This window comes from Cyprinus carpio, chromosome A9, assembly GCF_018340385.1.
Source record: "Cyprinus carpio isolate SPL01 chromosome A9, ASM1834038v1, whole genome shotgun sequence".
Lineage (NCBI taxonomy): Eukaryota > Metazoa > Chordata > Actinopteri > Cypriniformes > Cyprinidae > Cyprinus > Cyprinus carpio.
The window spans coordinates 29,387,908-29,459,996 of record NC_056580.1 but is presented as its reverse complement, the minus strand read 5'-3'; the positions used below and the strand labels follow the sequence as shown (position 1 = coordinate 29,459,996).

The window sequence follows — 72,089 nt, the reverse complement described above, 5'->3', positions numbered from 1 at the left end:
TATCTATTTTTATCACTTCTATCTATCTATCTATCTATCTATCTATCATACCTATAGTCTAAAGTTATAGAATAAAACCACACAGGATTTTGTTCAGGTGTCTTTATGTAACATGACCACATATCTAAATTTACTGGAGACCAAAAAGCCCTTTATCCCTTTCTAACTGAAGACCTTCAGTGAATATCACACACACACACACACACCACACACACAGAGAGAGAGAGAGATCAAAGGGTCTTCCATTGACTTGCCTACAGTCAGAAAAGAGTTCAAAAACCCGGACCTGCCCAACTATTCGAGTCAGAAACCCCCTTTCATGCCTTTTTAATCTGGATCAAGCAAGTCAGACGTTAGTAGACAAACTAAAGGTGTTTTCCAGGTTGAGCATGACACACGTGTCGTTCTCTTTACTGGTTCTTTTTTAAATGTGATGGTCAGCAAGTATGCAAAGCAGTTTATGCATTGGAATATACGCTTGCTTTATACGATGCAACAAATATGTTGCATTGTATTTATAGCTATTTTGCATGATAAATCCAATAGTTTTAAACATGCTATTGCCACACGGTCCCTTGTAGAGTTAAAAATCTCAGTTAATGTTAACATTTACTAATACATTCCTGTTGAAATATCTATTAATATTTTTAAATAAACTTGGGGCTAACATGAACTAAAACCCTGAACAGCTGAATTTGTAATACTTTTTATTGGTATGACATTAACAAAGATTAATAAATACTATAACAAAAGTATTGAATGTAAACAATGGCAAGTTGAGCGAATGGGATTGTGTGAATACTGATATTTTGGCAAAAGTAGATTGTCATCTGGGATTTTAAAAAAGGGGTTCTCTGTTTTATGTAAATAATGCAACTATTTACAATTTAATATAGTTTTGCATGTAATCAGACCATATCCATACGTAATTTTCATATGATACATAGCAATCCAACACGTAAAGCAGCTTTTGATATGTATTGTAAAAAAAGCTTATTAAAAAAAACCCCGTAGCCTCCTACTATACACAGTGTACACTCTACGTAAATAGTAAGAGTATGCAATGCAACTGTCAGTGTAAGCCACAATTCCTTTTAATTTATCCCCAAAATAAGCATTGCTTTAAATTAATTCACACTTTGGTATCACTGAAAGCTGAGAATTAAGCTGGAACCACAGTCCATTGTCTCCTGCAAATGAAACAGTGTTACGGCTTCGCGTTTTATCTACAAAGAATGTAAAACCAAGGACAAAATTACAAGCCTGCGAGACGGCAGATGATAAAGTGGCCTGATAACGGTGTGCTTAGGTAAACCATCTGAAATGAGAAGCAACAGCAACAGTTTAAATTTAGGAATATGCGGTAAATGCTCTTTTCATCGTAATCCTCAGCTCATTTGCATTTTAATTTTGTGGCTTTCCTCAGCCTCGAAGCCAAATCCCGTTCTGTACTGGGAATGAGGCTGTGTTTTCTCAAAGACAGATTCAAGCAGCCTCTTCCAGGCACGTTTAATGACAATGAGTTTGCGATCGCTTTCACAGGAAAAATCAGAAATCCCCTTTACTTCATCATAGCGCTTATGAAGTCAAATAGACCTTAATTGGAACAAAATGGATTTCATGAATTACAAGACTGAAGTCTTGACTGCTTATTTGTGCAGTTGGCATCTCTAAATGCTTTATGTAAATTCATTAAAAGTCAAACTTTTTAAAAATGGCTTGAATATAATCTTGACAAATGCTAAGTACAAAGGGCTTAAGCTTATTTCTATGATGTATTTAAAACGGATTTTTTAACACGAGTAGGAGAAGCATGTTCATGTAATTCACCAATCACATGGCCAGAATAAGCATTTTATTTTATTTTGTGTATCGGCACCAAAAAGTAGGGATAAAATCATAAATAACATCTGCGATCTTCCTTTTTTTTAACCATTGTCTCAATCCTTCAACTGTTACAGTACTTCATATGCAAGGTTATGTGGGTTTTATATAGTAACTATATATTTATTTATTGATTTTTTTTTATTTCAAGCCAGAGGGCGCTCTCGAGCAGAAGTCCAAAATGGACTCATATAAGTTATAACATAGGACTTAAGTCAGAGAAACTCTAATGTGACAAAGACATCCATTTATCGCTGTAGCTGAGCTGAATATAAGCAGAAACATTGGGCTACCATCAAAAGTAGGTAATCTAAATTGTCTTTCTAGTACTTGCCTAGTTACTGTTGTTTTTTTCATGTGGATTATGTGACCGCTGAGCCCGGCTTGACCCAAACATGCTTTTATACTGTCCACTACTGTCCTGATGATTTGATGATGGTGTTGTGTGTGTGTTGTGTGTGGGGTGGTATGGCCGCAGTTATAATGCTTTTCTTATCGTTATGGGTTTTTAACACTGCTTATGATGACATAAATAAAACTTATGCTCTAATTATGGTTGTGTATTCAGCAGGATTAGTTGTGTTGGCCTATTTTGATAACAGATCATTTTAGGCTCACATGATTTTCTCTGGGCCTTCCTAGATTGTGATTTCTGCCATTCTGTACACAAAAGAAAGAGAACCTTTATGCTCACTATTCTCACACCTCTAAGGCCTCGTTCACACAGCAGCAGAATACGGTTGTCATTCAGTCTGATTTGAGTCCTTATCGGTTACGTTCACATACAGACAGTTATTATAGGCGTGATTCTGACTGGACCACCTTTACATTTTCGGACTCACAACGATTCGAAATGAACTCATAGCTCCGTAACATTTTAGGACTCCAACAGCAGCTGAATTGACTCACAGCCGTAATTTTTACGGACTCACATCAGACGGTTCTGAAATGTGAATCACACACGTAAATTTTTCAGGACTCACAAACCGCATTCTGAAATTGAACTCAGACCCTAAATTTTCAGGACTCACCAACGCATTCTGAAATTGAACTCAACCCGTAAATTTTCAGGACTCACAAACACATTCTGAAATCGAACTCACACCCGTAAATTTTCAGGACTCAAATCGCATTTGTAAATGAACTCAGACCCGTAAATTTTCAGGACTCAAAACCATTCTGAAACCAAACTCACACCCGTAAATTTTAGGACTCACAGACCCATTCTGAAACTGAACTCAGACCTCTAAATTTTCAGGACTCACAAACCGCATTCTGAAACAACTCAGACCCGTAAATTTTCAGGACTCACAAACGCATTCTGAAATCGAACTCAGACCTGTAAATTTTCAGGACTCACAAATGCATTTTGTAACCGAACTCACACCCGTAAATTTTCAGGACTAAAAATCGCATTCTGGAAATTGAACTCACACCAGAAATTTTCAGGATCACAAACATTCTGAAATTGGAACTTCACACCGTAAAATTTTCAGGGACTCACACACGATTCTGGAAATTGGAACTCGAAATCTCGAAATTTTAGACTCACAACCGCATTTCTCCTGAAATTGAACTCAGACCTCAGAATTTTCAGGACTCACAAACGCATTCTGTAACCAAACTCAGACCCTTGAATTTTCAGGACTCACAAACGCATTCCTGAAACCAAACTCACACCCAGAAATTTTCAGGACTGACAAACTATTCTGAAATTGAACTCACACCCGTGAATACCCTCAGGACTCACAAAATCCATTCTGAAATTGAACTTCACACCTCAGAATCTCTTTCAGGACTCACAACCGCATTCTGGAAATTGAACTCACACCCTCAGAATTTTCAGGACTCACAAATCCACATTCTGAAATCAAACTCAGACCTGTAAATTTTCAGGACTCACAAATGCATTTTGTAACCGAACTCACACCCGTAAATTTTCAGGACTCAAAATCTCATTTTGTAACTGAACTCAGACCCGTAAATTTTCAGGACTCACAAACGCATTCTGTAACCGAACTCACACCTGTAAATTTTCAGGACTCACAAACGCATTCTGAAACCGAACTCACACCCGTAAATTTTCAGGACTCACAACCACATTCTGAAATCTAACTCACACCCGTAAATTTTCAGGACTCACAAACGCATTCTGAAACCAAACTCACACCCGTAAATTTTCAGGACTCACAACCACATTCTGAAATCAAACTCACACCCGTAAATTTTCAGGACTCACAACCACATTCTGTAACCGAACTCACACCCGTAAATTTTCAGGACTCAAAATCTCATTTTGTAACTGAACTCACACACGTAAATTTTCAGGACTCACAACCACATTCTGTAACCAAACTCACACCCGTAAATTTTCAGGACTCACAACCACATTCTGTAACCGAACTCACACCCGTAAATTTTCAGGACTCACAAATGCATTCTGAAACCGAACTCACACCCTTAAATTTTCAGGACTCACAAACGCATTCTGAAATCAAACTCACAGCCATAAGTTTGCAGGACTCACAAATGCATTCTGTAACCGAACTCACACCTGTAAATTTTCAGGACTCACAACTGCATTATGAAATCAAACTCACACCCATACAATTTCAGGACTCAAAACCGCATTATGAAATCAAACCCACAGCCATAAATTCTACATCTCCATCTTTGATATTATTTTGGTACAGCCAACAGAAATAAACTAAAATGCACACAATATGGTTTTAATAAAGTTTTAAACTGAAATCAATATAAAATGTAATCCAGGCTACTTTGCATATGGATTATTTCGCAATCATGGACAGCTGACTAGTGATGGGAGAAACAAAGCTTTGACCTTTGAATCAACTGAACCAATTGCTTCGCAAAAAAATTATTCACTTTTTCGAAGCACTCAAAACGCCACACGACGGTGACGCCTGCTGGTCAAAATAGTGTAAATGCAATGAAAACTCAACTCAAACAGGCATAAAAACACCTTTTACAAACCAACTGCAAATGTTTTATTGAAAGTGTAATTATTAAATGCAATTTACAAAACAAAAAATATCATTAAAGTGTGTCTGTATAATTATTGTGCTATTTTATTACTTTGTAGGGCTTGTTATGTGAGTTTTATAGAGAACTTGGTTAATCAGGCCAATAACTAAGTCTAAGCCTACAACTCCTCTTTTATGTTATACAAATGTGTTATAGAAATGTGTTATTGAAACAAATGTATAAAATTGGCAGGTTGAAAAGCACTCCGAATCACTGGTTCAGAATATTTGCAAAGTTTTCGCAGCTTCACGAAGCAGTGCTTCCAAAGCACCCTTACTTGAATTCTACTGTTTCTTATTATTCATTTTCTTTGTTTATAGCATAAAAACAATGGTATGTGAAGAACCCTCAAGACACAAAGCTAGCGTTTCATTAAGCCTATTTCTATCTCTTTTGTTATGATCATTTTTTCATTTGAAAGGCCTTCATGGTGGTCACTTTGACTCTAACTGGATTACAGCCGTCTCTTGAGACGTGTCAGGAGGAGGCCAGAGCCAGCGAGGCATCAGTCCAGTTATGTAGCTGGACTTTCATTTTATGGGCCGTCCGCTAAACACCCTCTCACAGCGTTCGTGCATCCAGTGCTTTACTTCTGAATAAGCAAACAGGCAGGATTGTGTTTCTGTGTGAGGGGGCGAGAAACTGACAGCCCAGAGGCTCCAGCAGTGTGACACAGAGATAGCAGGGTGTAGATGGTGATGTGGTCAGATGTAGCTGCTGGTAATACAGACACGCTGAAGTCAGTTGTGCCAGTGCACTGCAGATTGTAAACTGAAATATATTTAGGTGCCAAACCACAGAAAGTGCATAGAGCCTTTAGCATCTTTTGTTTTCTTAAAAAAATTTTTTTTTTGTTTCCTGTTTTTTAGGTTTTTTTAATTAATGCATATTAGTAAAATTTTTTTTACAACACATTTCACCATCCACATCCCCTTTCTTTTATAAGAATAAATTCCCTTCATCTTTTGATATTTTTTTAAAACCCAAAGGGATACCTAATTTCATTATTTTTCCCCCTTTTTTTTTAATGCGTTTAAATGAGGGGGGGCGTGGCCGAACAAAGGGTGGGGGGGTTTTGGCCAAAAAGGGGAAAAAATTTTGTCTATTTAATGTTTTAAAATGAAAAATTTTGGGTTTCGGGTTTTATGTAGGTTAAAAAAAGCATCTTTTACATTTTTAATACAGATTGTGCAGGGGGCTATACTGAAATTTTCATAATGTTTCCCATTAAAATTTTCCAAAAATTTAAAATGTACTATATGTGGGGCCTATGTGAAAAGTGTACAAAAAAAACCCCCCCCTTTGCAAACTATTTTGTTGGGTTTTTTGGAATTTAATGTTTTGCATGGCTACTAAAATTGCTTTTATGAAAAAGTGGTTTTAAAACCCTTTTTTAAAACTTTTAAATTGCAAAGAAATTAAAAAAAAATAATCTTATACAAAGAAAAAATTCTCAAATAAACTAACTTTTTTTTAAGCAATTTCTAACAACGTGAGATTGATTATTAATATATTTTTTCCCCAATTTTATTTTTTATTTTTTTTATTTTAATTTAAATTTAAAAATATATTTTCTTGTAAAAAGCCTCCCCCAAAATTCCCTTTTTTTTATTGACAAATACAAAAAATTTTATATTTTTTTTTCCCTCAAACTGCTTTTGGGGTTTTGAATGATATTGTTGCATGAATTTTTTTAGGGCTTTGTTAAAAATTTTCTTTTAAAAATTTTTATATATGCAGCGAAATTTTTAATTAATAATAAAAACAAAAGTGAAAAGCATAAATGTTCAAAAATTTGGGGTTTTAACCCTGGGTTTTTTTAACTTTTTTACTTCTGTAATTTGATGTATATTCTGGTGAAAAAAAAGATATAAAAACCCGACTTTAAAAAAGGGGGGTGGGGTGAAAGTTTTGAGTTGTCTTGGGGTGCTTTGCCCCTTTTTAATGTGAATTAAAAACTGAAATTTGGAAGTACCCATAAAAAGGCAAAAAGCTTCGAACACCTTAAAATTTTAAAAAAAAGGATGGGGGCCCAAAGCTGAAAGGGAGAAAGTGGATTGGGAAATTAAAACCATTTTACTGTTTCAAAATCCGACAGGGAAAAAAATTCTCATGGCCCCGTTTGGGGCTTATCAGTGAAAGCAGCATGAAAAAGGGGCTGCAGGCTATGAGAACCCCAAAAGGGGAAAAAAGCCTTTCAACAAGAAAACCTCACAAAATAGATCCCCGATCATCTGAAAAAAAAAACTCAATGGGCTGTTTGAGGGTGTAAAATTTGGCCCCCAAATTAAAAAAAGAAAGCAGGCCCGGGCTTGTTCCCAGGGTCCCAGACACAAAGGAGATCCCTGTTTTTCCAAGACAGAAGAGAGATGGAGAGCAAACAGAGACTTGTGCTGTTTCTGAACTGAATGTACTCAAATTGGATTATATATCATTAAATTAAATTTAAGTAAAGTTTAAATTATTTTAATTAAAAGCATTTTGTTACTTAAAATTAAATAAACGTAAACTTTAACTTAATGTACTAAATATTAAAACTACATAAAAATAAAAATAAGAATAAAATAAAATAAAAATGACAAAAAACATATAACAATATTTTAAAAACCTTAAAATATTAAAATAAAATCTAATTTAATCTATACTACTACTAATAATAATCAAAGTCAATCAAAAATCAAAGCAAACAAGTCACATATATCAATATAAACTAATTTCTCATCAAATAATCAATATCAATAATCAAGATCAAATAATCTGAGCTGCTATATATGACATTCATTTTATAGCTCATCATTTGTGAGTTTTATTCCTATAAATTATTTTAGGAGAAATAAATGAAACACAAATAAAGCATTTCTAAGTCTCTATCTCTAATCTATTTTTTTATGCCATGGGTAAATAAGTATCTTCTTGTTTATTTTTTTTATTTTTAATTTACAATTTTAATTTAATTTACAAAAATAATTTAAAAAAAGAAAATAAAATCATAACTGCAAACTGTTTTCCTGCCTCAGCCCTTTATATGAACTTGTGGCGGGGTTAATTTTGTCTTTTCACTTTCTTAGGACTCAATCTCTCATGAAAATTCCACTACTCAATTATAAATCCGCAACTGTCATGAGAATAATTTTCCATCGGGCTGTAAATATTTAATTCTGGTTTGCTGTGGAAACACCCTTAGTAACACAGGCCGCAAAACCCCCTAAACAAAAACCCCCGGGCCTTGATTTAAAATTTTAAAACAGAAAATTTAAAAAATAAAGATCTGAAATTACTGAAAAAAGTGGGGTGCAAGCAAGGAAAAAAGTGTAACTAAATATATGGCTTTCAAAAAGAGGAGTTTTTTAAAAATTGTTTAACAATTATTCATTATTTTTTATATTTAATGATGTTATTGAAAAATTTAAAACATTTTTATCTTCAAGAAACCTTTCACTGAAAAAAAAAAAAAAAAAAAAAAAAAAAAAAAAAAAAATTAATATTAGATATATATATATATATATATATATATATATATTTTTATATATAATTTAAGTAACATGGTCATTGATTACTGAATAAAAGGGAAAATATATTTCAGTCTTCAAAAATTTTAAATTATGTGTTTTATTTTTCTGTTTTTTTTAATTACTGTTATTTTCCAACAAATTCCTTCAGATTATTTCACTAAACTTTGGTACCTTAAAAAAGTGTCCTAAAAAAAAGTACAGTTTTCACGGGAAAAATTGCTTTAAATTTAAAAAGAAAATTATGAAGAAATGAAAATTTAATACTTTTAAATTTTAATTTTAAATATAAATATAATAAAAATTTTATATTATATAATTTAATTAATTAAAAATTTTAATTTTTTTAATATAATTAATTTTTTTTAAAAAATTGTAAATTTGAAAAAAAAAAAACAACAAATAAAAAAAAAAATTACAAAAGTGGTAGTAAAACTTTTATTTTTGTTTTTTTTATTTTATTTTTTTTAGCTTTTGTGAATCTTTTTCAATTTTAAAGTGAAAATTTGAATGTAAAATACCAACCCATTTTTTTTTTTTTTTATTACCTGATGGTTTTTTTTAAAAAATTTTAAAACAAATTTTTGCCTTTTATAAAAACAGTTAATTTAGGTTCAAATTTTTGGGATAAAGACAATTTTATGCAGTGGACAATGAGATCATTTTGATTAATTTTTTAAAATTAACAAAACTGCATGAGACTCAAATCAAGCGATTAATGGTATGATTCATGCTATATCTAAATTTAAACAGGCATACTTGATGAGGGTTTTGTGGTAAAAATGAAATCCCGCTGTTCTGACCGTGCCCTAATTCACTTCTTCTCTCAGTTGTTGTTATAAGGCTGTCGCCCATTTGCCCCAAAGAGGGGCCCTCTCCCCTTACCATGGCAACTCAATTGGGTAAAGCCCCACCCCCTCTTGTTCTGTTACAGGTTTTCCTCGAAGAGGTCAATGCTCGGATCTGCATTTCCATAGACCCACATTCCCAGACCTGTAGAAAGAAAAGCAACGATATGAAGAGAAGTGTAAATGTGAAAGCAGCGTTATATGCGTCCCGTCTGAGCACATCGCCTTAAGAGAGTGACCTTTGTACTTTCATGGCCTTCCAGCTGTCATATGCGTCATGTTTTTTGCCTCGATATGTTATGATTAATACACTCTTAGTCATTTCAGTCATGCTTCTGTGGAAGGAGGAGAACGAACGGCGAAACATGTACAACTTCAGCATGAAATCACTTTGACCTTGTTTATTTTCTTCATGCATGGTCCTGTTTTTTGTTTATTAATTAATTCATTTTTGCAAATGAATTTTCTGTGCCAAATCAGTGTTTTTTCATTATCATTGATATTTAATATAGTTTAATATTTTGAATTGTATTTTATTTGTATTTTACATTTTCTGTTTTATTTTTTAATGTTAGTTAAAAGTATAAAGTAATTTGGTTGAAATGTTTTTGCCATTTTTATCATTTTTTAAACTTAAATATATTTGTATTATATGTTCTGTTTTTTTCATATATTTTAATTTTAGTTGAAGTTTTAGAAATTATGGTTTGTTTTTGTCATTGTTTAATCAGCTTTTGTTTTTATTTCCTTTTATATTTTTTGTTTTCATTTTAATTGTAGTTAAAATGTTAGTTATTTTATGTTTTTTTTTTTTATTATCAGTTTTTGTTCTTTATTTTTTATTTTATTTTATATATTCTGTTTTTCATTTTAATTTTAAAGTTTTAGTAATTCTGTCATGCTTTTGAAATTTTTATTAGTTTTTTTATTTTGATATTTTCTGTTTTCATTTTAATCTATTTTAATTTAATTTATGTTTTTTGCAATTTTGTTGTGTTTTTGTCATTTTTTTTTGTTTTAAACGATCTCTATATAGTCTTTTTAATCAAATTTTAGTTTTTGTTTTACTTAATTTATCAGTGTTTTTTATTTTAATACTTCAGATGAAACTTGTGAAAATAAGAATGCTGCCTTGGCATTTAGGGAAATAAATAAGTAAAAAAAAAAACATTTAAATAAATAAATGAAATAAAATAAAAAGTATAAATTTATTTGTATATTTTGTTTTTATTTTAATTAGTTAAAGTTTTTGCAATTTTGTTTAATTTTCTTTAGTTTTAAAAATTGTATGTCTATAGTTTTTATTAAGTTTTAGTTTTTTAATTTTACTTTATTTAGTTCTAGTTATTTTAGTCCTTCAACTTAAACTAAACTAAACAAAACAAAACTGAGAAATATTGCTTGTTTGCAACTGAATAATATATATATTATATATTTATATATATATATATATATATTATATATACTATATATCTATATATATATATATATACTCATATATATATATATTATTTCATTTCAGTTAATGTTTATCTGATTTCAAGTAATGATTTTTAAATGGTTTTAGTTTTAGCTTTAGTTAACTATAATAACCCTATTCCACACCATCAATATTCTTTTCTCAAAATGCTCTAATGATCTGTTGTGCTCCTGGAACGTTGTTATTGATATCAGCATAGCATGGCATCCAGCATTTTTTTTTTCCTAATAACATCAGTGTGTTTGTGTATCTGTGCATTAATGATTATTAAGTGGTAACTATTGATTAGTCAGTTGTGAGAGAGTCTGAACATCTTTTATCCCCTGAAGCCTTTTGCTCTGACATTTCACAAAAGCGCACATCTACAAAATACCACCCTGCCCCAATTACAGACTAAAATAAACTCGGCTTAAATATGCATACAATGACTGCAAAAGCTCAAGTTTAAAATACAACATGCATGACTTTATATATTGTATTACTGTTTATTTATATGTCTTTATTTAAAGAAATTGTCATTTTACATATTGCATTGCCATTTGCATATTACATTTCAAATTTAATATTGCTACATGTAATTAGAGCATTTATGAAACAAATAATCATGCAACTTATTGGTGATGCATTGCTGTGAAATATGTCTTCATCATATCCATTGACCTTAAGTAATTGTTGGTTCTGGAAGTCTGAACAAAAAATATTTCAAACCTGGAAGACTTTGGGCGTGTAATGTCATTGCGGTTTTCATGTTTGTTTGTATAATGCAGGGATTCCCAAACGTTTTTGTGAGCCAAACTCGTTCAAAATGAAATATTTACTTGAAATATCTCTAAGGAAGTTAATATTTCAATAATTCAACAACACATGTTTACAGTTCTCTGTTGTTGGTTAATGTTTACATAGGTAAACAAATGAAATATTAATATTTATACGTGTTTAAAGTAGTTTTATTAAAAGATTTAATTAATTAATAGCTTTTAACTAATTAATATCAACTCACAAACCCACTGCAGTTGTTACATTAAGCCCACTTTGGGAAACACTGTTTAATATTTAATGCATTTTACTATGTTGATATTAAAAAAATGCAATATAATTTCATTCTCTTTGCTTTTTCATATCATATGGTATGTTTAATGGCAAGTTTAAAACAGGTTTGATAAAAGTAATCTAAAAAGTAGTCAAGAATACATTGTCTAAAATGATTTACAAACTGTAGTCAGATATGATACAGATTACATGCATGTAAGTAATCTACACTGATAAAAACTGTTTTGTGGTGAAGTAAATACTACGGGATTTTTTTATTTTATTTCTACATTAAATAAAAAAGGTTCAGGCAAAAATTTAAAAAAAAAGTAAATTCTGTATTAGTACTAAATTTTAAGCTTGTAAAAATTTAAAATTTTTTAAAATTATAAGTATATTTTTTTTGGGAATTGTTTATGTTTACAAAGATTCTTTAAGAAAAATTAAAAGTTATGACCCCACTATTCCTGCACTGGGGAAAATTTAAAAATTTAAAAAATGTTAAATTTTTTCACTTTTTTTTGAGTTGTATATCCCACTATTTTATGGTTGTTAGGTTTAAAACCCCTTGTGATTTGTGACTCTGGAGTTTTTTTCTACTCAAAATGACCCATTCATCCTAAAAACACTGATTGTTCCCCGTCATTGTGTATTGTGTAAAAAAGTTTTGAATTTTGTGTTCATTTTGGATAAGAACATACTGAGTAGAAAGCAGTTTTTAAAAAAGGGGATGAAAAAGTGGCTACATGTTTGTAAGAAAACCAATGTTTTAATAGCATGGGTTTTTATAAAGTGCACATTTTTGAAAAAACATTTAAAAAATCATGCTGAGTGAAATTTAACAGTGAAAACCCTCAAAAAAATTTAAAAAGCAAAAATTTAAACCTAAAAAAAAGCTTAACGGGGCCACTTTAAAATTTAATTTTTTCCCTTTTTGCAAATTTTTACCTTAGTAAGTAGATTTTACGTTTACTTGAAAAAGGTTAAGTACATTTTTTTTTTACTTTTGATTTTGTTTTAATTTTTTTAAAACCCTGTCTTTTTTGATTTTAGAAAACTTTAACATAAAAGAAAAGCATCAAATTGCATATATATATGGAAACATTAATACGGGAAACACATGCAAGATGTCAAACAATGGTTATTTTTATCATGAGGTGATCCCGTTTAAGTAAAGCTGAAAACGATTTTGTAACCGTTTTTTTTTCCAATGATGGAGTAGTTTTTTTTGTAATAAACAGAAATAAAACTTTTTTTTTCTTTTTCAGAGCTAGTTACAGTGCAAGTTGGGGGAAAATATTTTTTATACAGAGTTTAAATTTTCGGGACCTTCTGTTTCAACCCCAGAAAATAGAAAGTCAAAAAACTTTTTTTAACGGGGGAAACTTCCATAAAACAATGATTTTAAATTTCCTTCCTCTAGTTTGCATTTTACTTTGATCAGGAAGGTTGGGTTTAAATTTTTGGTAATTTCCTGGGTTTTTAAATACTCTCATAATCCCTTTAAATTTTGCAAAAGCCCGAACCTGTCTGGGTTTGGGACTTTGAACTCTCCCATTCATCTTCTTTATATTCTCCTTATATCTTACACCATGCCAAATGTTTTTTTTCCTTTTTTCCCAGTTAGTGGAGGATTTTAATATATAATTTTTTCAGTGGAAAAATTTTGTCAATTTGAAATAAATTAAATTTTCCCCTGAAAGTAGCTCAAATGCATCATTCAGCTCTATTCAGTTAAATTATTGTTTCCCATTCAGTTTTTTCTTTTTTTAAATTTCGTTCAAAAACCATTTCAAAGCTGAAAAAGTTCAAAAATTTGTTAAATGATTCAGGGGAAAAGGGCCATTTTTCACCTCAAATCAGTTCAATGTTGATTCAGTTCAGTTCTTTGATTTAAACGGTTGCAACTTTTTGATTTTTTTCAGTTCAGAAACTCTCAATGTTGAAAATTTAAATTCATTTAAAAATTTAACTCAATTTCACCTGCAAAGTAGTCGGTAGAAGACAAGATTGTTTTTTTTATTAAATTTTTTAATAAATTATTCAATTCATTTTTAAGTTCAGAAATTATTAAATTTCAGTTCAATAACCTGTCAAAGTTGCACAGTTCTTTAATTTAAATTTAAACGATTCAGCAAAAAGTTCTTTATTCAGCTCAATTCAGTTCATTGTTGATTCAATTCAGTTTAAGTTGTAAATTTCGGTTATTTGGTTTTTTTTAAGTAAATTTTACATCCACTAAAATTAATTTTTAAAAACATTCAGTTAAATTTTAATTTATGTTATTTATGTTTTTTATTTGATTTTGTTTATTATTAATCAGGGGAAGGAGGCAGAATTATGCGGGATTTAGACTCAGGAAACTCCTCCGTTTTGTCTACAGCTGTAATTAATGAAGCCTCCATGTGCATGAAGAGGGTTTGACTCACTCGTGAGCCAGATTCCCAGTCCTTGAGGGACTCCCGCAGTTTGCCTCAGCTGAAAACCCAGCCAGTTTTCCACGTTCAGGGGCGGGGGCTTCATTTAAATGCAAACCCCACGAGCAGGCCCGGGGGAAAAGCAGAGCAAAAGAGAGACGATTTCTGGTCAAAGTGCTAATAGTATTACAGGCGCAGTGATTGGGGAAAAGGGAAAAAATGAAGGGAAACAATTACTCTGAAACAAAAGGGTTAAGTAAAGCCCGTAATTAGAGTTATATAAAGACGGGTTTTGTGTGTGGCTGCCGAATAAAATTTGGGGAATAAATGGTTTCGGCCCTTCTCTTTCAGATTTTAAGGGGATGATGAGGGGGAACACTTACATTGAGTCAAAATGTGTCTCCCAATATTAATCAACAAGTTACACTAAAAAAGAGACCAACAGACATCCAAAAATAAACAAGAAAAAAAATTTTAATTTTTTTTTTTTTTTTTCCCATAAAAAACCCCTTTTTTAAAAATTTATAAAAAATAAAGGGTTTAAAAAATTTTTACATTAAATTTTTAAAATAAAAAAATAAAAAAATGAAAAAATTTAAAAAAGAATAATATGTAATAAAAAAAAAAAAATAAAAAAAAAACTTTTATGGACACATTAAAATAATCAAAAATGACAGTAAAGACCCTAGTTTAATGAAAAAAAACCCAAAAATATATATTATTATATTAATTAATTTTAAATTTAAAATTAACCCCCAAAAAATAAAATGAAATAAAAAAATTAAAAATGTTCCCAAAATACCCTTTTTTTAAAATTTTTTAAAAAATTAATAAAAAAAACTTTAAAAAATTTTAAAAAAAAAAAATGTAAAAAAAATAAAGTTTTTTTGTAGAGTTATGATAATTATTTATTTTTTTAAAAAAAAAAAAATAAATAAAAAACAGATTAATAAAAAAAACCTTTGGGTAAAATGAGTTTCCGATTTAAAATCTCCATCTATCTGTCTGATTAAAAATTTTAAAAAAAAATAATAAACTACTGTTTTTTTTTGTTTTTGATTTTTTTTAAATAAGGAAAAATTTAAAACTTTTATTCCGCAAAGGAAGCTTTAAATTTATCAGAAGTGGCGTTTAAAATCATTTATAAGTTACAAAAAAATTTAATTTCAAATGAAAGGTTTCTTTTTTAATTTGTTTCTATCTTTAGAGAATCCTTAAAAAAATTAAAAAATATTGGTTTCCAAAAAAATTTGGGAGCACAGCTTTTTTTTAACCTTGATAATAACCCCAAAAAGTTTCTTGAGCAGCAAATCATCCCTATTAGAATGATTTTGAAGATATGTGACACGGAAGACTGGGTAATGATGCTGGAAAATACAGCTTGATCACAGCTTGACAGAAATTACATTTTACATATATTTCATTTAGAAAACTTTATTTTTAAATTGTAATAATATTTCTAATTTTAAATTTTGATCAAAATATGGGTGCAGCCTTGAGGCCAGGAGGACTGATGCTAGGATTTTCATTTAAGGGGGGCAGCCCCCAGTGAGGATATATATATTAATAGCCTTCAGTATAATATATATATAATATAATATATGTGTGTTTGTGGTGTGTGGTGTGTTGTATATATAAAAATATATGTTTGAATAATAGGGGTCGTATACTAAGCGTGACTGCAGTATTCCATAGTTATTGCAATAGATAGGTAGAACATCTGAGTACTTAATAAGTCAAATTCAAGTCTTCATGACCTCCACACACACAACCGTTTACGTACAAACTAAATGTTCTGTTTGCATTTCTGAGTACACCTTTTTTCATTGTCTCCATATGCAAACCTCTTGCCACATGACTGGAATAAGTGTTACATTAAAAGTTGATGTTCAAATGAAAATGGCAACATGATGTTTTTATAAAGTGCTTGCGTTCATATTTGCTCACGATTTTTGCTGTGAGAAACGCTGTATCGCATGACAAACTTAGGCTAACAGTAGATGGGGGCAACCGATTATTCTCCCCTATATATTTTGTAAACTGGTTTTTAATGAAAAAAAAAAAAGAATAGGTGATGCAGATATTATAATAGCCTGCGATCGTTCTATGCATGATGCTCGAAGAGACTTTCTACACCCATGAAACTCATGGGAAAGATGTTCTGGGTTATTCTCGTACCTGCATGTTCACTCATGAGCTTTCAAATTATTTTGAATTTTCTTTAAACGGTTTGGGAAAATGGTGGTATTTTACCCCCAAAAGGGCAAAAAAAAATTGAGTAGAAAAGCACACCTTTCCCGGACATTTTCAACCTCAGTCTTTTCCCAAAAGGGGAATTCTAGCCTTTTAAAAAAAAAAAAAAGAGGCCCATAAAGGGGGCTATAGCAAGAAATGGGAGTTGAAATGGGGGGGAAAATTTAACTACATGATCTCCCTTTAACTGAATATGCTTGGAAGATGAATGTGAGAGACACTAGAAATATCATCCAAGTATGACAAAGTTCCTTTTAGGTTTTGGGCCCTATGCTGGAAAAGAGTATATTTTATTCATAAGGCACTTTTCATGAAAAAAGGTACAATTATGGCTGGAACCCCTTAAAAATGAAGCCTTTTTCCTTTTTTCAGCTAATAATAAATAAAAATAAACTTCCCGTTTGATGAGATGCTTTAAACCCTTTAGAAAATGCTGATCATTCACTTCAGTAGGTGAACGTAAATAATTTATAAGTGTTTTATATAATATTTCTATGAGTTTTATTTATTTATTTTAAAAAACACACAAGAAATATTTTTGTCAAAGAAATATTATGTTTTTGGTAAAAGAAAGATTGGATAAGATAATGTATGGAAAAATTTATTTTTTTATTTTTTGTTTATTTGTTTTTTTTTACAATGTTTGCTTATATAGAAACAACTGTGTCTATGAAAATATTTTTTAAAATACAGAATGCAATAGGAATATGAATGTAATAAAGTATAAAAAAAAACATGACAGTTTAAATTTAGACATCTCAAACGGGATAAATTTATATGTAGCCTGCAAAATATTTTGTTTAAAAAAAAAAGCCACTTCCAGAAGAGCTGTTACATAGCTGAAATTAAAGTTGTTTAATAAATGATGATATTTGACAATGTTATTTATTGAATTGAATGACTACATCTTAACTGAATTTGTTTCATAGTAATTTTGCAACATATTCCTGTTTATTAATGTGAAACTGATTTGAAAAAACTGTATTGCATCCACCTTATTTGCATCACGGAAGTAAGCTAGTTTCTGGGCGAGACTTCCAATACATTAGCTGCTAGAATAATAACAAGTGAGGTAAACTGTAAAACTGTTTGCTCTACAAACCAGCCTGTTTATGAATACGATAATAAATTAAAATTATATTATAACAAATACAAGTTTGCAATATAAAGAAGCATAAAGGTTTTTGTACAGCTATAATAACAGGAAGTCTCTGACATTCAATTTAAAGGATTAGTTCCCTTTCAGTCAGTCACTCCAAGTCACATCGGTGACCGACAAATTGGGATCTCGCTTCGAGAGACCAATCTACTTTGAGTGTAAACTAAATGAGCCAATGCACATTTGCATGCGATGATGCACAATGGCTATGCTTTCCTGGGCTGCCAAGGTGGTCGGGCTCTAGTGGAGAGAACCACCGTGTCCCGAGTCATTGAGGTTAGATGCCTTGTCTCTTGGGGGGGCGCCCGGGCTGGTTCCGCGGAGTGCAATGGGAGGTGACCAGGTCGTGTGAAGGCACCTGTTCTGCCGGAAATGATTTGGGGCCTCCTCCTCCCTCACTGTCCTTCCTGGTGGGGCGGCCCTGGGTTTACGAGCCAAGCTGCTGGTGGAGCACAAGTTGCGTGCAATTGTCTCTCCAGGAGCACATTCACCCGGGAGGGGATAACCCTCGCCTCCCATCCAGGGCCGTTAAGTTCTCAACCGTGCTTACTGCCGGGGCGCCTACGGTGCTGCTGGAGAGGGCTGGCTGCGCGCATCGCAGACCATGGCACTCCTGTAAGCATACACCTGGCCAAGGCACAAAAGAGTTTCATGCGGGCAGTTCTTAATCAGGGTCGCTGCAGTAGCTGCCACAGGGCGCACGGACTCCTCGCTTTGAGCATCCGTCCTAAGTCACTTGTGTGCTCACCTGTGCTTCCCGCTTGTCTTCAGAAGACTGGCCACACGTTGGTTGGTCCAGGAACGCCATTTTTGGCTGAACCTGGCGGATATGTAGGAAACCGACAAATATCATTTTCTCGACTCCCCTATCTCCCAGGCCGGCCTTTTTGGCGATGCAGTCGAGAGCTTTGCCCAGCAGTCCTCGGCTTCCCAGAAGCAGACGGAGGCTATGAAGTACATACTGCCCCAGCGATCCGTGCTGCTTTCACCTGTTGTAACGAGGGCCCCCCCCCCCGCGGGCTTCCCCCGCCCCTGCTCTTCCTCAGCAGCAGTATCCACCAAGGTCGCAGGGTGTGGCGCTGCCGTCCAGGCTCAGCAAACCAGGCGGCAAGTGGAAGGGCAAGGGCCTGAGACGGCAACAGAGGTGAAAGGGACGTTTTTGGGAGAAGGGGACCACCCCCACCCCCCCAGAGGCCGGGTGGAGAAACCTTTCTTTCCTTTTATTTTTCAGCCAGTTTTTCAGCCAGCAGTATCCAAAACCCTCAAAAAAAATTTCTACCATCTTGGGTTCCAAGGGGCATGTTAGCATTGAGTCATGATATGCCTGGCCCGCCTCATCCCCCCTACTATCACCGGGGTCCCGGCCCCCGCCCCAACCGTGGAGCCAAGGTAGGTGTGCAAACCGCACACCCAAACCCCCCTTTTGGGAGCTAAGCCTTCCTGGGTCGGTCCCTGTCCCCCACCATGCGCCCCCTGGGGAATCTGTGGTCCTTGGTCTGTTGCACAGTTTCTGGGAGCGGGGAGGCTCCAGTCGTCGTGGCTCACTGGGGCATCCAGTTCCTTCCTGCTCCCGTCCGGTGAAGGACATGATGGAGCCGTCCCTCCAGCCAATATGAGGTTGGGGTTTTACAGCCCTACTTACTGTACCCAGAAGGTGGGGTTACAATCACTTGGACCGCGAGTTTGGGCCTGAAGGACGCATACTTTAGTCTCGTTTTCCTCGGCACAGGCATTTCTGTTGCATTAAGGGATGGGCACAAGGTCTTCCTCGGGGGCCCGTCCCCCACGACGAAGGTTGTGGAGGCAGGCCCTTTCCCCTGACAGAACATGGACTTCACCCTTTCAACTATCTAAAAGACAGATGGTTCTCTAGATAGAGCCTTCTCAGCGGGAACATTGCTTTTGTAAAAAACGCAGCGAGCAAGCACCCGAACAATAACTTATTAGGTCCTCTCTAATCAGAACCGGGGTGGACAGACAATCCTTGAAAGCAATAAATAAAAGCACTGGCTGCACTTCAAATGCCGGTTCTTTTGTCGGAAATTGAGTGAGTACAAAGCATCGTGCTATGCTCTCGCTATGTGGCAGTAAGAGCCTCAAACCCGTTTACCAGGGACGAAAAGGCCATTTCCGCTCAATGACTCCCTGAACGCTGTGACAGGGCCTAAGACCATCTGTGCCTTTTGAATATCCTTTGCAGATGGTGAGAGCAGATCCCTTCACTGCTTGACGAGTTAAACTCTTTCTAACGCCGCTTTGAAAACAATCTAAGCAGTGCGCGTCCTGCAGATCAGCTCGTTCAGAAGAAGCAGCAGTCAGTGCAGCGATAATCATGTATCACTGTTCGGAGGACGAGGTTCGAGGGCCCTAAGCGAGTGAACGTCAGGAAGCTCAGCAGGTCCTATGGAATTTTCTGGCCGTGGGTTTCTGAGGTCCTGCGGCTGATCAACTAGCTGATTTTGTTTACAGTCCATCCTTTATGGAGTCTCTTTGCTATCCCCTCGGTGGTTTCCTCATCTCCCTTATAAACAAATTCTGTCATCATACCTTGTGCCTAATAACAACTAAACCATGCTTGTCCGCATGGACTATCGTCCATTTTGCCCGTCCATCAATAGTCATTAAGTCATTTGCTTTCCCTCCATCCTGGATACTTGGAGACCATAGTCACCCAAAATAGATCCACTGAAGATGCCATCTCTCACATCTTGCACTCTTCAGCATCAAAACGGTTTTTTAGGAATACCTTCCAGGAATTTTCCTCTCATAGAATGGACTGCAATGGTGACCAACTGGCTAAAGGTCCAAATTACAAGGTCAAGTGCAGCTTCAAAGGTGTCGACAGGATCCCAGCGCGGTAGGAATAGGGCGCTTATTTAACGAAACCTTTTCGGCCCTGCTCTAAAGAAAAATTAAACGATATATATGGTGGTTGTTTGCCAACAATGCGAAGCTGGCACTACCTCAACGACCTGCATTTACAGAGCCACATGGTGAAAAGGCACGTGGTGAACTTAGGCGGAAGCCGGGACCCAGGGTTACAAAGCAAACATGGCAAAGAAATCAACAACCCTGGCCAAAAAAGGGTAGAACCAACGAGGCTGGTAGGGTGGTAAGTGGAGGAGAAAATGAGATGGAGTTTTTCAACCCTACCCGACCTTGCGGAACCAGAGCACACAGACGCAGATCGGACCGTGGGCGGGACTTTTAAACAATGTTATTGTGTGAGGGCTGCTAGTGCAAAGACTGCATTTGTGGTTTAAAAGTATAGAAATGTTTATTGTAGTGTCGGAATGGACAGAGTAGTTTCTCTAGACTAAGATCCTTATTGCGCACTGAGAGTGGGTAGCGGCCCTGGATACTGCAATTTGGGCCGTCAGCCCTGGGGGCCCCATGGAAGTCCATTATACGGAGAAAAAGCCTGGACTGGTTCCTTCAAAAAATATTTTTGCAGCCAGCTTGGTAGGCCTATAAGCGACTGCCTCTACTAGGAGAAAGCACACTGATTAACCGAACCATTTTTGGAATCACAACATTGCGTAACATTAGGCGCTGGCCGAGGAGGATTTGCTAGGTGGGAGTTGGAAACGATGTGATCAAAGTGTCAGAAAGCGCTTGCATCATCTTTAAAAGTCAGTGGGTAACACACAAATACATGGCTTGGGGTGAAAAAAACCACGGGATAAATCAGATGACGCCGGGGCACACAAGAACAGCTCAAGCGTTTGAATTTGGACAGGCGGGGTGTGGGAGGGAATATGCGCCAATACACGCGCCGGCTGTTCAAATCCAGTGCATATTATGCGGCCGGTTTAATGCAAGACGGTGGGGGGGGGGGGGCGTTAAAAAGAGAGCAGAGAAAATGATGAAAGCAATCTATTTCCCACCATACTGGCACACATCAGCAGTATGACCCGGCTGATGTAAATGTCCAGAAACAGCAAGCCCCCGCTGCTCGCAGGCTACTGCAAAATAACCTCAACTGTCCACATAATGCGCGACTGACATCCTCAGTGCATGCTGCGTTTCATTTAGCAACACGTGTTGTAATAGTTTAACCGTGCTATTATTATGAGGTGCTGAGGTAGACATCTTCTGAAGTAATGATGTATTTTGTGGTTTACGTACCAGAGCAATCGATGTAGTGAATATATTGGTTGCAAACACTGTATGATTACTTGTTCACTGCTCCTATACTTTAGCCAGAAGAACTAAACTGGGACAAGAACTATCAGTAAGTTATCGAAAGAGACACTGTTATTGCTTTAAAGCGTTTGTCCGTGGTCGCAACTATTCAGTGTTCATAATCAAAGTAATATTTGTGTAATGTTCTGAAAAGTTCCATCATCACACACGCAGTAAATTCGGGTCCCCCACTGCAAGAAATAAATAAAGAAAATAAAATAAATAAATACATAAATAAATAAATAAATAATTATTTTAAAATAAAGAAATAAATAACTGGTGTAAAACAATGTTGCAACCCAGAAAGTGCTCGTAAATTTTCGCTGTTAACAGCAAGAAACAGAGCTTTAAATGAGATAATATTAAGCGTAGAAACGTTTCTTTCTTGTAACATACCGGGCATTAACTCATTATGTTCATTTACCACTATTCTTTAATAATAGATAGAATAATAATAGATCCATTTTAACTATATGCCGGGTGCAATTAGCCATGCATTTACTAATAATCAAAACTCAACTGAATTATTACAACTTTCAGTCCATTTAAAAACATTTCATAAGAATAAGATGCTAATCATAATAATAATAATACGCCCTAAATAATGGATAGTAACGAGTCTCTTCCACAAGAATACGATAACACTTGGGAAAAAAAATGAACCCTATATTCACAGTTGTGAAATGACAATAATAATATCAGTTGGAAAATGTAAATAAATAAAGAAATATACATCGAGATATTGACCCTTTTTTAGACGGGAGGAGGTATTATATTGTTCTTAAAATTGTAAGTTATAATTTTTTTTTTTGAATGTACATTTATAAACTATATCACTGTAAAATTGTTTTAAACACAATAAAATGTTATGATATAAAACAAAGATGCTAGTTATGGGAGTGCATTATAAATAGATGAAATTAGTGATATGAACAATGGTGCGCTACACCCTAGGGATTGTCAGGGGTACTTGGGTGACCTCTTTTGACCACAGCAAGTCAATCGTTGATATTTTGTCTTTTTTGGATAGCGGCAAGAATCATATCCTTGGACTTTTTCTTATTTTCTTTTGGGGCAAATGGTAACTGGAGCCAAAACATTTTTTTTTAAGGGGCACCCAATGGTTACAACTTCGGCTTCAGAAACCTGGAAATGTAATGGGATTCACATTTTCATTAGAGATCATGGGGTTTGTGCACATGTTTTGAGTAAATCACACGTGAGAGTTTTCAATTATATTTCAAAGACAGGCTAAACTAGGAAATAGTCCTTTCAAAAACGTCTGGTCACTTTACCTCCGGCTTGATGGGTTGAGTATGCAGCGATTTCCAAAAACGGAGCGTCTCGAGTCCCTTGAGGCCTGATTTGCATGCTGAGTTAAATCAGTTATGCATAAGCTCATGGACGGTACGTATGCAGTACAGCAATGCATGACGAACAGCATAACTGTATGGGAACTATAGGCTTCAGCTAAACTAGATTGTGATTTACCAGGTTGCCCAGTGAGAGACAGTTTGCTGGATATGGGCAACGGGAATGCCCACGCCTTCTAGAAGGTAATGAGGGAATGATGCTGACTTATAAAAAGAGCATATTTGGGTTGTTTCCCCCTCCATGAGGCTCACAGTCAATGGGGAGTCCCGCGCTACTCAAGCTGCCGATGCCTCCTCAGGATGACTATACTCCAGAGTCTGGCCTCAGGGTCAGCATTGAGCGAACGCGTCAGAGTCTTATGCGCGCTCAGCCACTTTAACAACGTCGCAATCGGCCAAAGAGTTGCTTCCAGCCTGGCAAGGGAAAAGGTGGGTGGGCGGGCCTCAACCCCCTTTTTAAAAGTAGCAGTGGACACCAAGGGAAGATATTTTAAGTAAACAGCAGTCATCATAGAACTAGCTTGTCACACGTGGGAGTTGTCTCCAATGTGTTTTTTTCTCAGTAACTGTGAGTGCCTAGAATCCAATTGAACATACACGGGTAGTAAGAATACATAATAGAATGTAGGATTTACTAGAACAGGTTTACTTAAAATTGCTTCTAGAACACAAATGAGAAAATATTGAAGAAGGGGATTTTTCATTAACTGAAATAAAGAGCTTTAATAAAAAAATTATTAGTGAAAACATACATTTAACAAAAAAACAAACAAAAAAAACTTTGTTTCAACGACTAAAATTACCAAAACAAATAAAGTACGCTAAAAACTATTTGAAAGTGAAGTGACGGGGTTGCCCAAGACAAAAAACAAAAAAAAATAACAATAAAAATGACAACAGCAAGGACTGATTAGAAACCTAAACTAAGTTAAATAAAAACTGAAGTATAAAAAATAAAGCTAATTAGACAAATATTAATACATTCTATACACTGAAAATACACAGGAATTTTAAGAACATCACTAAGTATACAGTAGTGAACAAAAAATGGCAAGAAACTCATTTAATTTAATGTGAAGTTTGAATGACCTTCAAAAATTTGCATATAATCTTTTTTTAATTTATTTATTTATTTTATTTTTTTATTAAAACCTAAAAACGGGTGTATAAATTTGTACAATGTTTTTTAATCTGTCATAAATTAAAACACATGACTTTCTGTCTTCCAAATTAAAATTTCATATGGAGATTCGGTGTATATATTTTGTCATATTTAGGAATGATATGAGATAATCCCCTTTCATCTTCTCTTACCTTGTTGAAGGGTTTAAAAGACCACTTCATATTCAGTAACATTAATGTCCACTCTGCCTAACTTTGAGGAGACAAGGAGAGAGCGAACCGTAGTGCATTACCGACGACAGTCTTTAAATGAAGTCAAATAGGACAAGGACACACACCGTAGCACCGGGATTGACTTTTCAGACAGGACGCGGGGACTCAGAAAACCCAAGGGCTTAATATATGGGACTAATCCAAGAATTAAAAACAGGACACACGGCTGAAACCAGTGGAATAATGTGGAAACATAACCAAGCATAGGAGAACTAGGTCAAACGGGGCACGTAGGGAGGACAAACAACAAGACAATCAAGAGAATCACGAAAACACAAGACAGAGAACAATCCCCCCTCCCCGAAGGCCACAACAACCAGCCAAGGGGGCTTTCCCCATCCATGGTCCCTCAGGAAGGCTTATGCAGGACAGCAGGCCCCGAGTGGTACCCAGTTTCCGGACCCATGGCAGATCAGGCAGACCAGAAGCCATGGCCGGGAGCTCAGAGCAAAGCCAGGCGAGCAGAGCAGACATCGCCATGGGGCCGCGACAGGAACTCCATGGCGGATGCAGGACCAGGAAGCCATGTTGCGGAAGCAGGCAGAGCAGGAAGCCATGGCGGAGCAGGCAGAACCAGGAAGCCATGGCGGAGCATGCAGACCAGGAATCCAGGCGAGCAGGCAGAGCAGGAAGCCATGTCGGTAGTCAGGCAGACCAGGAAGCCATGGCGGAGCAGGCAGACGCAGGGAGCCATGGCGGAGCAGGCAGAAGGAGATCCATGCCGAGCAGGCAGACCAGGAAGCCATGGCGGAGCAGGCATACCATGAAGCCTGGCTGAGCAGCAGGAGCGTGAATGCCGATGCAGATCAGCACACCAGAAGCCATGGCGGAGCAGGTCAGACCCGGAAGCCTGGCGAGCCGCAGGCAGACGCCATGGCGAGCACGCAACTTCAAGGGACATTGCAAGCAGCAGACCAGAAACCATGGTGGAGCAGGTCAGTCAAGGGACCAGGCCCAGCGCAGATCCGGAGCAGGCGAGCAGCAGGAATGCCATGGCGGAGCAGGCAGACCCGAAGCCATGGCGGGCAAGCCCGACAATGGAACCATGTAGTCAGGCATTTCAAGGCCACATGGCAGAGACGGCAGACCAGGAACGCCATGGTGGGAGCCAGGCAGTTCATGGAGCCATGGCCGAGCAGGTGACCAGGAGCCATGTGGTCACGCAGACCATAAGCGGAGCAGGCAGCATTCATAGGGGCCATGGCGGAGCAAGGCGACCATGGAAGCCATGGCGTAGCAGGCAGACATGATCAGACCATGAGAGCGGATCAGTCAGTTCAAGGGCCTGCGAGCGCATACAGAGCAGGCGGAGCAGCAGTTTCAAGCTGCATGGCGAGCAGTCAGACCAGAAGCCATGTCGAGCATCAGTTCCAGGAGCCATGGCAGCAGGCGACCAGGAAGCCATGGTGGAGCAGGCAGACACATGAATCCATGGCGGATCAGGCATTTCAATGTTCCATGGCGGCGCAGGCAGCACCAGTAAGTCCAGCTGGCAGGCAGTTCAGGGCCATGCGGAACAAAGCGACATGAGCCATGTCGAGCGGCATTCAGGTGCCAGGCGGCATTTCGAGACCAGGGGCCATGCGGAGCGGCAGACCCTGGCCAGGCTATCGCAACCATGAAAGTCCATTGGCTGTAGAGGCAGTTTCACGGGGCCGTGGCAAGGGGCAAAGCAGAAGCCATGGCGAGCAGGCAGACCAGGAATTCCATGGCGGAGCATGCATTTCAGAGGGCATGTTGAGCCGACCTGACGACATGGCGAGCAGGCGAGTGTCAAGCCCATGGCGGTATCAGGCAGAAAAGGAAGAGATAAAACCCAGAGCCATGGCGGAGCAGGCGTTCAAAGGGGCCATGGCTGACAGGTCAGTTCAAGACCATGCGAGCAGCAACCATTAGCCATGGCGGAGCAGGCAGTTCAAGGGGCCATGGCGGAGCAGCAGACAGAATCCATGGCGGAGCAGCGTTCATGGCCTGGTCCAGGCGACCATTGAGCCATTCGAGAAGGCAGACCAGAGCCCGCCATCGGCGGAGCAGCAGACCAGGAAGCCATGGCGGAGCAGGCAGACCGATGAAGCCATGGCGGAGCCGGCAGACCCATGACGCCATGGCGGAGCAATGCAGTTTTTCAAGGGGCCATGGCGGAGCAGGCAGAGCAGGATCAGCCATGGCGGAGCAGCATACCATGAAGTCATGGCGAGCAGGCAGCCAGAAGCCATGTGCAGCTGCAGACCATTAAGGCCATGGCGGAGCAGGCAGTTCAAGGGCCATGGCGGCGCAGGGCAGACCAGGATAGCCATGGCGGAGCAGGAGACAAAAGGAGCCATGGCGGAGCAGGCCGTCAAGGGGCCATGGCGGAGCAGGCAGACCATGCAAGCCATGCGTATCAGGCAGTGGGCAGGGGGCCATGGCGAGCAGGCAGACCGGAAGCATGTCGGAGCAGGCATTTTTCAAGGTCCATGGCGGAGCAGGCAGACCAGAGGCCATGGCGAGAGGCAGACCAGGAATCCATGGGGAGCAGCAGACCAGGAAGCCTGGCGGAGCAGGCAGACCAGGAGCCGGGCGGAGCAGTCATACCATGAAGCCATGGGCGCGAGCAGTCAGCCCAGAAGCCATGGCGTAGCAGTCAGACTAGAATCCAGGTGTCGGAGCGCAGGCAGAATAGGCGTCTAGGCAGAGAAGGAAACTCAGGTCCCATGGCGGAGTGGCCTCTGTGGCCCTGGCCTCGGCACTCGGCCCCTGGTCATGGCCGCCTCTACAGCCGAACCCCCCCCCCCCACCCCCCTGGGGCTGGACATTGGGAACTGGAAGCCCTTTGAGTGGAAGCCAAGTATGTGATCGGAGCGTGAGTGGTAGCGGCGCAAGGAGTGGAGCGGCGTGATTTGCACTGGGCTAGGATTGGATTTTTGAAAGGTTGAGAGTTGAGGTTTTCACTCGTCTCTGAGAAAACGCTCTGCTTACCACTCTCCGCCACGACACAAATTATGCCACCTCAGGTATTAACATATTAGTTTTCGCTTGAAAGATATGTTGATCACATACAAGGTAAAATAGCGATGACGGTTTGGGAGGTTCCCTCTGGAGTCGTTAACGCGTATACGCGTTTTGGGGTAGTTTTCCTCCTATAACCCCGAAAAGAACTTAAATTACACTTTCAGTTTTGGATCGGACAGCGAATAGCAATACATCAATCGAATCTGTAACGGTCCGCGTTTTTGTATACAGACATAATAACAACAAAACTTTGTGCACTGTATAAAATAAAGATAACAAACAAGGAGGTGCTGTCCCTGCAGCCTTTGTCTGCGCTGATCTTCAGTTTACAAACGCGTCATTAAAATGAACTGTAACTCAGTGAATACTCAACAAGAGACATGAGAGAGATATCTATAGAAGCCTGACATGTCTACTTTTTAAACTAAACAAGTGCTGCTGAGAAAACAAATATTCTGTGATAAGGTAAATCATATATGAAAACAACGCGATGTGCGCCGTTTTCACACTCCTCCCTTCGGCATTATCTTCTAATGCGACCACGCTTCCCCGCTGCGACTGAGCGCCGCTTTTGAGATTCAAATGTTTCACTGAAGCGCGCGGCTTTTGAATACGCACCCACAACGCAGAAGACAACGCAGCGAGACCTGTTCGTCAAGTTTTTTTTATTTTACTGTTTGCTTCGAGATTGATAGGAAAAGACATAATTCACCCCAAAAAGATGTGATGTGGGTTGAGGATTTGAGATTTGGATTTCTCAAAAAGAAGAACACTTTAATTCAGGCGGAGATCATAAACATGGTAAGTCTCTTTTATTTATTTATAAGCTACTTGTACTAGTTTTTTCACATAACGTGTAAACATTTTACTAGTTATACACACCTTTTTTCAAAGACTTTTGGTGTCACAAACTAGAGGAATTTCCTGAACTGAAATGTAAAATAATCCAGGGTGCACTATGTGAGGGTTACAGGTGTTCAATAACAATATACACTACTATAGCCATTCAAAAGCTTGGATGTCGGCAATATAGGAATGTAAATAAATGGAAGCGAGTAACAAATGTAACAATCAATTGCTGTTTTGCAATTATCCCCCCTAAAAAACTCTAAACTAAAAAATATTCTCATCTCTTTTCAACCATTAATAATAATAATAATATAGTTAATCATACATAATAATAATCATTACATACAATAAAAATGTTTTTTAGTAGAATAAGAAGATTGTTAAAAGGAGGTTCTGAAGGAATTTGTGTGACCTGGAGTAATGATGCAAAAAATTCAGTGTGAAAGTCAGCTTTGAGTGTTCCTAATAAACCTGGTTTAACTTGCACTCACAAGTGAAGATTAAATTATGTTGTGGGTAATTAAATATATTCTAAATAAACCTACAACCTAAAATTATATACAGTTATTTTTGTCCTCACATTCTTATTCTTTCTGTAACTCACCCCCCTCAGTGACACAGCTGACTGTAATGGCTCATTATGCAGCGTCATTAGGCAGGTCATTTGTCTTCTAGGTGTGAATTCATGATAGTTGACGCCTCTCGCATATGAACTTATACCAACAAAAAGTTTCTTAGAAAATTTTAAAATCAATATATTGTTTTTCTGTAAGTGCGTAAAACAGATGATTTTCACATCATTTGAAAAAAAAAATTCTGGCTACAACTCCAGTTCTCCATACTGGGACCAATTTTCTATAATTGTGTTTTATTGCCTTATCAAGTGATTTAACATTTTTTTAGTTTTTCACTAACCCCGCATAAAAAATTTTTTCTAAAAAACACACTCATGTACATACATGCGCTAACAATTATTATAGCCCAGTGTGTGCTGATTACAGTGAGATTAGACTTTAGCCTTTAAATATTTATAAGAAACTGAAAAAAGCACAAATTTCGGGCATGACCACACTTGCCAGGCCCCAAATCCTTAGACGCAAGGGTTCAAGCATGTTGTAAGTTGTACATTTTGTAATGTGCTGTAACTTGCGTCCACAGACAGCCACACCAAGCTCCCCACATACGAACAATCGCGCGTATCTATTGAGAAATGAGAAACAGAAAAGTTATAGAAGCTCTTCTGTTTCTAAAGTGACTATACCCTCAGCATCGGCGCCAGAGTAAGAGAGAGACTTGCACAGAACAAGTAAGCTTAGCGAGTTAAGCAGTCATTGTAATATGGGACTTTGGGCTCATTGTTAGTGGTTCCAATAACCATGTGTAAACTATTCTCTAGATTATGCCATTAGTTTTTGTTTAATGATAATTTCCTGAACAAAACTTTGATTTTTCAAGCATAGTGAAATCATTTAGGAGATTAAAAAGGAAGCTTAGCAATTTAAACAGTCATGACTATAGATGCGAACACCATTTGAAACTCAATTGGATTTGTTATTAACTAAATTTAATCACAGTGAACTAATAGCTTACGTTGCTACTTAAATTGAATGTTTAATAATTGATGGAATTTACCTTAATGGTGTTTATTTTTCCTGAGTTATTATTGTGATGCTGCTAAGCTACAGTTTCGTATAATCCTTGTTTTAAAATGATAATTTATCATAGTTGCTATCTGAATTTATTTTTAACTTTTAGAAAGAAAAAAAAATCTCCAAATATAGTTCAAAGCACGTCACAATTTCCACAGTGTTATTCTCAATTATGTGCATCACTTTCAGATGAAACATACAATTCAAATAACTGAACTCTTAAAAAACATATCCTAACTTTCTTGTTTATTAATCTCAGGAACAATATTGATAAATAAGCATCAACCAAAGGATCATAACTGATTTTTTAAATTTTTACATTCCTATCTTGATTTTGGTCAAATGGGAACATACCGTCACTGCTTTACAGGCTTTCTCAAGTCATTCAGGACTTTGCAAAAAAACCAGCAAAACAACAGCAACAAAATATTCCCTCTGTTAATAGATGCTCCTATATTAGCTACCAAAGCTATGAATCACTTTCTGAACAGCAGTGAACAAGAGCACAAGGCCATGGAATAACTTCTCTTTACTTTTTTGTCCACATGAATGATAAAGGGCCTGAAGCAGCATTATCTATACTGGGTAAAGCCAGAGGTGTGTTTTTAATGAGCGAGTCTCAGAGAAAATGAGAAGAAACGACACAGAATGTTCTGCCCTAATGAGGTAAAACCAAGAACAGTTTTGATTGTTGAGTTAGAAGGACATAATCCTAGTTTATTTTGTTTAACTTTGTCCATTTATACATCCAGAATTCAATTTATGGAACAATTAAATGGTAAAGCCCGGGCTTCCATCTAAAAAAATTGTCCTGATATATGAAAGAATGCAATCAAGAAAGATTTTTTTTTTTTTGGTTTGAAATACAATGGAAAATTTTTTTTGATTTTTTTTTTTTTTGTTTTTAAATTAATATAGACAGTGTGTGTGTGTTTGTTGTATATAGTCCTACATCACACATAATATGAAACATTAAAACTTTATTTACTAAAGCTGATAAAAAGTAATTTAAGCTAAATAAAAAAAAAACTAAAAATTTTGAGCAGGAAAATTAATTAATTGCAAAAAATATTGTTTTAGTGGAAATTTGAAGAGTTTTACAAAATTAATTTCGATAACGCTTTAAATAAAATATAAATAGTAGTTTTAAAAGCAACTTTACAAACCACAAACTAAAAAATGATAACATCTTCTTCGGAACTAACTGATAAAATAAAGTTTCGTTGAAATACTAAATAAACTGAATGAAATAAATCTAAATGACATATTATGGAAGTGTAAAAATATAAAATGAACAAAGCATCTACAAAAATGATTATATTAAAATGAAAACTAAAAAGAAACAGTAAAGCTAATTTAAAATATTAACTAACATAGACTGAAAATTGCTGATATTGTTTTAGTGGAACCAAAATAAATATGAAAATTTTAATTAGATTGTTATATATTTATCATTAAATCCAAATAAACCTTTATGAAATAAATATTACATGAAAAGCTCAACCACTAATAAACATAACACTACTAAAAAATTTGTAATAAATATATTTGGTAGAATCTGACGAAAAGCAAAAATATTAAAACTACACTAAATTTTACAAGGAAAAATATCAAATATAAGTTCAATTAACTAATTAATACATATTCTACACAATCTTCAATGAGAAATGGCTAGTGAATTTCCAATTAATTACAGGGAAACAGCACAAACACACTGAATTAGACAGTATTTTTTAATATAAAAACTGAAATAGTATTTTTCTTGTAACACGTAATCCATAATCCTTTTTTATTACAACTTCCAAAAACAAACAGAAAAAAAAAAACGATTTTACCGTGTACTATAAATAATACCCTGAGCAAATTATGACATAAATGTAATTTTGCGTGACTACACATTACAGTACATACAGTGAATATACATAATTTAGACACTGTCACTGGAATCGGCTGTCTGCCTGACTTTCATGTATAATTCTTCAGATGTAAAAGCTAAAGACTGCATGCGTTTTCTCTTCCAATGTTAACAGTCCCTTGTTTTCAAAGCACCTGAACGAAGAACGATCGCACAGGAAGATACCGAAGGTGCGTATGGATCATAAACACGACTAAGCTGAATGATGATGAAAAATGGATGATATATAAGAATGTCACATTTCTTATTGAAACATTAGGGTCACATCCCTTAGCGAGAGAATCAGCAAAGGACCAGAGAACATCATGCCTTGAAAAGAATGTTTAAATGGTCCTTCAAGCCAGTGTGTATAGTGAAAAACAGATTTGAAAAAGTTGGCATCACTGCAACAAATGAGATGCAGTTTCAGGTACTAAACCTCAAGGTTTGCATATGTTTTCCTGAAGTTAAAAGAAAAGAAATACAGTATGCAAACTAAACTAAACTAACTTTCACCCGAGGTAGGTGCAAGCAATCGCAGCTGCATTCCCACTGAATTTAAATGCGGCCCAAAACAGATTTTTGTCTTTCACGTGTGACACAGATCTGTTGTTTGCACATTTACACTCACATTTGTGCGTAAACGAGTGAAAGAGGATGGCTGGAGACACTACTGTGATGTTACGGATGCCCTCAAGTGACAAAATAAATGACTAGATCTGGAAACTCAGAATTAAAAGCAATTGTATTTCAAACCACATACAGATCTGGTTTGGATCAGGTCTGTAAAAAACAATCACATGATTGCTGTTCAGTCTGATTCTCACAAAAACACCCCAAAATTGTAATGAAAAGCATTTAATTAATTAGAATAAATGAATAAATTAATTTTTTTTAGAAATTAATTGATTGAAATTGAGACAATTTTGCTTATTTTACACATTTTTATTATTGCATTAACTGTTAAATTTATTTTTTAATAATTTGATAATATTTTTATTTAACCATCATGTTGTGTGCAGGTCATTTTAACACAGAGATGATTTTATTTTTCCAAAATGCTAGTTATTGTTATCACATTGGACTGGGAATTGGGATTTTTTCCTCCACATTATTACACTTGAGGTGTTTCTGGTTAAAATTACCTGCCAACAGAAATTGCTTTTTCTTTTTTTGTTATGTTATATTTTTTTCCAAATATTGGATTCTATCTTTTTTATCAACTACTCAACAGCAATTTTTTGTTTTTTGGACTTTGATTGATCGTAGGCCTTATTGATCTTAGCTTATACCCTTTGTTTTTAATAAAGATTATGCACAAATAATGATTTTTGTTTGTTTTGTTTTTTTTTTTTTTACTCCAAAAAAGCATTTAATTTCCAAAACTATATTAATCAGTTCCAAAATAAATACAAACCTGTGCTAACTGCAAGAAAACAATTGATAAAAAAGACCCAAACCAAGAAAATATAGCATAACATAGATTTATAAGCAATTTCTAAAAAGGCCAGTTGGTCATTTTGACCGGGAACACCAAATTATGTATAAATATTTTTCAGCACAGAGCAAAAGTAAAATTTTGAACTTGTGTTGAAATTGTGGAACTTGTCAAAAAAAAAATTTTCAAACAAACCATGTCATAATGCAAGAAGCAATGTAAATGAGTTAAAATAAATAAAAGCTTATTTTTCTTTCAATTAGAACAGGTTTTTTTGTATTCTTTTTGTGGATCTGGATTGATCGTAGAGCCTCATTGATCTTAGCTCATGCACACATCCGTTTTTGAGTGAGTATTGACTCTCGGTGTGCAAAGTCAGGTTAAAATTCATTTTGATATTTATGGAAACTCAACTTGAAAGAAAGTTTAATTTTGCCTTTGGCACATGAAGATGACAGTTTTTTTTAACATGGAAGAGACGACTCTATGGCCATAGCATCAATATTTGAAGATACTATACAGCTTAAAGAAGTGTAAGTGAAGCATGCATGCACAATGGAAAATAAAAACTGCCTCAGGGGTTCAGCACAGAGAGGCTACGCAGTTGCATGGCGACATTATTTGTTCATGCTAAGACATAACAGGCAATGATCAGGTGAACATGCACACAAAGATTTAAGGAAATCAAAGTCAACTTGCAGTGTGAATAAGACGCCTGATATGCTTTTGCTTTCAGCTTCTGGACTTTAAGTGAGACAGTGCACTTCAATGTTCACAAAGGGAGGCCACTTTCTGGTATTTTCTGCATTGCGAATGCTGTCAAAACAGGGTCTCAAAGCACTTTCGACAGGGGATTTTTTTATTTTGCTCGGAGCGCGGAAGTTGTACGCATTGGCGATGCTTAGCTGGCCAATGCAAGCTTAGGATGTTTTCTGCCACAACTTAGCTGTGGCAGCAAAATGTTTTTTACCTATTTTTGTCAAATCGTATTAAGACAGGCTTCGGCTCCCCAAATATAGGTATCTGTCTGTTGCTATGAGATTACATATCGGAACATCTGCTCGGTTATATACTTGCCATAGTTTTGGGATCAATGACTTTTTTGTTCTTAAAAAGAGACATCTCTTCTGCGCATAAAGGCTGCATTTATTTGATCAAAAATACAGAAAAACTGCTAAAATATTTTTTACAATCGCAAATAACTGTTTTTCTGTGTGAGTATAGGTTAAACTGTAATGTATTGATCTTCATCATGATCGTCAGAATTCATTCTAATGTGATGATTTTGCAGCTCAATAACATTTCTGATGTTGAAAATCAGTTGTTTGTGCTGGCTCAATATTTTTGTGGAAACCGTGATACGTTTTTCAGCATTTATTTGAAACAGAAATCTTTTGTAATATTATGAAATGTCTTTACCTGTTGTTTTACAGTCTCTTTGAGATATCAGTAACAGTTTGTATTGGCTTTAAAGTTTTAGATTTTTCCAGTTTCATTTTATCTAAATTTTTATTTTCTATATATATATTATTCATTTTTATTTTTTATCTTTTAGTTTTCAGTTTAGTTTTAGTTATTTTAGTACATAAAGTAAACTGATTAAAATGAGAAAATGTAATCTGATTGTGTAAAAGTTTTTTTATTTATCATTTTCAAAAAATATGATTAGGTGACAACACACACCCACAATGCCCAACACCACACACACACACACACACACACACACACACACCCCACAAACACACACACACACCACACACCCACTATATATTTATAAACCGGTCTTTACCTGTCATTTATCTTTTAAAATGTCAATTTTTCCTATATACAGTAAATATATATATAGAAATATATTATTATGATATTTAATTATTACTTATTTTCTGAATTTACCACTTTTATATTAATTTATTTTTAGTATTCTAATAATGCTGTTTTTTTTTTTTTTCCTTTCCTTTATTCATCAAAATCCGAAAACTATCAAGTTCCAATAAAAAATAAATAAATTAAATAAATAAAAAGAATAAAGAATTAAGCAGCACAACTGTTTAACATTGATAATATTTCTAAGGATCATGTACTGAAGACTAAAGTAATGATGCTGAAAATTCAGCTTTGATCACAGAAATAAATTACAGTTTAACAGTATATTAAAAAAGAAAACCATTTTATTTTAAATTTTAATAATATTTCACAGTATTAATTTTTTTTTCTGTATTTTTGATCACATAAATGCAGTATATACTGCGATTAAAAAAAAAATTCCCCACAAATTAGCTGTAGCAGAAATGTTATGAAATGTTTGTGGAAATGTTTTACCTATATTGTCCATTCCTAGTTGAAGCACACATCCATATGTTATCTGTCTGTTATTATAAGATTAAATATAGGAACATCTGCTCCATAAATTAAGGATATTGTGTCGTGTTGAAGACAAAATCAGTGCAAAACTGACATACTTTGTTCAGTCTGTAATTCATTCGGTTTGCACGTGTAAACACAGAAATTACATGATATAATAGTCTTGATAGTGATTTATAAAACCATTTAAAAAAAATTTTTAATCCCAATTTTCATTAAAAATCCTGTACAGAAATAAAAATGAAAGAAACCAAACTTTGCCGCGCGCCCTGCTTTTTTTTGCATAAAAAATCTCCCCAGACCCCCTCGACCCCCTCTGAAATTTTTCCCTTTGGGCATTGCAAATAAAAACCCTTTGAAAAAAAGGGGGGCCTGGTTGTTTTTTCCCCTTCATTGAGTCTCACTCAAAAATCAAAAGGAAAAAAACAGGGGAAAAGGGAAATTAATTTTTGGTTTTACACACTTTCCCCCTGTATTGGTTTTTTTTTTCTTTTTCCCAAAAAACTGCTCTCATGGGGGCTTCTTATTACCCGACGTGGGGGACAAACCCCGGGAAAACAAAAAAGGGAGTTCAAAATTGCACCCCACTTTAAACCTGTGGGGGCTGTGGGGAAATATACTGTAATTTTGTGTTTTGGACTGCATATTCTTTTAAAAAATTTAACACATGCTCAAAATTTGCAAAAGGAACAAAAAAAAACTCCTTTTCCCCACTTTGCAAATTAAATCTAAAAAGCTTTTTGGTTTTAAAACCCTGCCAGGCCCCGTCAAAAAAATTTTAAAAAAATTTTCTTAATATTTTTTAAACCAAATGAAAAAAAAGTCAAAAAAACCCCAAAAAACAAAATAACCCAATTGCCCCCTTTCATCCAAGTGGGGGAAAAACCCTTTAAAACTAAAGGGTAAAAGGTTCACAACATTTTGATATTCAAGACAAAAATCATTCATGGCCCTCAGAAGTTTAAAGAGAAAACTAAATTTAAAAAAGGGTTTGAAATTTAAATATTTCTGATGCACGATTTGTATGAGAATATGCTGTGAATCTCAGAAAACCCCCAAAATATTAAAGAAAATGATTTTGCATTAAAAAAAGCGATCCTTGTATAAGCCATTAAATTAAATAAAATAAATTTAAAATTTTATTTCTTTATGGGCAAAATTAAAAGCAGGTAACAAATCTACTAATTCATTTTTTTCCAAATTAAGAAAATTTAAATTATTTTTTTTTTTTTTCCCTTTTAGGGGTTTTGGGGGAAAAATTTATACTTTTGAAATGTTTTGCTATATGTATAAAAACATAAATTTTAAAAAAATCCCCATTTTTCCCCCCAAAATGTCTTAATTTCCTCAAAAAATTTGCCAACCCGTTGAAAAAATTTTTCACAGTGACTTTTATTGATAAGAGGGTTTTTTTTCTGTATTAATGTTTTTTTTTATAGGCTTTTGCCTGTATTTTTTTAATTTTGCACTTCATTTCTTTTTGGGTTTTAAGGGGTTTAAAAGAAATGTCAATAAAATTAATGGATAATGTCTTGGCATTATCCATTTTTTACAGTGCAATGCAAAAAAAATAAATAAACAAAAAAAAAAAAAAAATAAAAAAAATAAATAAGCAAAAAATCTGCAAAATAGAAATAAAATACACATTTATAAATATAAAATAATATTTAATTAAAAATATAAAAATATTATTTTTCTATTTCTCTATTTTGAGCTGCAATCATATTGTTGTGAGATTCACCCTAATATCTCTCAGATAAAATGTTTCTCCTGAACTTAAAAAAAAAAAAGTTACGAAAAATGCATGTTTTCAGAATTGTGTGAAGGTCGTCCTTTTCTCATGAACCTCTAAATAGTCCGGGTTTTCGAAATGAAGCTTGGCTTTCAGTTCCCAGTATTCACTTCTGTTGGGCTCTATGTAGAGCGTGTTTGGCGTCGAGCAGTACACCATGGTCTGCTGTACCCTTTCCGGATTCAAGTATTGATGTCTCACATCAAAGTCTGCCGCGCACTGAGCTGATGCATGTGTGCCATGCTTACATGCTACATTACCCTGTAAGAGGCCTGCTGGTCCCCTAGCCAAGATATCTCGGTAAAGTGGTTATGCGTCCAGAGAGGAGAGTGTCTGTTGGCGCATCTCTGGAGTGCGGCTGAACTTCGGAGCTTATCGCATTGCTCCCGGCGTCTTCATCGGGTGGATGCCAGACCTCTATTGAGTTCTTCAAAGTCTCTATAACTCTCATTGCACTTCCCTCACTATAGAGGCCGTTTTTCGCACCGCTTTCTGCTGCGGATGGGATGTACTTGCAGAAGCTGACCCTTCGGCGTTCTGGGCGCCGGCTCTATCGGTGTAGATAGCATCGAAGGAGAGCTGCGCGTGGTGGTTACGCGAAGCCAGGCGTTCAGACTTTTACGCCCGCTTCACTATGACAACAAACAACAGCGGCTGACAGCGGATAATATAAAAAAGGAGCAGAAAAGCTGAGTATAAGAACAGAAAGGGGGACGGGATACTGCGTATCATAATCCAAGGCTGTTTCTAATGTGATGGTGCTAACAGGAAGAGGATTCCTCCCGAGTGAGAGGCGCGACGGAAGATTGTGCATTTGAGCTTTCAGACGAGAGATGAGACGCGGAACGCATCGCGATATCCTCTCCGAGAGACTCAGCGGAGATTCGCGAAATGACGCTTGATTCACCACGGGTACCGGGTGCTGAGCTGTTCCTAGCCGGTTTTTCATCTCCACCGCGCAGGCACGATCTAGCAATCCCAAGGGTTCTCGAAGAGATCGATCTGCACCAACTTAATGCTAGGTCTTCGAGGACTACCGACCCGAAGAGAAGTTCGTGAAGTGGTTGCTGCGCAGATTCAATCGAGCCAGGCTCAATCCATCAAAGATGCCCAGTGGTAGGGTCTTGAGGAGGTTGTTGTTGGCTTAACGGTTGAAGATTAGGGACCTGCTGGAGAATGCACCAACCCGCTGATCTCTGGGATAACATTTAATACTCCAAATACAGAAGCACTGCAAGCTTTGTGGGCCATGCAAACATGTCCTCGGTGAGCAGCTCAGTTAAGTTGCGTTTTAAGTAAAGCCTTCTTAGAAGTGTAATAAGCTGGCCGAATGTCCTATATCGCCAGAATGACCGCTATCGGTTCTTTGCCTAAGTCGGGCAAATCAATCGGTTCGCGCCATTGGGAAGGTGGAACACACACCGAAGAGATGTAGTTTCGGTCCAGGTCGCATCTTTTTTGGTTAATGCGGCTTGGGATCAAGATCTGAGAGATGCTTTTCGATTTTCCGGCTCTTGGCGGTTGACGTTCAACCCGAGGTCTGAGATTTGGAGAGTGCATGTGCATGAGTTAGGACAGTCTAGAGTAACTGGGGATTTGGTTTGGTAGGCCAACATTGTGGCCAGTGGTCTCTCGTGACTTGCCCGGAAAACTGGCGTGAAGTGGGTTTTGACACGCGAGGTTTTCAGACAAGCGGCTGCTTTTGTAACCACATAGGGCGGTTGAGGGCCCGCAGATACGCTGTAAACACCGCTGACGCGTGGTTTTGTAGGGGATCTCGAGTGCTGTGGGCGGTTCGTGCGTGCATTCGTGATGACGTGATGGCTTTGCGGGGACACCAGTTCTTGCTTTGGCGAGATTTCGATGAGATCTAGATCATTTTAATCGGAAGGGAGTCTCACAAGCCGGCATCTCGGACTAAAGCCGTGGTGCTGGATATGCTTTCAAGCCAGAGCTTTTAAGCACAATTAATTCGCCAGAACAATTCCACCCGGGTTTTCTTCGAACTGTAACTCCACAATGTGACTCAGGTGCTCCAGAAGGCCGATATGGGGAAAACACTTTGAGGTTTGATTGCCCCCTCTCGGGTCGAGGATGATAGTTAAAGGAGAACATACCGAAAAGATGTTGTATGGCAAGAAGCGGATAGCAAATTGTCATTGAGGATGATCACCTCTAAGTGGCGTAAATCGCTCAGGACGCTTGCGGAGAGGTTGAATGTGTGCTAATATAATTATAATCAATCTGTAGGTACTCCAGGCTTTCAAGTCCGAGGAACGTGTCGTGTCGTTTAGTGCCTCGATTTTGTTGTTGTTCAGATGCAGTCGCTTTAATCCCTGGAGTCCGTTAAATGCGCGCTCGACCGTTTCCTGATATATCTATTTGTTGCCCAGGTGTGAAATGGTGAGTCCTTCATAATGACGAAATCGTTATGAGAGAGACTTTCTTTAACAGATTTCTGTGAGCAGAAGATGATATGCAGGGGCGGTGAAGTGTAAAGGCGTTAACCTCAGGACGTATTTGTTATTCCCTCTGTTTTCTAGCTGGCTGTAAAAAATCACCGTCTCTTTCTTCGCAGAGGCAACAGGCCTGTACATATATCCCTGTAATTGTAGAACATCTCAATTAAGGTGAAAAAATGTGGCCCCGAAGGACAATGGTATTGCAATATCCACATATGCATGTTCATGATGATGGATGCATTTGGTTGAGTAGAGTTGTGTGCTGTCATCTGAAAAGAGGAAAATGCAATGTTAATTCATGAACAATACCAATTCAGCATTTAAAACCAATGCTAAATGTGAATAATAAAATGCAACTCAATATATAAGCATGCATAATATAAAAAAAAAAAAAAATGTATAACTATTTAAAGAAGAGGACTAAAACATTGCAGAGAAATTATTGATAATCAAATTGGACACAGATGCACTGCAGGAGTGATTTTCCTTCTGTATGTTTTACAGTACAAATATTCAAACATTCTTAAATCAGAAGACAGTTGTACTTGAGAAGCAAAATGACTTATGATAGTGAAGTCTTGTTTTTCTTACAAAATGTATCAATTAAGTGGTTTGGATTGCTTAAAGCCCAGCAGAAGAAATCTGGCGAATGAGATATTGAGCTTGTTTTCTTGCCCAAAGGCAGTTTTATTCCTTGTCTTTCAACACCTAATTCATTTATGACACTGTGTTACAAAGACCACGCACGTATTCTTAATATCGTGAAGTTAAGATCTTTTTCGCTGCTCACACGATATATTGTACTAGGAAAACAAGACCGAATACCATAAAGGACAAATATGTTTTTTGCACTTTGTCCGTGGTGAACAAGTATGTGTGAGAGCTACGAAATCACTGAAAATTCAACAATATTATAGAACCGCCGTAGCATTATGTGTCTGTTCAGAATTGTTGCATATTAGGGGGGGCGTTGGGCTTACGCCAGGATTCAAAATATGCATATATCATGTGGAATTTAAAAGAGGAAACCATTTCAAAAAAAATTTTTTTCTGTACTTTGTGTGCGACAAGAGGAGTCCTCCACTGGGTTGATGCACAATGGTAAACTCTGTTTATTATGAGAGCACTACCGCCCCAATCTGAAATACACTGACAACTTAAGAAATAATCCCTACATTGTGATCGTCGCACGAGTGGTCCAATATGAAACTGTAGGCTGGCTGTGATACGCAGCTGGTAGCCATATACTAAAGCCAAACAGTGGCCCCCCACCGATATGCATGATGACCATCTGTGTGTATACATGATACAAAAAGTGCCATAGCGTACAATGCCATTTGTGTGAACGCGTAGTTCGGGCTGTTAGAAAGAGAGTAGACAGTCCACGTTGTATGTCACTGTGAAATCGGAAAGAACTGGGCCATCGACTCAGATATGGTCGCATTTAGCGCCACGTCTTACACGGTAAAAAAGGCAATAATGTCGCATAGGGAACAATTGCCATATTTCGTTAACACTTGAGATGTGCAACACGTCTTGAACTATGTGGGTGCATTCAAGTCATGGACGTGAAAAGTATTTAATTGTATGAGCGATTCATGATGTCGTAATAACCTGTGAGACAACTGCTGGATTTTTCTGAGTTTGAGGCAGTTGATATCAGTGGATGCAGGTTTAGGTACGCTGTGCAGTATAAACCGAACAAATAGTTACAGACGACGAAAGAAATTGAAACTAGGCTCGGCTGCATGCCACAAAAGATATTCAGCGTTGGTACAATTGCAATCCCATTTCTTTAAATGCAATCATTGTTAATCTAAGTATAGGTGTAGAATTCCTTGCTGTAACTTTATTTGCACACACAATCCCCATCGTTTATGCAAAAAAAAAAAAAATAAAGTGATTTCAACGACACGTGGACGTCGAAAATACGACGGTCGCGACACGTAAGGAAAAGTACGAGCATTCGCAGAAAGGCTTGGATAAGTCTGGAATACATCAATCACTTGCACATCTTGTCTCCTCAAAATGGAGTTTCGCAGGCCGATAACTTCACCCTGGGGTAGTAAACGAGGTCTTCGCTTCATGTCAACGGGGTGTTTTATCATTTGTTCTTAACTGTAGAACAGCGGGTTTTAAGAATGAAAAATATTGTAACTAGTCCATTTATTAATAACTGGTAAATAACGAGTGGCTAAATCACAAACCAACCCTCTTCGTGCGGGCATCCTGGGTCGGGTTTTATGTAATGTGAGTGTTTGCGATAATGACCGAAAAGCATTGTGCAGTGTCCTGTGAAATGGTAGACCACGATGCGAATTGTGCACCGACGTGAGCTTGGAAAAAGAGGTTGAAACGCCGTTGAACGCCTCTCTACTGCTGAAACAACATGCGAGGGACAAGACGACTCGCTTGGCGGTATAAGAATATTGCATCTTGTGATTATCCTGTTCGTAGGGTTATTTATGCCTGACAATCACGCTTACGGCCTCATGTCACGGGGTCCGCTTGGATCTCTAACAGCGCAGGAAGTTGGTTGCCAACTAACTTCTCCATCGCGCGTATGTGCAAATCGGATCGAGGGTTAGAATCAGTAAAAGACTATTTCCCGAACACGGTCAGGATAGCAAATGTTTGTTCACGGCTTACCGGCGTGCACCGCAGAGCAAAATCTCATCTGGAAAGATTTTTATTATTTTTTCTCCATTCTGTTGCTGCATTTACATTTTAATTCGAGCTCCTCTTGGTTCCCGGATCCCAGGGTACAGTGATGCTCGTCAGGCAACCATTTCTCTGACTAACAGGACGATGACTCGGAATTCGCAACAGCTACATCCCACAAATGTGGGAGGGACACAAACACTGGCACCATGATGATGATGATGAATGAAATTAAAACGAATCGCATTTATCAAATCAAAACACTGTTATACAGGGGTCAGTGAGAGGAGAGAAAATGACCACGGCAGTGGCCTCTAAAAAGTATTTTGAGTCATGGGTATGGATGTCACTGCATTGCACTGCAGACCCAGGGACCTCATGTAAAACGTTTCCACAATAGTGCTTTATTAAATGACATATGTCTTAGTTTGTGTTCGTTCAAAATTTATGTATATATGTATAAATGTAACTGAAGTTTAAATTATTAAGTTTTGCATACTAGCCAGTGTAATTTATTTTTAGAAGAAAGATAGCACATATAAAGGCATGTTTTTTTTTTTCTCAAGCAAAAGCTTGTTAAGTGTGAAATAAAAACAAGACACTATTTGTGACGCCTGCTGTGAAACATGACAAGAAGAACACGTATTCGTACATCACTATAATCACCAGATAAAAGAAAAGTGAAGTAAAGAGAAAAGATCTTGCACACATACAGACACCTGCTTTGATATGTTTAGACATTTTCAAAAGTGTGATTTAAAGGGAACAGTTCACCCAAAAATGAAAATTTGTTTGAAAGGTACATACCCTCAGGTATGTACAAGATGCAGATGAGGTTTTGGTTCTTCATCAGGTTGGAGAAATGTACCAATTGCATCACTTGCTCATGATGCAACCCAATGCATTGTTTAGAAACGTTTTAAACTTCAAAGGCTCTCTAAAATTTCCATAATCCATAATCTCGCTTCGTCTTCAGAGAAAAAGTGCTGGTCTGATCAGGAGAGAAATGCTGCACAGATCAGCATTGTTTTAAACAGCTTCTAAACAAGTATGGGTGGCTGGATTTTGATGTTACAGGACACAACAGAGGATGATGGACTTTTTTCTCCTGGAGGAAACATTATTATGGATTTATGGGAGCATCATAATTTATCTTGAAGCAACAGTTTTAATACTGGATGTGTTTCAGCTTTTTCTTCTCCAGATGTTACACTGCTGGACTGGAGATGCGTGATTATTGTGATGTTTTTATCAGCTCTCATTCGGACGGCACCCATGTCGCACTGCACTGAAACATCCACTGCTGAGACACTGATGCAATTGCTCACATTTCTCCAAATCTGTGAAGATGAGAAACAAACTCATCTAATCTTGGATGGCGCTGAGGGTGGAGTAGATGCTACACTTGAAATTCTAGTTACACATCTGTGCACTGATGCATCATTTACTCAATCGCTGTCCAAATGACGAGTCATTGTGTGATCCATAATAAAACTACACATCAACACTTCTCTGATGCATCTGTAATTAAAAGGCTTTTCTATTTTCTGTCCATCATATTAGGCAGCTGCAGCTAATACAGAAACTGCTTCATATTCATATCACACATTCGTATCACTGTGCACAGCATGTAATATGCTGTGTTTCCATGCGTGGGGTTATGATTTTGAATGATGCAGACTAGAAGTCTCAGAGTATGAAGCTGTTTTCATAGTGGTTGACTGATATGGATTTTTTTTAATGGTTATGGCGATATCTAGAGGCACTAGTTCATTTAGTTTTTATGTGTTTTTCGGAGGCAGGTTTATCTGAAATAAATTAAAGTGCAATAATAGACTGCCACGAAGAAAAAAAATGTAATGGTGTAGCTGTCTCCAAAAAATGTTTGCACAGAAAAACACAAAAAAATAGCAGTAAATGTGCAGAGATTGTGTGACACTGAAGACTTAAGTTCTGTAAACTGCTGCTGAAGTGTGTCAGTTTTTAACAATACAGGAATAAATTACATTTTACAATATATTCACATTATTTTTAATTTTTACTGTCTTTTTGATCAAATAAATGTAGCCTTGGTTAACAGAAGAGATTTATTTTAAAAACATTGTAAGCCATATAAATCAATAATTATTCCACAACTTATGTACAGTATAGTATGTTTTTGTTTTTTTTTTTTTTTTTTAACTAAGCAGAATATGCCACGTTTACTTGCTACTAAGTGCCTCAAACATAACTCATTCACTATCTTTCAAAGATCTCACGTTACTAACCTGGAGAATTGTTCCAAATGATTTTAAAGCTGATATCTAGCTGCTGATGCGATACAGACATAATAAAATAAATAATGGCAAATGAGCTTTACACAAAATTGTCAAAATGAAATGAACATTTAGACGCATATGTACTCAAACTTCATTAAAAAATTTGGGCATGTTGTGAGATTTTGGAATTGGTTCAAAGAAAAAAGAACACTTTTATCAATCGGCCAAGTCAACGCAATTATTGGCATCGTTTTTATTATGCACAAAATTGGCCAAAACTGTCTGTGGTGAGTGACATCCTACTGCCTTTTAGTGTGCAAAAAAAAGTTGTGGTTATAGATGGAAGAGTATATTATATTATGCTCTAAAGTCTGACCTGATTCAGGAAGAATTATGCTAATGAACATCGGTTTGGGATAATTTCAGTAGAAACATTGAAAAGTGTTTACTTGCAAATTCTTTACAGGTTTTGACTTCTAAGATCTTGTTAGAGAGCTAAATCTCACTGTGAAATTCACCGCAGAAAGAAGTGCAGAGATCTCACTGGTGTGTCGGGGCTGCTTTTAATAAATTGTGGTGAGTATATATTTTATCAGGCGGGTATTGTGCTGCTGTAAACCATCTGTGGGTCCGGTTCACATCTGTGCAGCATCAGTCAGCAATCACGTTTTCTCTGTGGGGCTTCACCTGTAGTCAGGCTGGTCACATGGCTGCTATCGTCTTAATGCCATTCTTTTTATTTTTTTTCTTTTTTTCTTTTGTTTTGCATGGTGTGTTGGTGCGAAGGCTACGAGCACAAACAGTGAAAAATAAACGTGCTAGCAAACAGTATTTTTTGTTCAAAACAAAGCCACCAAAATCTAACGACAAGTGGCAGTCAACTATATCTTGGATGCTTCAGCACTGGTAATGAAGGTGCAGGCAACTGGCCCAGCAAAAGAAACATTAATCTGACTGAAAAACTTAATATTTTAGGCCGACATTTGAAATGTATGTATCTCGAACTGCATTTGGAGCGTTCACACCATTTCTTTCAACAAACAAAACTAATAAGCTCACGTGTGATGATTTTGTCAAGCATACATACAGTAAATGAAACAGGTGTGATGGCGCACTCAAAAAATTGTGGCATGTTTACTAACTAGCTTTGCATCAATTTGACTTTTATGTTAAATAATAATAGCTTTAAAAAAACATTTATTCAAATTGCTTAGAATCTGTTCACTGAGAAAACATTGTCATTTATTCAATAAATGTATGAAGTATTGACTAGCTGAGGAAACATGCAATATTTAATATAATTACAGTGAATGAGACAAATTGGACTTATTGAGGATAGAGAATAATAAAACCTGTGTATTTTAAAAACACATTTAGTTATTAAAAGTACTATTAACCGAAATCTGACATGTTTCGATTTTTATGCATGTAATGACAAATATATGCATCAACATTAAGACTATGGGATTTTTAATTATTATTTATGTTAAAACTGTGTTATTATCACTGATACACTATTATATGTTTGTTACTATTTTGAATTAGATTTTATTGTTATGGTGTTTCCTTTTTCACTCCTTTAACTTGGTTAAAGTGTTTAGTAATGTCATTGGTCATTCATATGTTTTTTATTAGTTTATTGTTATATATATGGATATATATCTATATATATAATATATCGATATATCTATTTATATATATATATATATATTTTATATATATATATAATGCTATGCGCGAATCTTGTAAATCAGGATTTGTGTACAGTTTTATGTTTTTTTAGTTTTAGGGTCTGTTTAGTTTTAGTATTTTAGGTAGATCAGCTCAAACCTAAACCGAAAATGAGAACTGTTGTAAGGCTCCAGCCCTCTAGTTGATACTGCCCCATGTAATGACTCTCCCAACCATTAGTTGGCGCTGTCACTCATGAGGTGTAATGACTCTCCCATCCACTAGGTGGCCCAGCACATTGTAAGAACTCTCTGGGTCATCACTAATTAGGAATTGATTTCTACAACCTGCTGGTCATTATCATTGTTGGTGTTCTGCCTATTTAAGTGTGCCTCGCTTCCTTAGACTTGTGTGTTCAATCTTGAGCTAACCTATCGTGTGTGTAATCCTTGCCTAGAAAGTCAAGCTGGTAAAACTTCTGGTTTTGTTTACTGTTCTTTTTGTTTGTATTTTCACTGAGGAAGCACGGCTTCTCTTATGTTGTTCTTTGGGAACTTGGAGCCTACAGTAAAACCCTTTTGTTTGATTGACAAAGCCTGCTTGTTATCCTTCTGCTCTTGGGTCCAATGGATATCTATCACTCACCATAGCCCAGTGGTAAACAGGGAGCTCAGTTGACTAGAAGTCCTGAGTTCGATTCCAGCTTCAGACACCCTTTACAGCAAGATTGAACCATGGAAGTGGACCCAGCAGAAGGAGCCCCACCTGCTTCCAATGTGGATCGTATATTAGCTGCCTTGTCTGGCCAAGCCTCCACCATTCACAGACATGAGCAGATCTTAACTGAGATCCTGCAACGCCTAGGTGAGCGAGCTGAGTCTCAAACCTCTCCAGTGTTTAATGTTCCAGCTGTGAGACCCGCACCTCCAGTTCCTGGGCTTCTGTCTGAGCCCAAAACTACCTGCACCAGAGAGGTATGATGGGAATCCTGAGAGATGTTGGGGCTTTGTCACTCAGTGCACTCTAGTATTTGGATAACAACCTAACAGTTTCCCTACAGAGAGCAGTAAGGTGTTGCATACATCATCACTCTGCTCACTGGAAAAGCTCTGGACTGGGCTACGGCTTTGTGGGAACAACAATCCCCACTTACTGACAATTTTGACCAATTTTATTGCTGAAATGAGGAGGGTCTTTCATCACCCTGCTAGTGGGGAGAAATTGATCACAGGCTGCTTCAGATCTCTCAAGGGACAAGGGGTGTAGCTGAATTTGCAATTGAGTTCCGCACGTTAGCTACTGAGAGCGGTTGGGACCAACGAGCCCTGAGAGCAGCGTTCCACCACGCCCTGTCCCCTGAACTCAAGGATGAACTGGCCTTCCGGGAGCCGGCTCCCGACCTAGAGTCCCTTATTGACATTTCTATCAGGGTGGACAACCGCATTCGAGAGCGCAGACGGGAACGCTGTGGGGAGGTCCGGCTGCCCGAGCCCCAAGTTTGTAGCAGTACCCTTGATGCACCTCCACTCCCCAGGAATTTCGAGGAAACCCATGCAACTGGGGAGGACCAGACTGTCACAAGCCGAGAGGGAACGACGCATGAGGGAGAAGTGCTGTTTGTACTGTGGTAAGCCAGACCACTTCAGGTCCAACTGCCCTGAGCTGATGGGAAAAGACAACTCTCGTCCGAGAAGAGGGGGGCTGGGACGAGAGTAATCACATTCCCCCAACCAACAGGTTTCTGGGGTTTCACTCAATGTGTCACTGAAATGGATTATACTTTAGCCAGACACCCACCATCATAAGCTACGGGCCTCTTTCTAGATTCAGGGGCTGCTGGAGATACAGTTTATGGATTATACTTTATCCTTGGTTTCCCAGACACCTAAGAATTCAGCCCATCTCTGTTAGTTTTTCCGAGTTTCAAGTCTGACTCCCCCCTGATGCTGCCCCATAACTGCATTGGTTGTTACGATCCACCAAGCTAACTGTGCAACCTCCTGCGCCACAGATCTGCTACCAGGTACCTGTACCCCTCCTCGAGGGAGACTTTATTCCCTCTCTGCCCCAGAAAGAGCTGCCATGGAAGAAATATATCAGTGATGCACTTAACAAATGGATTTATCCGTCCATCTACATCACCGGCAGGGGCTGGATTTTTCTTTGTGGGAAGAAGGATGGTGGTCTTCGTCCGTGCATTGACTACCGGGGCCTTAATCGCATCACAGTAAGGAAACCGTTATCCACTGCCACTAATGACCACGGCCTTCGAACTCCTTCAAGGGGCAACCATTTTCACGAAGTTGGATCTTCGGAATGCCTACCACCTTGTAAGGATACGAGAAGGAGATGAATGGAAGACTGCTTTTAACACACCTAAAGGACACTATGAGTATCAGGTAATGCCCTTTGGACTAGTCAATGCTCCAGCAGTTTTTTCAGGCACTTATTAATGATGTGCTACGGTGATATGCTTGACAAGTTTGTGTTTGTATATCTTGATGATAATCCTCATCTTCTCTCGTTCCTATCAAGAACATGTTCAACATGTCCGTACTGTCCTGTCCCCAACTGCTGAAGAATGGACTCTTTGTCAAGTTGGAGAAGAGCGAATTTCATGTCCCCACTGTATCTTTCCTTGGTTTTTATAGTCTCTAGTGGCAAGGTCCAGATGGATCCCGGCAAGATCCAGGCAGTTCTTAATTGGCCCCAACCATGCTCGGCCAAGGAGGTCCAACGCTTTTTGGGATTTGCCAATTTTTACCGGAGATTTATTAGGAACTTTAGTGCTATTTGCCGAACCCCTGACCGCTCTTACCAAGAAGACATCAAGCCCTTTTAAGTGGACTGAGAGGGCAGATGCAGGCATTCAAACCGACTCAAGCAGCTCTTCACGTCTGCACCCATTCTGACTCTCCCAGATCCTGAGTTGCCATTTGTTGTCGAGGTGGATGCTTCGGACGTTGGGGTAGGAGCTGTTCTGTCACAGAGGGCTAGAAATGACCACAAACTTCACCCTTGTGCTTACTTCTCACGACGACTCTCCCCAGCCGAGAAGAATTATGACATTGGTAACCGGGAACTGTTGGCAATAAAGCTGGCACTTGAGGAGTGGAGACAGTGGCTGGAGGGGGCCAAGCACCCATTCCTTATCTGGACAGACCACAGAAACCTCACCTATACCCGTGAGGCCAAGAGGTTAACTTCACGTCAGGCTCGTTGGGCCCTCTTCTTTAATCGTTTTGATTTTACCCTCTCATATCGCCCAGGTTCTAAGAACTCAAAGCCTGACGCCCTCTCAAGACTATTCGTTACACCAGAAGTGGAGGGCGAACCCGAGCCTATCCTACCCAGCTCCAGAGTGGTTGCATCTATTCAGTGGGGAGTTGAGACCGCAGTTAAGAGGGCCCAACAGCAACATCCTGACCCAGGTAATGGCCCACCCGGGCGCCTTTTTGTACCTGATACTGTGCGTTCTGATGTGTTACAGTGGGGCCATGCTTCTCTTTCTTCGGGCCATCCTGGGAGCACAAGGACATTGAAACTCATCCAGAGAAGGTTTTGGTGGCCCAACATGCAACGAGACGTTCGGGCTTTTGTTGCTGCATGTGCTGTGTGTGCCCAGAACAGGAACCCAGAAGCCACCCTCATGGCCTGTTGCACCCACTACCCATCCCTAGACGCCCCTGGTCCCACATATCTTTGGACTTTGTAACTGGTCTACCCAAGTCTCAAGGTAACTCTGTAATTCTGGTGGTGGTAGACCGATTTTCTAAAGCCTGTCACCTAATACCATTACCCAAGATCCCCACAGCAGGCCAGACTGCAGAATTGTTGATGCGACATGTTTTCAGAATCCATGGCTTTCCCCAAGATATAGTGTCTGACCGGGGATCACAATTCACCTCCCGATTCTGGAGGTCTTTCGGTAACCTCATTGGGGCATCCATTAGCCTGTCCTCTGGATTTCACCCCCAATCTAATGGACAGACTGAGAGGGTCAACCAGGAGATTGAGAAGACTCTTAGATGCCTGGTGTCTAACAATCAGACCGCCTGGAGCTCTCAGTTGATCTGGGCTGAGTTTTGCACACAACACTTTACACCACTCTTCCTTAGGCATGTCCCCTTTTGAATGTCAGTTTGGTTTCCCCCCCCCTCTGTTCCCTGAACCAGATCCCGAGGTCTGTGTACCAGCTGCGGCTCAACTCGTCCAGAGGTGTCGAAGGGCGTGGAGGAGAGCACGAGCAGCCCTATTAAGAGCCACTCGACAACAGCAGAGGCATGCTAACCAGCACTGTAGAATTGGACCATCCTTCAGGCCAGGACAGAGAGTGTGGCTATCCACTAGGGATTTACCTCTGCATGTTGAGTCTCGAAAATTAGCGCCTCGCTTCATTGGGCCCTTCAAGATCCTCAAGAGGATCAACCCAGTATCCTACCGACTCCTCCTACCCAAGTCCATGCGCATTCACCCTACCTTTCACATCTCCCGTTTAAAACCTGTAATCTATTCTCCTTTGTCCCCATCTAGGAAACCCCCTCCACTTCCTCGCATCATTGGGGGTCAGCCGGCCTATACCGTGAGTGGACTGTTGGACTCTCGCCAGGTCCGTGGGAAGACCCAGTATCTTGTGGACTGGGAGGGGTATGGCCCAGAGGAGCGGGTCCTGGGTGCCAGCCCGAGATATCCTCGATCCAGATCTCATCAGGGAGTTCCGCCGTCATAGTCAACACCGCTAAGGGAACGTCAGGAGCCGTTCGTGGAGGAGGGGCTCCTGTAAGGCTCCAGCCTCTAGTTGCTGCCCATGTAATGACTCTCCCAACCATTAGTTGGCGCTGTCACTCATGAGGTGTAATGACTCTCCCATCCACTAGGTGGCCCAGCCATTGTAGAACTCTCTGGGTCATCACTAATTAGGAATTGATTTCTACCACCTGCTGGTCATTATCTTGTTGGTGTTCTGCCTATTTAAGTGTGCCTCTTCCTTAGACTTGTGTTCAATCTTGAGCTAACCTATCGTGTGTAATCCTTGCCTAGAAAGTCAAGCTTGGTAAACTTCTGGTTTTGTTACTGTTCTTTTTTTGTTTTTGTATTTTCACTGAGGAAGCACGGCTTCTCTTATGTTGTTCTTTGGGAACTTGGAGCCTACAGTAAAACCCTTTTGTTTGATTGACAAAAGCCTGCTTGTTATCCTTCTGCTCTTTGGGTCCAACGGATATCTATCACTCACCATAGCCCAGTGGTAAACAGGGAGCTCAGTTGACTAGAAGTCCTGAGTTCGATTCCAGCTTCAGACACCCTTTACACTGTTGCTGAATTTTTTATTATTTTTTATTTTTTATTTTATCTCAGTGCAATGTTAAACTTTAGCAATAATAACCCTGGTTAAAACTGTGTAATCCATATGGATGAAATTTTGATGCAATTAAAATACATGCATTTAAAATTTATATATTTGTTTCTCAAATAGTAGAACATACTATTATGTGTTTGATTCACAATGAAAGCAACAACTAATAAAATGTGTACCGTAAATGCAATGCAAGTCATTTTAGATAAAACCGTTTGCCAAATGCATAAATGCAAACGTAAATGTAAAATTTAGGCATATATATATATATAGAGAGAGAGAGAGAGAGAGAGAGAGAGCAAAACAAAACGGTTCTGTGATGAAAAGATCGGCAGTGCTGTTGTATCTGTTTACAACCTTCATCATATTTGTCAAAGTCAACAAAAGCACAGCAGTCATGCCAGCACTAGAATAAACAGAGTGTGGAGGTGGATGACAGCCTGATGCTACCGAATATGACACTCATGTCATTCCTCACATGAAAAGCCTCTTGTTCTTAGTCACAATGAGAAAGCAATTAAGGGCATCTTCAAAACTGGAGTGCAGAGGGACTGAATACTGAGAGCAGAAAAACAACAACAAAGGCATGAATTACGTCCAAGGACATGAAACTATGCAGGCCAACAAATGCATGTACAGTATTCAGTTTTTGTCCTTTGCCATGGGAAAAATTAAAATAATGGCCATGTCTGCAAATGGTTGTACAGAAAAATAGAAAAGAAAACATGATTATTAAAATCTTTTCCTATTTACAAGTATTAAAAGTCCCAGTTATTACACAAACATGACATGCTTGTGAATGTTTAGTTTACTTGTTAATAATTCCCTCATTTTCAGCATGTTTTCATTTTTGAGTGAACTATTCCTTTAAATTGGTCAGATTAGTGGCACCAAATCTTAAAGATGAAAAGCCAAGATGTTGATGAGTTTGCTTTTTCATCAGATTTGTAGCATTGCATCAGTGTCTCAGCAATGGATGCTCTGCAGTGAATGGGTGCCGTCAGAATGAGAGTCCAAACAGCTGATAAAAACATCACAATAATCCACAAGTAATCCACACCACTCCAGTCCATCAGTTAACATCTGGAGAAGAAAAAAGCTGAAACAAATCCAGCATTAAGACGTTTTTAAATAAAATATGAGTCCATAATCCATAATAACACTTCCTCCAGTCAAAAAGTGCTTGTTCTGTGCAGATTTCTCTCCTGATTCAGACCAGACCACTTTTTCACAATGCTGGATTAGTTTCAGCTTTTGTCTTCTCCAGATGTTAACTGATGGACTGGAGTGCTGTGGATTACTTGTGGATTATTGTGATGTTTTTATCAGCTGTTTGGACTCTCATTCTGACGGCACCCATTCACTCCAGAGCATCCATTGGTGTTGATTGGATCTGAACTGTCGATTTCAGTCAGCTCTTGTCAGATTTGCGCTTTTCTTTGGCAAGACTTCCATGACACTGAACACAGTTACATTTCGAGCACTTCAGAGAACAATGCTTCCCAGCTGCCGCAGACACCCGAAGATGACTGAAGATGAGAGGTGAGTCATAATTGTTGGTCATTAGGTCCGAACGCACAAAACATTCAACTCCAATCAGCCTCAAAGCCAATCAGTGAAGATGAATTTTGTTCAGAGCATAAAAGGATGTGACAACGGACTCTAGGCTTGTTTGTCCAAGTGCACATGAAAAAATGAGCGATCTGTAGCTTCTTAAATGACGTGTGCAATTAATGATGAAAGAGAGGGAACAGCAGTGGTGTTGTTCAAAACAAAATCACTTGAATCGCTTCTGAAATGAATTATTACATATATTACATAACAGATGTCTAAAAGATCTTAACATATTATCTTCTCATAAAATATCACTAAATTGTCTGATTTATTTGTTAACATCATTAATGTGATGATGTTAAACTTCCTGCTTCGAATTCAATTAATAACTTATTTCTATTTCTATTTATTTTGATACTGCTGTGCTCGGTTGGAATTTAATAGGGAATTACAGAATACAGGAATGCTACTGTAATGGAAATCACAACATGGGCTCAGGAATACTTCCAGAAAACATTGTCGGTGAACACAATCCACCGTGCCATTCGCCGTTGCCGGCTAAAACTCTATAGGTCAAAAAAGAAGCCATATCTAAACATGATCCAGAAGCGCAGGTGTTTTCCTCTGAGCCAAGGCTCATTTAAAATGGACTGTGGGCAAAGTGGTAAACTGTTCTGTGGTCAGATGAACCAAAATTTGAAGTTCTTTTTGGAAAACTGGGACGCCATGTCATCCGGACTAAAGAGGACAAGGACAACCCAAGTTTTTATCAGCGCTCAGTTCAGAAGCCTGCATCTCTGATGGTATGGGGTTGCATGAGTGTGTGTGGCATGGGCAGCTTACACATCTGGAAAGGCACCATCAATGCTGAAAGGTATATCCAAGTTCTAGAACAACATATGCTCCCATCCAGACATGCATTTTCCAACGTGACAATGCCAGACCACATACTGCATCAATTACAACATCATGGCTGTGTAGAAGAAGGATCCGGGTACTGAAATGGCCAGCATGCAGTCCAGATCTTTCACCCAGAGAAAACATTTGGTGCATCATAAAGAGGAAGATGCAACAAAGAAGACCTAAGACAGTTGAGCAACTAGAAGCCTGTATTAGACAAGAATGGGACAACATTCCTATTCCTAAACTTGAGCAACTTGTCTCCTCAGTCCCCAGACGTTTGCAGACTGTTATATAAAGGAGAGGGGATGCCACACAGTGGTAAACATGGCCTTGTCCCAACGTTTTTGAGATGTGTTGATGCCATGAAATTTAAAATCAACTTATTTTTCCCTTAAAATGATATATTTTCTCAGTTTAAACATTTGATATGTCATCTATGTTGTATTCTGAATAAAATATTGAAATTTAAAACTTCCACATCATTGCATTCTGTTTTTATTCACAATTTGTACAGTGTCCCAACTTTTCTGGAATCGGGTTAGTACCAATTCACTTGTTAGTCATTCCATTTTATTGGTAACAGGCTCTATATTAGTGTCTTATTATTCTAATTGTGTTTATTGATTAAATATGAGATTTTTCAGGCAGTAAATGTGGATTTTTCATATAAATTTCAGGATTGCTGGTCTTGACTACAACACTAGTACATTATACAGGAAAGTACTATTTCAGTCTTTCTGTTTCAAAACTGAGTTAATTGCAGTTTCTTTGTAACTATTTGCGAAATTTAGCAATTTCTGATTTAAAATTGTTTCTATGACTATTGTTTTTTTTGCATTGTTTTTAAGGCTTCTCACATTTAGCTATTTTTTATTTCTTTTCCAGTTCATGATTAAAGGATAAGGTTTTAAAGTCACAACAAACCCCCTTATATTAGCATGCTTTCTATGATTTTTAACAGTCTCTTGTGTTTTGAAGCGTTCAAGTCTTCAGACTTACAGAAACACAAAGAGAAAGGAGCACACAACAAAAAACATTATTCCAGGCTTCTAATAGAGTTTTATATCGCATACTTAGATATTATTTGGACACAAGTCGTGTCTCATTTGAGGCTACACTACTGAAATGTTGACTAGGTGTTTCTTTTTCCCCTAAAATGGGTCATGCCTGCAAAAAACAATGAGACACGGCAGAGATGTCCTCCTCTGCTCTCATCTCCTCCTCCTCACAATATCTACTAAATAAATGACAGGAGATTCATAAACTAGGGCATTAGGTTCATTATCTCATCAGTATATTTATTCGACAGCAATAAAGCTCATCTGAAATGCATTCGAGATGTGTGAGCTCCCTCTGTTGGCCTTCAGGATTCAGATGGACTCTACCATAGTTCAAGTTTAGAGTTAAGGTTCAAATCTATGGAAGCACCTGAGAGGCCATGCGGTATTTATTTATTTATTTGTCTTATTTTTTGTTTCGTAGTCAGGACTGGAGGTAAGATAAATGATTTCATTATATTATTTTCTAAGATAAAACTGTGGTAAACAAAAATATTTTCACGGCACTGATCCCCCTGCTGTTACGGTTTTCACCACTTGGTGGCAGTGTTTACTTTTCTACGTAAGGGGAAATACTACTTATTAGCACACGAATGTGAGAGGGAATGATGACACAAGTGTTTGTTTTATATAGTTCTTTTTCCCATACAATTATATATACTGTTTTTAATAATGAATAATAATAATAATAATAATAATAATAATAATAATAATAATAATAATATATATATATATGTATTATATAATAATAATAATAATAATAATAATATATATATATATATATTATTATATATAATAGCAAATCAGCATATTAGAATGATTTCTGAAGATCATGTGACTTTTAAATATAAAAAATATTTCACAATTTTACTGCTTATTTTATATATTTTAAATCAAATAAATGCAGGCTTGGTGATATATATATATATATATATATATATGTTTCAAAATGTTCAATAAATATATATATATATATATTAATATATATATATATATATAAAAATGTTCAAAATATATATGCTAAAATATTTTTCAATGTATATATATATATATATATATATATATGTTTATATCTGTTTGTGTGTGTGTGTGTGTGTGTGTGTGTGTTTGTGTGTGTGTGTGTGTGTGTGTGTGTGTTTGTGTGTGTTTAGGTATAGGTTTAAGTAGAAATATGAACTAACATTCTGGGAACCAATAACTGGTTATAAAGGTATTAATTAGCAAATGCTCTGTTATTCTGTTATTTTTTCAGCAGAGCACATATAATTATAACATAACTCTATGCTCAGTCCCCTGGTAAGCTCTAATTTTAAGACTTGTGTAATAATTAAACCATGCGGCTGTTTCAGTAGTTTGATGACATGATAGTGTTTTGATTGCCGTGATTGTGAGCTTTCTTGGGCAGAGCCTCCCAGCCTTTCATCCTTATATTATACTGGATATCATTATCAGTAATAATGGGCATTATATATAGTGGTTATTTTTTTCCAGTTAATAGTGTGAGTGAAAAACAGATTCAGTTTCCAGCTTCCTTTCAAACTGAAACTGCATTTAATTTGATATTGCTTTAATTGGATGCGATGAAAATAGGAGAGAGTGTTATATTGTTATGGAGAAGTGTGAGTGAGATGAAGCGCACTGCTTTTGAAAGTTCATAAATATGCATTCAGCTACCAGCCTCATCAACACAACTGAGAAAACATGTAATCGTACATTGTGTTTTATATCCTTAAAAATAACCAAATGTGTAAAGCTGCGTTTGACACCCCCAGTGTTTTATTTCATTTCGAAAACTCTGTTTTTAAGGTTTAATAAAGTAAATACAAAAACTTACCCCACTGAGGTAAACAAACACCTGGCATTGCATCAGTGTCTCAGCAATGGATGCTCTGCAGTGAATGGGTGCCGTCAGAATGAGAGTCCAAACAGCTGATAAAAACATCACAAGTAATCCACAACACTCCAGTCCATCCGTTAACATCTGGAGAAGACTCTCTTTCTGACGGCACCCATTCACTGCAGAGCATCCATTGGTGAGCAAGTGATTTCAATGCTACATTTCTCCAAATCTGTTCTGATGAAGAAACAAACTCATCATCTTGGATGACCTGAGGGTGAGCAAATTTTCAGCAAATTTTCTTTTACTATTCCTTTAAATCTGCTTAATGGTATTTCCTCATAAGTACATTGCTTTAATTAAAAAATTGAGATGTACAGATTTGAAATGGACAAACATGAATATTATGAAAGTTGTTTGTTTATACAGAGGCTCTTACATGATATTTCCTTTTACCATTCAAACCGTCTGGGGAGAGCTCAAAATGACATATTTCTGCAAATGTAATAACAGAAATTTGGTTAAAAATTGCTTTTAGGTGCAAGAAAGGCCCCCCAAAACGGCGGTGCTGTTTATGTTCAGTAAGTATTGCAAGATTTCATTCTCATGGGCCTCACTAACGCCGGTAATAACATGAGAAGCACACGCTTGAAAGCTGAAAGCCTGTTTTTGCTCATTCAGTCACTGGTTCATGAGAGGAAACATTCATTATAAAGCAATTTCAGTCCCTAATCCTGTCAGGATTAAAAACATTTACAAAAAATTACTGTTTGACCTGCATTTCTCCTACATTATTGTGGGACCCATGCTTTTAGATTTTAGTACTTCCTACTAGGTTTGCATTTCATTGTCTTATTCTTGTTATTTTATTTATTGATTTATTATTAAATTTCATGTTTGCATGAATGTTTATTGGTTTGCATTTCAAGTAACTAAAACTAAAAAAAAAAAAAAAAAAATATATATATATATATATATATTTATTTCTGCTAGTGAAACATGATGTACTGTTAACTATTGAAATACTGTATTATGTTGACTAAAATAAAATGACTAACTTTATCATAAAAACAGAAGATATAAACATAAAAACTTATTCAAAATATGAATAAATTATAATAAACATGTTTAAGTACCTAGAATTTTTGTGATATATATGTGTTTTTTTTTGTTTATTTTTGTGTTTGTTAATTTGTATATGTTGTTTGTTATTTTGTTTGGTTGTTGATTGGTTTTTTGATTTTTTGGTATTTGGTAATAACAATTATTAAATAATAATCAATAATAATTATGAGGATCATGAGGTAAAAATGAATTATAATAAATAAATATTTATTCTAATGTGTTGTTTTTTGGTCTGAGGTACTGTAAGTGATGAGACATTTTTATATTCAACAAAAGCTCAATAAGAGACTTGTTGGGGAAGAATACAAATATGATAATTATAGAGTACCAAACAGCTTTCATGTACTTTACCATACAAGACATTTCAATCACAATCTTTCCTTTTATTTATTTAGTTATTTGTTGGTGGAAAATTACATATAATGGCACAGTGATTTATGAAAACCATCAACAAAACTACTCGGAAAAGCACAACATGTATTTTATCAGTAAGTATGCATTTCTAGTAACTGCTATTGCAATACAAAACACATTTTTTATAAATGTCAGCATTTGGACCGATAATCTACCTTTAGAAGTTCAACATCATCTCTTTAATGGGCTTAAATATGAAACATAATTACCCACATTCAAAACAATTTCACTAACGTAGAAATAATTGAGCAATTTACTTTTCTCATAATGCATGATATGGATTAATTATCTTTCATTATAGACGAACAGACCCGTGGCTTGAATTGCTGAGGCCTGTTTAGTTTAATCTCAATAACACCAGCACACTTTATAGAGATATATGAAGGATCGTAGCCACGGAAGTTGCTTAAATACATATTTAAGATGTAATATTTTACTCTTCAGGACATCTGTTGAACAGTGTTGTAGGATCTGGAGGTTTTCATGACACAAGGCAAGGAATATAAAGCCTTTTCTCTGTATTGCATGTTCATATGTCTGTCCATGAGTCAAAGATGAAACTACGAGCTCTGGGTGAACAAATCCTCTTCTTTTGCCTTAAAGGAACAGTACGCTAAAAACGAAAACATGCTGTAAATGTGCTCACCCTCAGGCCATCCGAGATTAAGATGAGTTTGTTTCTTCATCAGATTTGGAGAAATGCAGCATTGCATCACTTGCTCACAATTGGAGTGAATGGGTGCCATCAGAATGAGAGTCCAAACAGCTGATAAAAACATCACAATAATCCACAGCACTCCAGTCCATCAGTTAACATCTGGAGAAGACAAAAGCTGAAACAAATCCAGCATTACGATGTTTTTTTTTTTTTTTTTTGTAATGAAATGATGTTCCAGTACCAAAATGACAAATACAGTTACATTACCTTATTAAACTGACACAAGATACATGATGCATTTAATATATTTTCATTGTTGAATGGTCAGTCGAGACGCTATGAGGTTTTGTGTCTGTTTAATGCATTAAGATCAAATGTATCCGAACTAATGGAAACAGAAGCACATGAAAAATTGAGTTACACTGCAAGTAAAAGACTATTCCTAAACTGAACTTATTTTTAGATTAAATATCCATTAGGTGTGGTGAAAAAGACATTTTGGTGTCTTGTAAACTCACTCGAACATGCTTTAACATGTTCAAATCTGTTTGTTGGGAGAGTTTTGAAGGGCTTCAGCTGCAGAACTCTAATAGTTTTAACCCTGTTGTTAATTTGGCCTTTCAGCATCATGACCTCTTTCTGTGCCTCTCTTCTGACCTATATGGAAAACACTGAGAGAAGATACAATAAACCATTTCATGTGCTATTGATGTTTTTGTGCAGTTGCCCTTCATATCCAATTGGAGATCTGTCATATCCCATCAGCTATGAGCAATTACTAACAAAAGGATGATGGCACCGTTCCTCTTGTTATTTGCACGAGTGAAAACATCCCTTTAGGCCAAAGTGAAATGAAAGAATGTTCCTGTTTATTTATTTATTTATTTAGTTTTCATCAACAGCTCACGTTGTAGAATGAAAGCACCTATAAGATGAATGATTCATAGCGTTTTTTATTTATTTATTTGATTGTGCTGTGCTATTCCTGTTCTGGAGTTACACAACCTTCACATTAAAAGTGTAATCCTGCATGATTTGTATATGGTAAAGGCCTAATGAGAACAGTCCAAACCAGTTTATTTCAGAGGGATGACACAATTTATGAATTTATGGATCTATTCGTCTTCAGCATGAGCTTTAAATGACAGAATAGGCCATTGCATGTTTGAATGCCACTATATTCAAACTCAAACTGTCTAGAAAATAACTAGAAAATTACTATATATATATATATAATATATAATATATATAGTTTATGCATTTAAACGTATTCATGAATTAATATTTCATATTTTTTTCTACTGTTGTTTTTATGTATTTTGACACCAGGGGTGTATTCCAGAAAGCAAGGTTAACTTACCGCCAGATAAACCTTGAACTCTTGGTTGGTTAACCCCAAACTTGCTTACTCTGGGTATGTCGGTTCCAAAACACCTGTGAGGAGTTAGTTTAATCAACCTCCTATTAGTAACCCAGAGTTAATGTGCGCGCACGGCGAGTACATAAAGACATTTTCAATGGATCGTCGATTTCAGGAGTCAACATTGAAACCCAAGGAGAAAAAAAGCGAGCTACATACTTCGGTGAAACTGAGTTGGAGGTTTTAATGCTTGCTTATGAAGACTATAAGCCCATTATAACTAAAAACAATACTGCTGCATCATCAAAAGAAAGAGAGTTGACTTGGCAAAAAATAACGGACAGGGTAAATGCGTGAGTTTATAAAATTATAAATGGGCTATTTTCCCCTTTCATTGTGACGCAAAAATTCTTTGGGGCATGTAATAAAAATAGACAAGTATTTACTTGTTGGCCTCCATACATTTCTTAATATTACAGTAGTAATGCACATAACTGGCTAGTAATATGTTGGCTTCTTGCTTTATCAGGTGTAATCCTTCTGGAGCCAGAAGAAGTGTGAGCCAAGTCAAAATGAAACACAAAAACATTCTCCAGCAAGGTAATATTTTCTAAACTTACTAAAGTTGTTACTGACGCCATGTAATTTAGTATTTAATGTAATTTAGTTTTTAATGTCCTTCTGTATTAGTTGTATTTGTTTGAGAATATACATTGAGTATTGAATATGCATGATTATCTTATTGGTTTAATTATCTGGCAGTTGCTGATGGCGACATTGTATTATTGGATCCTCCTGCAACACCACACTCTGTCACAGTGATTATTATCTTAAGGTTTCTGTTTGCTAGACCAAGCATCCTTCCTTATTTTCACTGTAGGATGAAGATGAAGAGACCACTTCTGCTGTGACAGAAACAGAAAATGTGGGGAGGCCCATAGAGGTATGAGGCATCGAATGCATTCCCCCTTTTTTTACATAAGAGAATAAATTGTCATTGTCATTTTACAGAATATGGCAGGAGATTTTAATACAGATGAGGGTCCATCTACCTCCACACAGAATCTTAGCAGTGTAAGAAATGTTCTGCAGTTCTCCTTCTTCATTTAAATATTTGGTCTGTGTTTGTATTACAGACTTTATCAGTCATGTTTAATTATTCTGTCTTTTAGTTGCCTGCCAAAGAGCTGTATAAGGTCCACCTTCAAAAGCAAATCAGAATAAAAAGACATGGAGATGGACCTTATACAGCTTCAAATGGATAAGAAAAGGCTTAACCTAAAAAAGGTCAGACTTGAAATTGAATTGCTGGAGCACCAGCTTAAGGTGGAAACAGTGTGTGAACATTAATCTGTCTTTTGTTGTTGAATGAAATCTAAAGCAATAAATACAAATGTCTTTTGTTACAGGAAATAAAGAAACAATGAACAACACTTGACTGTTAACTGGTTTTAATTAAAGTGATTTCGGCAATTCATGTCTCGTACCACCCTGCCATCTCTTTGGTCTACTGGGTTCACTGGGGGTTCCTCTTGGCCATCTTCATCAAGAGATTGCCATCTCAGTGTGGCAATGTTGTGAAGAACAACACAAGCAGCTGTGATGTCACATGACCTTTCTGGGCTGACCCTGAGCCCACGCAGGCACTGAAACCTTGCCTTCCGGATGCCTATGGTCATTTCCACCTTGACCCGTGTTCTGCTGTGGTCCAGGCTCAGGTTCAGGGTAGGGCGTCATCATATAGGGCAGACAAGGGTACCCTCTGTCCCCCAGCAAGTAACCATTGAAGTGTCCTATAAAGGTAGTTAAAATGTATAATTGCATTAAAAAAAAAACAAAAACAAAAAAACATTGTGTAAGGCAAAACATACCCTGTTGAAATTTGTGGCACAATGATGACTCCCTAAACATTCTGACATCATGTACAGACCCTGGCCATTTGGCTTCAACATTAGTGATGAGGTGGGTTGCATCACATATTACCTAGTTAGTGGGGACCAGTAATGATTTAATGGATTAAACACCCAAACATTTAGCACCCAAAAAATCTATTGTCACCTGCACATTGATGCTGTGGATTGATTTCTTATTAACATAGTCTCCTTCATTGACTGAAGGAGCTTTAATGGGAATGTGGGTTCCATCAGTGCACCCAATCACATTTGGGAACCCTGAAACTGAAAGTTATATAATTAGAAACATTTAAAATTATTGTGACTGTATGCAGTATGGATAGATTAAGTAGTGCTATGTAATTAAAATGGTCATAGAATATCATAGAACGGACAAACCCGCCACTCTGTGAATTTATTTTGTATTCTGTATTTATTTATTTATTTATTATTACTACTCATAGTCTGTGATTGTGTAGTTGTATTATATGGCTTCTGCACCTGTTACGCTGCAACTAACTGATGATGGCCATATAATCTCTCACAGCAAGCTCTTTAACTCCACTTAAATGCCTGATTGTGTGTCTTCTAAGCCTCATTCTTCACGTGTTAATGTAAAGACGTGGCTGCTGCGTTACAAAGCAGCTCATCCAGAACAGGCCATGTGTGTGCAATAATCGGACAGGCTGGATTTGAGGACTTAACTTAATGTGTCTTCATTGTCACAATGCAGTTAATCAGCTATTAAACAAGACATTCTCAGAGGTCAGGCAACAAAATAAGCTTCTAAGTACTTTATTTGGGTCACTGAGGTGAGAAAATTATATATAATTAATATGTAGAGACTTTGCACAACTTTTCAAAGGCCTGCTTAAAAAGCAGATGCAAATAAAGAAAAGCAAATATACAAGGAAAGCATTCGACTCAAACAATCACACTGAAAAATTATCTAAATAAAACAAAGATTGTTTGAGTATGTTTTACAAGAAAAATGCTATTTCAGTCTTTCCGCTTCAAAATTGCATGCTTAATTCAATGTTATTTTCCAATTCTTTGTAATTATTTGTGAAATCTACTAGCACTTTCTGAGCGAAAATTGTTTCTATACCTTTCCTTTTTATCTTTTGGAAGATATAAAACATTTTTGAGAGATACCTAATCAGGATCTATGTGCAGCTTGAAAAAAAAAAGTAAAAGCATATTTTAAAGAATTTCTGGAAATATAAATACGATAAAAAAAAATCTCATTCCAAACAAATTCACTTAACTTTTACTAAAGACATACAAACTCATAGCTAACAACATCTACAAAAGAAATTAAATTGGTTTGTTTACTAAAGACATAATTATTCACAGAAAATCCATGGTTTTGGTGAGTCAGCAGCACAAAAAAGTGTTTGTTTTCACTGGAAAAGACATAATACAAAATATACAAATATTTACATATGAGTTTAACTCACACAGGCTGTTCTTAAATATATTTTCCTGAATTAAAAAAAAAAAAAAAAAACAAGAAAAGAAAGGAAAGGAAAAACACTTCCATTAATATTACGGCAAACCAGTATCAAAAATACTGATTGCTGAATTGCTGGGAAAGTTTCAGCTAAAATATCATATTCGACGAATCAGACTCTTATTTGATATTTAAAAAGCAGTAGCAACTTCAGATGAACCTAAAACCAGAAACGCATCCTTGACAGTCTCAGCTTGCTCTTCGACCCGCGTCTGATGGGCCGAGTATGAAGGCAGTGTTCCCGTCCGTCTCTGAGTGTTCGACATGTTGGTTTTACTGTGGCTTTCTCTCCAGGAGTGGGAACTGACGTGGGTCGTGTTGTGAACCGGTGCGAATCCGACGGTGTAGGTGCTGCCGGGAGGGACGTGCATGTTTCGGGTCTGGATAACGTGAGGTTTGCTCTTCCAGTCTCCTGCGCTGTTGCATGCACCTTAAAGAGAAAAAGGAATTTAATGCACTGCAAAAATCATTTTTTCAAAGTATCTTTTTTTTTTACTATTTGCTAGTAAACCAAGTAAATTTATCTTATTATAAAAAGATATTTTAATAAAATACAGCACTGCAAAAAAAAAAAAAAAAAATTGTCTTGTTTTCTGATTAGGCAAAAAAAAAAAAAGGAACATTGTAAACTAATTTTTATTAAAATGTGTCACATGTTCACATGTTTTATAGACAACAAATAAGGTATTTCTTTAAATGTGACGTGTACAATATAGTTTATGGAATTAAAATTTATATATATTTTAAATATTTTCAAAAACACACAAAAATGGCCAAAAAACATATTTGTTTTAATATATTTTTATACCAATACGGTATATATTTTAAACATATTTTAGCAAAAAACAAACAAACAAACAAACAAAAACATTTGATTTGATTTTTTTCATTTGTTTTTTGTTTTTTGTGCCATATGTAAAATACCTAAACATTCTTAAATCAAGATTTATTTGAGAAACTAAATCAAGTTATTAAGTCTTGTTTTCTGAAAAATGTATTAAAATTAAGTGAGTTCATGCTTAAAAACAAGACAAAAATCCACCAATTGTGTTAAAAAAATGTATTTAATTGAAAGGGAAGACAAGATTATATTTCTGAACCCATTGGCTGATATTTTTTTTTCTCTTTTTAAGGAAAACTCATTTAATTTTGATCACTTTTTCAGACATTATGTAATTTTGCATCTCAAGTAAACGTATCATGATTTAGGAATGTTTAAATGTTTGAAAATGAGACAAAAGTACTGAGAAGACAACACACTCAAAGAAAACCTTGTAAAGCTGGTCTGTCAGATAACTGTACGCACCTCTGGCCAGCGGCTGGAAGGTTGTCAGGCCTCTTTTCAGAGCGGCTCCGCTCATGTCAGAGTCGCTGTCATTGAAATCACTGTCCCCTTTGCCACTGTCCTTCACGCTCAGCTGATCTGTGTTGCTGCTGCCACTGAGAATACAATCAGATCAGAATGTTAGCGGCTGCTGAATAGCACTCTATCTGATTATTGATATTCCAATGCAGATCAAAACACTATATTCACTGGGACATGACTAATATGCCAGCGCCTCATGTTCAGTTCATGACCTGTTGTAAAAGAGAGACTAAGTCCCGATCAGAATCAAAAAGTGATCTGTTTGCATATTAAACATGTTTATAGTTATCAGTTTACGTATATTCATTGACCGTAGTTGCGAAACCATAGCGTGGTTCTAAAGTATAAGAAAGTTTTGCATTTAAACATGGAAATAAATGAGTTTTAGAATTTTTAAAAAGTTATAATGAGATATTTCAAGTGCACTATTTATAGATGACTAATTAAAGGCAAGTAAATAAGTGCTTATGATCATGTGACTCTTCATTCATATTCATTCTCAAATTCATATTCACTTGTCACTCATTTTATTGTGCTGATGATATAATCAGATTTTTTTAAAGTTACACTATAATGGAGAATAAAGTATTATTTCAGATGCACTAATCCTCAACCCAAAGTAAATGAGTGTCACTGATCATGTGACTCTTTGTACAGATGCTCAGATTCATATTCATTCTCAAATTCATGGTTATTTGTCACTCTAATTATTATGCTGGTTATATAATCTGAATATAATCATTTTAAATCGTTTTTAAATAAATGAATAGTTTTAGTAATGTTTTAATGATATTACTTTTTTTTCAATTATATCATGAAAGCATTTTTAACTAAAAGTCTCAAACTATTTTTTTTTTTTCTATTTTGATTGTTATTAAATTATAGTCTAGCAGTTAAGATGGGAATTATCCAGGGGCCTGTTTCATAAAATAAGTTTTTCAAATAAACCAGGTTTATTTCAGTTAGTCTGATTTATTGTCAGTTGATTTGGTTCAAAATAAGTCAGACTTACTGAAATAAGCCTGGCTTTTTTGGTAAACTTGTTTTATGGAACAGGCCCCCGGTAGGCAAATACACTAACTACAACATTCTTACCTCCTTTGCATACAGTATTTTTCATCTTGCCATAAAAGTGTTTGTTCAAAAGGTTTGCACGGCAGGAACAGCTATGAAAACAAAAGCTCAAAGTTAATATGCTGGCATAAATGGAAAGGTGCATCAATACAGCAAAACGTTCAGCCAGAACAACTCACCTTTTCTTCAAAATCCAGGCTTTTATCTTCATACAGAGGTTGCATTGAATCGCCTTCGTGTCTGAGGAAGGTAGGGCCGCTGTAAATGTTTGAGCCGGAAGGGCTGTTCTTGGAAAGCGGGGTTGATCCATACATGGCATCTCTCCCAAAGTTTCTTCGCCTTCGTTTGATGGTGCAAGTCACGGTGAGGATGATAATCGCAGTCAGCAACAGCACACAGCATCCAGCGAAACCAATAATCACTGCAGTCCACACATCAAACTCTAAAGTCTCTTCATTTTTGGATCGGAGTAAAATAACCACCTGGTCCTCTTGAGCACCAGTATCTGTCACCACAAACCGGACGGTTGCTGTGCTAGAAAGAGGCTGTCTTCCATTGTCAACAACTGACACTTTAATCTGCAGGATGTCTCCATATGATGCAGTGAGTTTTCGTTTCAGTACGATGTCGCCGCTATTTTTATCAATGGAAAAAAGTTTGCCATCGTCTTCTAGAATATGGAAACTAAGCTCGCTGTTCACGCCGCTGTCTTCATCTTGAGCCATCAATCTTAACGCTAAATAGCCGCTCTGAGCATTAAAGGGAATCGGGACGTCGGCGGAATTGTTTCGTAACACTGGATATGTGAAATACGGAAAGTTGTCATTCTCGTCCACCACGCAGATTCGAATTAAAGTCGTGCTTGATAATGACGGGAAACCTTTATCGCTGGCTTTGACCACGAACTCGACTTCTTTCAGAGTCTCAAAATTGAACGATCGCAGCGTGTACAAAGAGCCAGAATGAGGATCGATGGAAACGAATGTAGAAATCGGCGAACCGTCTGGCGTTTCGCTGTCGATTAGGCTGTAGGAGACTTTTCCGTTTTTCCCAACGTCGAGATCGCGTGCAACCACCGTAGTCATGTACGACCCGGGAATGTTGTTTTCTATTACTGAGATGTCATAGATGGCTTTGCTAAACATCGGTGCGTTATCGTTCTCGTCTGTGATGCGAATGGTATAATGTTTAACGGTTTTAAACGGAGGAGTTCCTAAATCCTCAGAAATCACAGTGAGGTTGTATTCTGGAATGGCTTCTCTGTCCAAAGTTGTGGTTGTTACGATCATAAAAGTGTCACTGTAGGCTTGTTGCAGCTTAAAATGCTCGTGTCCTTCTAAACTGGTCTGGACGTAGCTGTTAGGACCCGAATCTGCATCTGAGGTGCTAATGAGAGCTACGAAACTTTCTTTGGCTGCGGATTCGGTGATGAACGCCACTCCATCACTGGTGGAAGTCATTGGTTTGATGGTAATCTCAGGTGCATTATCGTTCACGTCGACGATGTCGACAATTGCCCGACAGGTAGAAGAAACCGAATTGTTGCCCAAATTGGAGGCTTGGATGTGCAACTCGTACGACTTCTTGGTCTCGTAGTCGACGGAGTCTTTGAGGGTCAGTTCTCCGGTGATGAGGTCGATCTGGAAAACACGTGTGACTTCGCTCGGGGAGCCTTCGATGAACCCGTACACGACTTCTCCGTTGACGCCGGCGTCGGGATCGAAAGCGTGCACTTTTAGCACACGTGAGCCGACGGGCGAATCTTCGCTGAGTTCCACTTTGAGCGAGTTGTGTTCGAACGTCGGGCTGTTGTCGTTAAAGTCCAGAACTCGGATGTAAATGGTCGTCGAGCCCGATTTCGCCGGAGTCCCGCCATCAGTCGCCGTCACCTCGATTGTATAAAACTCTTCGGTTTCTCTGTCAAGCGTCTTGATCAAAACAAGTTCAGCTGACTTTTCTCCATCCTCACGAGCGCTGACTTCAACGACGAAATGGTTTGTGTGTGAAATATGGTAGCTTTGAACGTAATTGTCTCCGACGTCGTGATCCACAGCGACGTCAAGCGGAAATCGTGAGTTCAGAGGTGCGTTTTCTGATATATCCAAATGCGTCTCGTTGCGTGTGAACTGAGGTGAATGATCGTTAATGTCTTTTACCTCGATCTCGACATGAATGAGCTGGAATTTTTCCTTGGAGAAGGCCACGACGTCAAAAGTTATAAGACACTGTGGAGATCGTTGACAAAGCTGCTCTCGGTCGATGACTTCTCCCACTGTTAAAAGCCCGTCGATTTGCCTCATGCGAATGATGGAGTTCGTCTTCTGTATAAACTTGAATGATGTCTCAGGATCCTCCGCTGGGTCAATTTTCAGGTCTTGAGAAAGGTTTCCAATCTCTGTCCCAGGTGCGTCTTCCTCATACGTGACGTACTTCGTTGTCGTGCAGCTGACATTGGAAATCATGCACAGAAGCATGAAGTAACTGCAGTAGAACTTCATGTCTGCAAACACTGAGTAAAGAACAGCAAACAAACAAAACACTTAAAAAGAAATGTGAGAATGAAAGCTCTTCATTCAGTCATCACTAGTACTGCTTGCAGCAGATTCTGGTGTCTCCAGCTCCCACCTATCAGATATAGGTCATGGTATATGCAAATGAGCCCGTCTGCTGACCAATGAACACTCACACACTCCTAAAATCCCCTGCTATGGCTTTCTATTGAGTCACAGCTGTTTCACACCCTGCCTGTGGGAGACCCTAATAAACAAAACTATTGTTTTCATGACAGACATACACTACCAGTCAAAAGTTTAGGCATACTTGGCTGAATTTATAAATTTTATGCTCTCAGACTCTTTTAATCTGTAGGATTCTGCTAAAATGCATGAAATTAGTTTTGTAGGCAAATATAAATTTTAGATTTCTTTAAAAAAGCTGAACCTTTATTTAAAAAAAACAAAAAAAAAAACAATATATATATAGTTTAGTTATATAAGATAAAATACAAAAATAATTTGAGATAAAATCAAAATAAATCAAAATAAAAAAAAAAGTGTGACAGTATAGACTATGATGATGTTACAAAAGATTTCTATTTTAAAATAAATACTGTTCTTTTGAAGTTTCTATACTTCAAAGAATCCTGAAAAAAAATAATAATAATGTATCACGGTTTCCACAAAAATATTGAGCAGCACAGCTGTTTTCATCATTGACGATAATCAGAAATGTTTCTCGAGCAGTAAATCATCATATTAGAATGATTTCTGAAGATCATGTGACACTGAAGACTGGAGTAATGATGCTGAAAATACATATGCGCATCACAGGAATAAATTAGATTTTACAATAAATTCACATAGAACACAGTTATTTTAAATTGTAAAAATATTTCACATTTTACTGTATTTTTGATCAAACAAAAGCAGTCTTGGTGAGACTTCTTTCAATAACCTAAAAACCGATTGTGTAAATATTGGCTAAAGCACTTCTAGAGACCAAACGGTACATCTGAGCAGAACGAAGACGCATCCAGACGCCTTTTTAACTGTAAATGTTTTAAAAGTGCTCCATCTATTCAATGTTTACATAGGAAACCCAGTGAAAAAGTGCAGACTATAAAGAATGATTAATTTATAAATGATTCACTGTCATCGCTTGTTCAGCCAAAAGGGAAATACAGAGTTTTTTTTTTTTCAGGTAAAATATATTTCAAATGCATAAATGATTTTCATACAGATTACGACTTCCATACTTTAAATACCTGAACTAAATGTCGTTTATATATATATATATATATATATATATATTGTCAAGTTTAGACTAAATGTAATGAAAATGTCCATATATTATAATAAAAAGTTTTATTTAAAAATGTAACATGGCTGAAAAGATAAAATTAAATAAAAGTTTTATTAATTATAAGTAATTTTCTTTAAAACAACAAATTTTTGGTGTTTTTATGACATGGCAAGATCAGTTTGACACCTTAATGATATTCATGATTTAGAAAGTCATGATTTTATGTTCCGGAATAATCTGAAAATAATGATAGGGTTCACTCACACATAGTCAGCATTTCTCTTCTTCATGATCTTTTTATTTACTTTTTTAAAACTTATTCAAAGTGAAGAAGCGGTGAAAATAAAATAAATAAATAAATAAATAAATACCAAAATATATGAAGCTAAATGATATTAAATTAAATAATTAAGTCATTTAGAGAGTTCTAAGGCACTCGTCGTTTTCAATTGCTTTAATGATTAAAATAAAGTTTTCAAATCCTTTTTAAATCCCTCAAAACTGATTTGTTGCATCCACATATCCATTTGTCACTGACTCATGAACATATGAGTGTGGTCTTGATTTAAAGTTGGAAAATATCTCAAAATGCTAGTTTTTTTCCTTGAATATTGCTTCACGTGTTGCAGAATGCATGAAGCTTTTTCAAACAGTCTGGCGTGGAAACGACGGCTCTCAGTCTGCACCGCTGAAGGTGTGAATGCAAACACTGATTGCTCGAGTGTCTGACACCCTTACAGCTGCTTCACACACACACACACACGCACGCACGCATGCACACACACTCACACACACACACACACACACACACACACACACACAAACACAAACACACACACACACACACACACACACACACACACACACACACACACAACACACACACACACACACACACACACACACACACACGTCACTACCCATTTGGTCTCTACAGTTTGGATCATAGACTGGCAGAAGCCTTATCACAACAAAGCAAATATAACCTCTGAATGCATTGTGTGCTTGAACGCATGTTTCCATTTGCTGTTATGTGTACAAATGCTACAAATGTGTACAAGAGCAACACATGGTGAAAACACTGCAAATGTATCACAACAAGACCTGAACAAATGCATACAGGCAAACATACAGGAGCCCCAAGAGTATTTTTAGAAAACTTTACTAATATTTGTTTGAAAACTTCTAGAATGTCCTTATATTGTAATCATTATGATGACATCATGTAATCATTGTGTTCATCGTTTCTGCTTAAATGAACATGTGGCATTAACTAATGATTTGTATAATCTTAGACCTGTACATTTATGCCATATGGACATTATAGATCACTCTTAATTATAATGTAGAAACATTCATTTACTGTGAAGCTGATTTGAAACGATATGTGGGCTATTGTGAAAAACACACTATGCAGATAAATGTGTGGTGCACTGAATGTGAATTTGGACACTAAAATGTCATTGCATTAGATAAAATATCAAAACAAGTGTCATTTATTTTAAGTGCTTGTTAATTTGTATCTATTTGTGACTTTCAGACATTTTAAGTTTCCAGAAAGTTATAATTCTGGTCAAA

At 37.0% G+C, this 72,089-nt stretch overlaps 1 protein-coding gene and 1 pseudogene across 1 annotated transcript; both read right to left on the bottom strand.

Annotated features, from left to right (window-relative positions):
- Positions 1 to 37,428: 37,428 nt before the first annotated feature.
- Positions 37,429 to 42,100, bottom strand: LOC109080719 (annotated as a pseudogene).
- Positions 42,101 to 64,136: 22,036 nt separating this feature from the next.
- LOC122134288 (protocadherin-8-like) lies at positions 64,137 to 69,337 on the bottom strand. Its single transcript, XM_042764393.1, has 4 exons — positions 66,890 to 69,337; positions 66,732 to 66,802; positions 65,577 to 65,710; positions 64,137 to 64,700 (listed from the first exon to the last, which is right to left on the bottom strand). The coding sequence occupies exons 1-4, from the start codon at positions 69,206 to 69,208 to the stop codon at positions 64,402 to 64,404; spliced, it is 2,823 nt and encodes a 940-aa protein (XP_042620327.1). The 5' UTR covers positions 69,209 to 69,337; the 3' UTR covers positions 64,137 to 64,401.
- Between the last annotated feature and the right edge of the window lie 2,752 nt (positions 69,338 to 72,089).

Bases quoted from the DNA above. Each gene is read 5' to 3' on its own strand.
- LOC122134288 (XM_042764393.1), bottom strand. From the start codon at position 69,208: ATGAAGTTCTACTGCAGTTACTTCATGCTTCTGTGCATGATTTCCAAT. The intron at 66,803-66,889 runs GTGAGTTGTTCT...TTGTTTTCATAG, and splicing joins GCCTGGATTTTGAAGAAAAG to CTGTTCCTGCCGTGCAAACC. The intron at 64,701-65,576 runs GTGCGTACAGTT...TTTCTCTTTAAG, and splicing joins CTTCCAGCCGCTGGCCAGAG to GTGCATGCAACAGCGCAGGA.